General features: G+C 37.4%; 5 protein-coding genes across 9 annotated transcripts; all 5 read left to right on the top strand.

The window, feature by feature from the left end:
• Positions 1-24781: 24781 nt before the first annotated feature.
• On the top strand, positions 24782-28918 carry LOC140888603 (peroxidase 43-like). Its single transcript, XM_073296298.1, has 4 exons — positions 24782-24979; positions 25088-25273; positions 25498-25660; positions 28414-28918. The coding sequence occupies exons 1-4, from the start codon at positions 24782-24784 to the stop codon at positions 28830-28832; spliced, it is 966 nt and encodes a 321-aa protein (XP_073152399.1). The 3' UTR covers positions 28833-28918.
• A 1250-nt stretch (positions 28919-30168) lies between these two features.
• On the top strand, positions 30169-32291 carry LOC140893177 (putative clathrin assembly protein At1g03050). Of its 2 annotated transcripts, XM_073302243.1 has the most exons (3): positions 30169-30215; positions 30396-31088; positions 31236-32291. In XM_073302243.1, exons 2-3 carry the CDS (start codon positions 30407-30409, stop codon positions 32273-32275), a joined length of 1722 nt encoding a protein of 573 aa, XP_073158344.1. In that variant the 5' UTR covers positions 30169-30215; positions 30396-30406; the 3' UTR covers positions 32276-32291. The 2 variants fall into 2 exon arrangements, with proteins under 2 accessions (XP_073158344.1, XP_073158345.1); XM_073302244.1 differs by lacking the exon at positions 30169-30215 and having other exon boundaries at positions 30360-31088.
• A 25140-nt stretch (positions 32292-57431) lies between these two features.
• LOC140888195 (BRASSINOSTEROID INSENSITIVE 1-associated receptor kinase 1-like) lies at positions 57432-64302 on the top strand. The gene is given in 12 exon segments (XM_073295882.1): positions 57432-58010; positions 58491-58623; positions 58721-58792; positions 59385-59528; positions 60461-60532; positions 60636-60707; positions 60796-60875; positions 61297-61359; positions 61362-61427; positions 61512-61853; positions 62536-62930; positions 63689-64302. Coding segments are annotated over 12 exon segments (1851 nt in total). The 5' UTR covers positions 57432-57916; the 3' UTR covers positions 64007-64302.
• A 527-nt stretch (positions 64303-64829) lies between these two features.
• LOC140888208 (BRASSINOSTEROID INSENSITIVE 1-associated receptor kinase 1-like) lies at positions 64830-66331 on the top strand. 3 transcript variants are annotated; one of them, XR_012152074.1, is made up of 3 exons: positions 64830-65076; positions 65302-65514; positions 65766-66022. XR_012152074.1 is itself a non-coding variant. In XM_073295899.1 (3 exons), exons 2-3 carry the CDS (start codon positions 65292-65294, stop codon positions 66243-66245), a joined length of 582 nt encoding a protein of 193 aa, XP_073152000.1. In that variant the 5' UTR covers positions 64830-65076; positions 65257-65291; the 3' UTR covers positions 66246-66331. The 3 variants fall into 3 exon arrangements, 2 of the variants coding, with proteins under 2 accessions (XP_073152000.1, XP_073152001.1); XM_073295899.1 differs by having other exon boundaries at positions 65257-65514; positions 65887-66331; XM_073295900.1 differs by having other exon boundaries at positions 65887-66331.
• Positions 66332-66394: 63 nt separating this feature from the next.
• LOC140888199 (BRASSINOSTEROID INSENSITIVE 1-associated receptor kinase 1-like) lies at positions 66395-69589 on the top strand. 2 transcript variants are annotated; one of them, XM_073295887.1, is made up of 5 exons: positions 66395-66858; positions 67168-67272; positions 67358-67699; positions 68352-68746; positions 69010-69589. In XM_073295887.1, exons 1-5 carry the CDS (start codon positions 66723-66725, stop codon positions 69331-69333), a joined length of 1302 nt encoding a protein of 433 aa, XP_073151988.1. In that variant the 5' UTR covers positions 66395-66722; the 3' UTR covers positions 69334-69589. The 2 variants fall into 2 exon arrangements, with proteins under 2 accessions (XP_073151988.1, XP_073151989.1); XM_073295888.1 differs by lacking the exon at positions 66395-66858 and adding an exon at positions 66896-67030.
• Positions 69590-72089: the final 2500 nt, after the last annotated feature.

Below are 72089 nucleotides of genomic sequence, written 5' to 3' on the forward strand. Positions count from 1 at the left end.
CCCTCCTAGGCTAGCGTTCCTCGAGGGACCACATAGATCTAGGTGAAGAAGTTCAAGGGCATAGAAGTAGATACAAAATTTTTGCTTTTAAAAGATTCTCTTGTATGTTTGCCAAGTTGACACGCATCACAAACAGAATCTAATTTTAAATTGAGTTTTGGCATACCAACAACTATATCAAGTTTAAAAAGTTTTTCTATGGTACTAGGACCAACATGACCTAGTCGTCTATGCCAAAGAATGTTGTCATCAACATTCAAGGATACAAGGCTTTTAATATTTGATAAAAATAAATTATTTAAAGAAACCTTGTATACATTTTCACTTCTATATCCTTTGAAATTTATGGATTTGTCAGTCATGAGTGATATAGTGCAGTGTTGGGGAGTGAATTTGACTTCATAACCTCTATCGCACAATTGACTTATGCTTAGTAGATTATGTTTAAGCCCTTTCACTAGGAGTACATCATCAATCAAGCAGGATTTAGAAATACCTATTGAGCCGATTCCTTCGATAACTCCTTTGATGTTGTCTCCAAAGGTGACAGATCCCTTCTCCTTTGGTTTGATTTATTGGAGTAGCTCTTTGTTTCCCGTCATATGTCTAGTACATCCACTGTCTAGATACCATATGCTAGGGAGAACAGTTTTCCTATTTCCCTGCAAAAATTGGTTTTGGTACCCTTTAGTTCTTTTGGGTCCACAATGTTAGAAAAGAGAGATACAAAATAGACTTCTAAGAGTTCAGTCTCTCATAGCAACATCATCGCCACTTTCTAAGAGTGCTCCCAGTAGTAGGTAGGGCTATGGCCTCTTTAAAAACCTATTTTCTTGGACAGAGCAGCGTTCATCAGGAAGACCAGTCGCAAGTCAAGGCAGTTTAAACCGGTCTATGATGAATTCCCTTAGATCATGATCTCATAATGCCAACTGATGAGTTGTTAAGTACTCTTAGGCCTCCATTTCATATAACTCTTTTGATCATATTGAAATCTCAAGGATCTACATTTATATCTAGCATGACCAATTTTACAACAATAAGAGCATGTAGGGGTGATCTCATTTTTTGCTTTAGCAATTAGACTAGTAAAGTCTATTGATTTCTTACCGTACCCTATTCCACCCTTATCAAAACTACATTTCTGCATGCTAAATAGATTATTCAATTTATTACTACTGACATTGAACTTATTAAAAGATTTTTCTAAGTGGGCTATGTCATCCTTTAATCTTACGTTTTCATGCCCCTTAGTTTCTAATTCATTTTTAAGGTTTTTATTTTCCTTTCTAAGTGACTTAGCCATATCAAACATTTGTTTATATGCATGTAGTAGTTCGTCATAGGAAGGTTACCTCGTCATCGTTGTCGGAGATGATGTCTTCACTTTTAGCCATGAGGCAAATATTAGCTTTCTCCTCGTAATCGTCGCTATCGCTCCAAGTGGCTAGAAGTGCTTTCTTCTTTCTTTTGTCATATTTCTTCTTGAGAGGGCACTCATTTGCATAATGCCCTTGTTTTTGACAGTTGTAGCAAGTAACTTCCTTGTCCGTCTTCTTTTTGAAGTTGTTTCCTCGCATAAATCTTTTGAATTTTCTTGCGAAGAGTGTCATATCATCATCATCTTCTTCTTCGACTTGGGTAGATAAGGCAATCCCCTTTGTCTTGGTCTTTTCATCCTCTCTCTTTGACTCTTTCCTTGTAGATACTTCCAACTCATGGGTTTTTAGGGTCCCATGGAGTTGATCAAGATCATACGATGCGGTGTCACCTTTGTTAGACTCAATGATGGCAGTCCTCTTTGCATCCCACTCCTTGGGTAGGGCGCATAGAGCTCTTCTCCAAACTTGCTTGGATGGATACTTTTCTCCAAGTTGGGCTAACTCATTGATGATTTGAGTAAGCCTTCGGAACATTGTGTCAACATCCTCATTGGTTTCCATCTCAAATGTTTCGTATTTGAGTTGGAGTAGATCGATCTTCGTCTCTTTGACTTGATTAGTCCCTTCATGGCATATCTCCAACTTGTCTCATATCTCTTTAGCGGATGAGCACATCGAGATCCGATTGTATTCGTTCATATCTAAGGAACAATGAAGAATATTCATGGCTTTAGCATTTTGAGATATAAGTTTCATATCCTCCTTAGAAAAGTCGTCCATTCCCTTAGGAATTTTGACACCCTCAACCTCTTTAGTAGGTATGTAGGGATCTTTCACAGTAACCTTCCAAAGGTCATAGTCTACGGATTGGATATATAGGGACATTCGGTTTTTCCAATATCCGTAGTTTATGCCATTGAAAAGAGGAGGACGATTTGTTGATTGCCCTTGAGCATAGTCGCTCGCTAGATTTGCCATAAGAACCTTTTTAAAAATATTTTGAAAAAGGTGGCTTTGATACCACTTGTTAGAACCTAATGGGGGGGGGGGGATTTAGATTCTATTGGCAACTTTAGCAATTTAAAGCGATTATGCAAATACGCAAGCGGAAGACTTAAAGCAATCAAAAATAAATGCGGTAAATAAATGCGTAAAAGAAATAAAAGGGATAAGAGATGTTTATGGAAGTTCGACGATAAATCGTCTACGTCTCCCCTTCTTGGTTAAGATCGATTAACCAAGGATCCACTAGCACTTCAACGTCTTGGCCTTGATGTCTCCAAGGATAGCCGTACAACTCAACACGATCACCACGCCGATACAACTCAAACTCTTGGTCTTAAGGGCTCCAAGGATAGCCTCAACACAACACACTTGGCTTCACACTCAAGTGCTTACAACGATAGCACAACACACTTGGCTTCACACTCAAGTGTTTACAACAATAGCACAACCAACTCACAAACTATTTTTACAAACACTCTCAAATATATCACACAAACACTTTGATAGTGAGAAATTGCTTGCAAAGGAGAGAAGAGATGAGTTGGGATGTCTCCAAATGAACTTGGATGGCCTCTATTTATAGTTGGCAAAGATTTGAATCTAATTTGAGTGCTTGGAGCGTGTGTTAAGAAGTCAAGGAGTGACAAAAAGTTTTCGGCGCCGCTGCCTACTTTTTCCCAGCACTGAGCGGATTTTGTGGAAAAATCCTATCTTTCAATCTAACCGTTGGATTGATCGGAAATTTAAACCAAAGCTTTAAACATCTGGATCTTCATTCGGAACGGTAGAGATTTGATTTGAATGAATAAATCATTCCCAGTATTTTTCGGAAGTCGCTTCATCATGTTTTCAAACTTGTTTTGTGCAATAAATTTGACAAATTCATATCTCCCAATCCATCCGTTGGATTGACCTAATATTTGGACAGAAGCTTTATAACATCATAAGACTGTATCTGATATGTGGAGATTGGATTTAGATTTCTCAAACATTCCCAGTTATTTTCTGAAGTCAAATCTTCATGGTTTCGTTCCTTGCAGAAGTGGGTACTTTGCAGCATATATGAAAAAATTCATATCTCTCATTCTTGCCGTTGGATTGCTCTCAAATTTGGACAGTACATGTAACACTTCTTTATGCAGATTATGACCGGTGGAGATCCGATTTTAAGTAATAGAAAATTTCCAGTAATTTTCGGTAATTGCTGCTTCATACTTTGGCTTCTTCTTGTCTTTTTCTAAATTTCTCTTAACAATGTTCCATGACATCCACATAACATTGTGTCCATTATATGAGCAAATTGAGACTTCATAAATACATTGATAGCTTCAAAATAACTTCCAATAATTTATTTGTCAATAAATCTAATCTGCAAAATCTCACTTTAAATGGTTAGTAACAATTAACCGAGTTTTGTAATCATCAAAACATAATATTATGAGACTTGTTAATGCATTAAAAACATTAATCTCATCACACGAGATTTATATGCGTTTAAGGCATAACAATCTCCCCTTTTTTATGATCACAAAACTTGGTTAAATAGGAGAAATAAATGTACAATATTAAATAAACAATTTAAATTTGCACAATATAATTGCATGAATAAAACTCCCCCTAAATTAAACAATTAGCTAAGAAGAGAATGTTTATCAAATAACCAATTTTATTCTCCATGCATTTAACCGAACTAACTCTCCCCCTTAGTTAAAATATTTAACCAAACTAATTCTCCCCCTTTTTGTGATAATCAAAAAGACTGAAAAAGTAAATAAAAAGCAAGAGAATTGAAATATAATTTCTAAAAAGCAACACATAAATTTCACATAAAATGTGAGCTTTATAACTTTGAATAAATACAATTAATTTGTATTATCCAACATTAAATTGCTCGAATTTAATATTAAGCTCCCCCTTAATATGACATTAAATTTAAACTTATGTCTACAAGCGATTACAACTCAATCATGCCAAGTTCACCACGCAAACGAATAAAATTATTTTCATCTAGTGGTTTTGTAAAAATATAAGCAATTTGATTAGTTGTGTCAACATATTGAAGTTCAACTTCATTTCGTTCGATGTGGTCACGAATAAAATGATGACGAATGTCAATATGTTTGGTGCGCGAATGTTGAATCGGATTCTTTGTAAGACATATGGCGCTTGTGTTGTCACAAAAAATAGGAATTTTTGAAAAAGATACACCATAGTCGAGCAATTGATGCTTCATCCAAATAATTTGCGCACATCAACTACCGGCAGCCATATATTCGGCTTCGGTCGTTGACAACGCAACACAATTTTGTTTCTTTGAAAACCAAGAAACTAAACAATTTCCTAAAAAGAAACAGGTTCCACTAGTGCTTTTCCTGTCCACCTTATATCCACCAAAGTCGGCATCACAATAAGCTTTTAAATCAAAGAAAGAATTTTTCGAATACCACAAGCCGAGATTTGGAGTATTTGAAAGATATTTGAAAATGCGTTTTAAGGCGAACAAATGCGATTTCTTTGGACATGATTGAAATCGTGCACACAAGCAAACACTAAACATAATGTCCGGTCTACTAGCAGTAGCATAAATTAAGGAGCCAATCATACTACGAAAGGAAGATTGATCTACAGATTTACCATTTTCATCCTTGTCGAGTCTGATTGCTGTGCTCATCGGTGTGGATGATGATTTTGTGTTCTCCATCCCAAACTTCTTTAGAATCTCCTTGATGTATTTGCTTTGGTTTACAAAGAACCCATTCTTGCACTGTTTGATTTGCAATCCGAGGAAATAGTTAAGTTCCCCCATCATGCTCATCTCAAAGTGTTCCTGCATAAGCTTGGAGAAATCTTGACAAAGAGTTTCGTTAGTAGAACCAAATATTATGTCATCAACATAAATTTGCACAATCAATAAGTCATTTTTAGCATGTTTGGTAAACAACGTAATATCAATCTTTCCTCTTGAAAAAACCATTTGAAAGAAGAAAAGTTGATAATTTTTCATACCAAGCTCGAGGAGCTTGTTTCAAACCATACAAGGCTTTGTTAAGTCTAAACACATGATCAGGCAAAGCAGTATCAACAAAGCCATCAGGTTGTTCAATGTAAACCTCCTCTTTCAATTCACCATTAAGAAATGCACTCTTGACATCCATTTGAAATAACTTGAAATTTCTAGAGCAAGCAAAAGCAAGTAGCATGCGAATAGATTCTAGTCTAGCAACAGGCGCATAAGTTTCATCATAATCTATGCCTTATTCTTGACTATATCCTTTAGCTACAAGCCTAGCTTTATTTCTAGTGATAGTACCATGCTCGTCAAGTTTATTCCTAAACACCCATTTAGTACCAATGATAGATCTATCATGCGGCCTAGGAACAAGATTCCAAACATTATTACGTCTAAACCTATTCAACTCATCTTGCATAGCAATAATCCATGAATCATCTAATAAAGCATCATCAATGCACTTAGGTTCAACATGCGAAACAAAAGCAAGATAATTGCAAATATTATTAATTGAAGAGCGAGTGGTTACTCCCTTCGAAGGACTTCCAATGATAAGATCCATAGGATGATCTTTGTGAAGCGTTCAATCCTTCGGAAGTGGTGTTTCCTCAACAGAAACATCTATATCATTTAAGCTTGAGGAGGTCATCTCTTTTTCGAGTAATTCTACATCATCGTTAGTATTACGAGGAACTATAGACATAGATTCATCAAATATTACATGCATTGATTCTTCAACAAGTAAAGTGTGTTTATTAAATACTCTAAAAGCCTTACTTGTAGTAGAATATCCAAGAAAAATACCTTTGTCGGATTTGGCATCAAATTTGCCAAGGTTGTCCTTACCGTTATTATGAATATAGCATTTGGAACAGAAAGCTCGAAAGTATGAAATGTTAGGCTTTCTCCCTCTCCATAATCCATATGGAGTTTTCTTGAGAATTGGCCTTATTGATACACGATTAATGATGTAACAAGCAGTGTTTATTGCTTCAGCCCAAAAATATTTTGGTAGAGAATGCTCACATATCATGGTCCTTGCAATCTCCACAAGTGTCCTATTTTTCCTCTCAACGACCCCGTTTTGTTGAGGAGTCCTAGGACAAGAAAAATTGTGACCGATGCCTTTCTCTTCACAAAAAATTTCTAAAACTCTCATTTTGAAATTCAGTTCCATGGTCACTACGGATCTGTTTTATTGAAAGATTTTTCTCATTCTCAACTCGTTTGACAAAAGTTTTAAAATAATCAAAGGCATCATTTTTGTGGGCTAAAAACAATGTCCACGTGTAACGTGAGAAATAATCCACAATGAAAAATGCATAAAGCTTCCCTCCTAGGCTAGCGTTCCTCGAGAGACCACATAGATCTAGGTGAAGAAGTTCAAGGGGCATAGAAGTAGATACAAAATTTTTGCTTTTAAAAGATTCTCTTATATGTTTGCCAAGTTGACACGTATCACAAACAGAATCTAATTTTAAATTGAGTTTTGGCATACCAACAACTAAATCAAGTTTAAAAAGTTTTTCTATGGTACTAGGACCAACATGACCTAGTCGTCTATGCCAAAGAATGTTGTCATCAACATTCAAGGATACAAGGCTTTTAATATTTGATAAAGATAAATTATTTAAAAAAAACCTTGTATACATTTTCACTTCTATATCCTTTGAAATTTATGGATTTTTCAGTCATGAGTGATATAGTAAAGTGTTGGGGAGTGAATTTGACTTCATAACCTCTATCGCACAATTGACTTATGCTTAGTAGATTATGTTTAAGCCCTTTCACTAGGAGTACATCATCAATCAAGCAGGATTTAGAAATACCTATTGAGCCGATTCTTTCGATAACTCCTTTGATGTTGTCTCCAAAGGTGACAGATCCCTTCTCCTTTGGTTTGATGGATTGGAGTAGCTCTTTGTTTCCCGTCATATGTCTAGAACATCCACTGTCTAGATACCATATGCTAGGGAGAACAGTTTTCCTATTTCCCTGCAAAAATTAGTTTTGGTACCCTTTAGTTCTTTTGGGTCCACAATGTTAGAAAAGAGAGATACAAAATAGACTTCTAAGAGTTCAGTCTCTCATAGCAACATCATCGCCACTTTTTAAGAGTGCTCCCAGTAGTAGGTAGGGCTATGGCCTCTTTAAAAACCTATTTTCTTGGACAGAGCAGCGTTCATCAGGAAGACCAGTCGCAAGTCAAGACAGTTTAAACCGGTCTATGATGAATTCCCTTAGATCATGATCTCATAATGCCAACTGATGAGTTGTTAAGTACTCTTAGGCCTCCATTTCATATAACTCTTTTGATCATATTGAAATCTCAAGGATCTACATTTATATCTAGCATGACCAATTTTACAACAATAAGAGCATGTAGGGGGTGATCTCATTTTTTCTTTAGCAATTAGACTAGTAAAGTCTATTGATTTCTTACCGTACCCTATTCACCCTTATCAAAACTACATTTCTGCATGCTAAGTAGATTATTCAATTTATTACTACTGACATTGAACTTATTAAAAGATTTTTCTAAGTGGGCTATGTCATCCTTTAATCTTACGTTTTCATGCCCCTTAGTTTCTAATTCATTTTTAAGGTTTTTATTTTCCTTTCTAAGTGAATTAGACATATCAAACATTTGTTTATATGCATGTAGTAGTTCGTCATAGGAAGGTACCTCGTCATCGTCGTCGGAGACGATGTCATCACTTTTAGCCATGAGGCAAATGTTAGCTTCCTCCTCGTCATCGTCGTTATCGCTCCAAGTGGCTAGAAGTGCTTTCTTCTTTCGTTTGTCATATTTCTTCTTGAGAGGGCACTCATTTGCATAATGCCCTTGTTGTTGACAGTTGTAGCAAGTAACTTCCTTGTCCGTCTTCTTTTTGAAGTTGTTTCCTCGCATAAATCTTTTGAATTTTCTTGCGAAGAGTGTCATATCATCATCATCATCTTCTTTGACTTGGGTAGATAAGGCAATACCCTTTGCCTTGGTCTTTTCATCCTCTCTCTTTGACTCTTTCCTTGTAGATACTTCCAACTCATGGGTTTTTAGGGTCCCATGGAGTTGATCAAGATCATACGATGCAGTGTCACCTTTGTTGGACTCAATGATGGCAGTCCTCTTTGCATCCCACTCCTTGGGTAGGGCGCGTAGAGCTCTTCTCCAAACTTGCTTGGATGGATACTTTTCTCCAAGTTGGGCTAACTCATTGATGATTTGAGTAAGCCTTCGGAACATTATGTCAACATCCTCATTGGTTTCCATCTCAAATGTTTCGTATTTGAGTTGGAGTAGATCGATCTTCGTCTCTTTGACTTGATTAGTCCCTTCATGGCATATCTCCAACTTGTCCCATATCTCTTTAGCGGATGAGCACATCGAGATCCGATTGTATTCGTTCATATCTAAGGAACAATGAAGAATATTCATGGCTTTAACATTTTGAGATATAAGTTTCATATCCTCCTTAGAAAAGTCGTCCATTCCCTTAGGAATTTTGACACCCTCAACCTTTTTAGTAGGTATGTAGGGATCTTTCACAGTAACCTTCCAAAGGTCATAGTCTACGGATTGGATATATAGGGACATTCAGTTTTTCCAATATCCGTAGTTTATGCCATTAAAAAGAGGAGGACGATTTGTTGATTGCCCTTGAGCATAGTCGCTCGCTAGATTTGCCATAAGAACCTTTTTGAAAATATTTTGAAAAAGGTGGCTTTGATACCACTTGTTAGAACCTAATGGGGGGGATTTAGATTCTATTGACAACTTTAGCAATTTAAAGCGATTATGCAAATACGCAAGCGGAAGACTTAAAGCAATCAAAAATAAATGCGGTAAATAAATGCATAAAAGAAATAAAAGGGATAAGAGATGTTTATGGAAGTTCGACGATAAATCGTCTACGTCTCCCCTTCTTGGTTAAGATCGATTAACCAAGGATCCACTAGCACTTCAACGTCTTGGCCTTGATGTCTCCAAGGATAGCCGTACAACTCAACACGATCACCACGCCGATACAACTCAAACTCTTGGCCTTAAGGGCTCCAAGGATAGCCTCAACACAACACACTTGGCTTCACACTCAAGTGCTTACAACGATAGCACAACACACTTGGCTTCACACTCAAGTGTTTACAACAATAGCACAACCAACTCACAAACTATTTTTACAAACACTCTCAAATATATCACACAAACACTTTGATAGTGAGAAATTGCTTGCAAAGGAGAGAAGAGATGAGTTGGGATGTCTCAAAATGAACTTGGATGGCCTCTATTTATATTTGGCAAAGATTTGAATCTAATTTGAGTGCTTGGAGCGTGTGTTAAGAAGTCAAGGAGTGACAAAAAGTTTTCGGCGCCGCTGCCTACTTTTTCCCAACACTGAGCGGATTTTGTGGAAAAATCTTATCTTTCAATATAACCGTTGGATTGATCGGATATTTAAACCAAAGTTTTAAAACATCTGGATCTTCATTCGGAACGGTAGAGATTTGATTTGAATGAATAAATCATTCCCAGTATTTTTCGGAAGTCTCTTCATCATGTTTTCAAACTTGTTTTGTGCAACAAATTTGACAAATTCATATCTCCCAATCCATCCGTTGGATTGACCTAATATTTGGACAGAAGCTTTATAACATCATAAGTCTATATCTGATCGATTGGATTTAGATTTTTCAAACATTCCTTGTTATTTTCTGAAGTCAAATCTTCATGGTTTCGTTCCTTGCAGAAGTGGGTACTGTGCAGCATATATGAAAAAATTAATATCTCTCATTCTTGCCGTTGGATTGCTCTCAAATTTGGACACTACATGTAACACTTCTTTATGAAAATTATGACCGGTGGAGATCCGATTTTAAGTAATAGAAAATTTCCAGTAATTTTCGGAAATTGCTGCTTCATACTTTGGCTTCTTCTTGTATTTTTCTAAATATCTCTTAACAATGTTCCATGACATACACATAACATTGTGTCCATTATATGAGCAAATTGAGACTTCATAAATACATTGATAGCTTCAAAATAACTTACAATAATTTATTTGTCAATAAATCTAATCTGCAAAATCTCACTTTAAATGGTTAGTAACAATTAACCGAGTTTTGTAATCATCAAAACATAATATTATGAGACTTGTTAATACATTAAAAACATTAATCTCATCACACGAGATTTGTATGCGTTTAAGGCATAACAATCTCCCCTTTTTTATGATCACAAAACTTGGTTAAATAGGATAAATAAATGTACAATATTAAATAAACAATTTAAATTTGCACAATATAATTGCATGAATAAAACTACCCCTAAATTAAACAATTAGCTAAGAAGAGAATGTTTATCAAATAACCAATTTTATTCTCCATGCATTTAACCGAACTAACTCTCCCCCTTAGTTAAAATATTTAACCAAACTAATTCTCCCCCTTTTTGTGATAATCAAAAAGACTGAAAAAGTAAATAAAAAGCAAGAGAATTGAAATATAATTTCTAAAAAGCAACACATAAATTTCACATAAAATGTGAGCTTTATAACTTTGAATAAATACAATTAATTTGTATTATCCAACATTAAATTGCTCGAATTTAATATTAAGCTCCCCCTTAATATGACATTAAATTTAAACTTATGTCTACAAGCGATTACAACTCAATCATGCCAAGTTCACCACGCAAACGAATAAAATTATTTTCATCTAGTGGTTTTGTAAAAATATAAGCAATTTGATTAGTTGTGTCAACATATTGAAGTTCAACTTCATTTCGTTCGATGTGGTCACGAATAAAATGATGACGAATGTCAATATGTTTGGTGCGCGAATGTTGAATCGGATTCTTTGTAAGACATATGGCGCTTGTGTTGTCACAAAAAATAGGAATTTTTGAAAAAGATACACCATAGTCGAGCAATTGATGCTTCATCCAAATAATTTGCGCACATCAACTACCGGCAGCCATATATTCGGCTTCGGTCGTTGACAACGCAACACAATTTTGTTTCTTTGAAAACCAAGAAACTAAACAATTTCCTAAAAAGAAACAGGTTCCACTAGTGCTTTTCCTGTCCACCTTATATCCACCAAAGTCGGCATCACAATAAGCTTTTAAATCAAAGAAAGAATTTTTCGAATACACAAGCCGAGATTTGGAGTATTTGAAAGATATTTGAAAATGCGTTTTAAGGCGAACAAATGCGATTTCTTTGGACATGATTGAAATCGTGCACACAAGCAAACACTAAACATAATGTCCGGTCTACTAGCAGTAGCATAAATTAAGGAGCCAATCATACTACGAAAGGAAGATTGATCTACAGATTTACCATTTTCATCCTTGTCGAGTCTGATTGCTGTGCTCATCGGTGTGGATGATGATTTTGTGTTCTCCATCCCAAACTTCTTTAGAATCTCCTTGATGTATTTGCTTTGGTTTACAAAGAACCCATTCTTGCACTGTTTGATTTGCAATCCGAGGAAATAGTTAAGTTCCCCCATCATGCTCATCTCAAAGTGTTCCTGCATAAGCTTGGAGAAATCTTGACAAAGAGTTTCGTTAGTAGAACCAAATATTATGTCATCAACATAAATTTGCACAATCAATAAGTCATTTTTAGCATGTTTGGTAAACAACGTAATATCAATCTTTCCTCTTGAAAAAACCATTTGAAAGAAGAAAAGTTGATAATTTTTCATACCAAGCTCGAGGAGCTTGTTTCAAACCATACAAGGCTTTGTTAAGTCTAAACACATGATCAGGCAAAGCAGTATCAACAAAGCCATCAGGTTGTTCAATGTAAACCTCCTCTTTCAATTCACCATTAAGAAATGCACTCTTGACATCCATTTGAAATAACTTGAAATTTCTAGAGCAAGCAAAAGCAAGTAGCATGCGAATAGATTCTAGTCTAGCAACAGGCGCATAAGTTTCATCATAATCTATGCCTTATTCTTGACTATATCCTTTAGCTACAAGCCTAGCTTTATTTCTAGTGATAGTACCATGCTCGTCAAGTTTATTCCTAAACACCCATTTAGTACCAATGATAGATCTATCATGCGGCCTAGGAACAAGATTCCAAACATTATTACGTCTAAACTCATTCAACTCATCTTGCATAGCAATAATCCATGAATCATCTAATAAAGCATCATCAATGCACTTAGGTTCAACATGCGAAACAAAAGCAAGATGATTGCAAATATTATTAATTGAAGAGCGAGTGGTTACTCCATTCGAAGGACTTCCAATGATAAGATCCATAGGATGATCTTTGTGAAGCGTCCAATCTTTCGGAAGTGGTGTTTCCTCAACAGAAACATCTATATCATTTAAGCTTGAGGAGGCCATCTCTTTTTCGAGTAATTCTACATCATCGTTAGTATTACGAGGAACTATAGACATAGATTCATCAAATATTACATGCATTGATTCTTCAACAAGTAAAGTGTGTTTATTAAATACTCTAAAAGCCTTACTTGTAGTAGAATATCCAAGAAAAATACCTTTGTCGGATTTGGCATCAAATTTGCCAAGGTTGTCCTTACCGTTATTATGAATATAGCATTTGGAACCAAAAGCTCGAAAGTATGAAATGTCAGGCTTTCTCCCTCTCCATAATCCATATGGAGTTTTCTTGAGAATTGGCCTTATTGATACACGATTAATGATGTAACAAGCAGTGTTTATTGCTTCAGCCCAAAAATATTTTGGTAGAGAATGCTCACATATCATGGTCCTTGCAATCTCCACAAGTGTCCTATTTTTCCTCTCAACGACCCCGTTTTGTTGAGGAGTCCTAGGACAAGAAAAATTGTGACCGATGCCTTTCTCTTCACAAAAAATTGTAAAACTCTCATTTTGAAATTCAGTTCCATGGTCACTACGGATCTGTTTTATTGAAAGATTTTTCTCATTCTCAACTCGTTTGACAAAAGTTTTAAAATAATCAAAGGCATCATTTTTGTGGGCTAAAAACAATGTCCACGTGTAACGTGAGAAATAATCCACAATGAAAAATGCATAAAGCTTCCCTCCTAGGCTAGCGTTCCTCGAGGGACCACATAGATCTAGGTGAAGAAGTTCAAGGGGCATAGAAGTAGATACAAAATTTTTGCTTTTAAAAGATTCTCTTGTATGTTTGCCAAGTTGACACGCATCACAAACAGAATCTAATTTTAAATTGAGTTTTGGCATACCAACAACTAAATCAAGTTTAAAAAGTTTTTCTATGGTACTAGGACCAACATGACCTAGTCGTCTATGCCAAAGAATGTTGTCATCAACATTCAAGTATACAAGGCTTTTAATATTTGATAAAGATAAATTATTTTAAAAAAATCTTGTATACATTTTCACTTCTATATCCTTTGAAATTTATGGATTTTTCAGTCATGAGTGATATAGTAAAGTGTTGGGGAGTGAATTTGACTTCATAACCTCTATCGCACAATTGACTTATGCTTAGTAGATTATGTTTAAGCCCTTTCACTAGGAGTACATCATCAATCAAGCAGGATTTAGAAATACCTATTGAGCCGATTCTTTCGATAACTCCTTTGATGTTGTCTCCAAAGGTGACAGATCCCTTCTCCTTTGGTTTGATGGATTGGAGTAGCTCTTTGTTTCCCGTCATATGTCTAGAACATCCACTGTCTAGATACCATATGCTAGGGAGAACAGTTTTCCTATTTCCCTGCAAAAATTAGTTTTGGTACCCTTTAGTTCTTTTGGGTCCACAATGTTAGAAAAGAGAGATACAAAATAGACTTCTAAGAGTTCAGTCTCTCATAGCAACATCATCGCCACTTTCTAAGAGTGCTCCCAGTAGTAGGTAGGGCTATGACCTCTTTAAAAACCTATTTTCTTGGACAGAGCAGCGTTCATCAGGAAGACCAGTCGCAAGTCAAGACAGTTTAAACCGGTCTATGATGAATTCCCTTAGATCATGATCTCATAATGCCAACTGATGAGTTGTTAAGTACTCTTAGGCCTCCATTTCATATAACTCTTTTGATCATATTGAAATCTCAAGGATCTACATTTATATCTAGCATGACCAATTTTACAACAATAAGAGCATGTAGGGGGTGATCTCATTTTTGCTTTAGCAATTAGACTAGTAAAGTCTATTGATTTCTTACCGTACCCTATTCCACCCTTATCAAAACTACATTTCTGCATGCTAAGTAGATTATTCAATTTATTACTACTGACATTGAACTTATTAAAAGATTTTTATAAGTGGGCTATGTCATCCTTTAATCTTACGTTTTCATGCCCCTTAGTTTCTAATTCATTTTTAAGGTTTTTATTTTCCTTTCTAAGTGAATTAGCCATATCAAACATTTGTTTATATGCATGTAGTAGTTCGTCATAGGAAGGTACCTCGTCATCATCGTCGGAGACGATGTCATCACTTTTAGCCATGAGGCAAATGTTAGCTTCCTCCTCGTCATCGTCGCTATCGCTCCAAGTGGCTAGAAGTGCTTTCTTCTTTCGTTTGTCATATTTCTTCTTGAGAGGGCACTCATTTGCATAATGCCCTTGTTGTTGACAGTTGTAGCAAGTAACTTCCTTGTCCGTCTTCTTTTTGAAGTTGTTTCCTCGCATAAATCTTTTGAATTTTCTTGCGAAGAGTGCCATATCATCATCATCATCTTCTTTGACTTGGGTAGATAAGGCAATCCCCTTTGCCTTGGTCTTTTCATCCTCTCTCTTTGACTCTTTCCTTGTAGATACATCCAACTCATGGGTTTTTAGGGTCCCATGGAGTTGATCAAGATCATATGATGCGGTGTCACCTTTGTTGGACTCAATGATGGCAGTCCTCTTTGCATCCCACTCCTTGGGTAGGGCGCGTAGAGCTCTTCTCCAAACTTGCTTGGATGGATACTTTTCTCCAAGTTGGGCTAACTCATTGATGATTTGAGTAAGCCTTCGGAACATTGTGTCAACATCCTCATTGGTTTCCATCTCAAATGTTTCGTATTTGAGTTGGAGTAGATCGATCTTCGTCTCTTTGACTTGATTAGTCCCTTCATGGCATATCTCCAACTTGTCCCATATCTCTTTAGCGGATGAGCACATCGAGATCCGATTGTATTCGTTCATATCTAAGGAACAATGAAGAATATTCATGGCTTTAGCATTTTGAGATATAAGTTTCATATCCTCCTTAGAAAAGTCGTCCATTCCTTTAGGAATTTTGACACCCTCAACCTCTTTAGTAGGTATGTAGGAACCTTTCACAGTAACCTTCCAAAGGTCATAGTCTACGGATTGGATATATAGGGACATTCGGTTTTTCCAATATCCGTAGTTTATGCCATTGAAAAGAGGAGGACGATTTGTTGATTTCCCTTGAGCATAGTCGCTCGCTAGATTTGCCATAAGAACCTTTTTGAAAATATTTTGAAAAAGGTGGCTTTGATACCACTTGTTAGAACCTAATGGGGGGGATTTAGGTTCTATTGGCAACATTAGCAATTTAAAGCGATTATGCAAATACGCAAATGAAAGACTTAAAACAATCAAAAATAAATGCGGTAAATAAATGCGTAAAAGAAATAAAAGGGATAAGAGATGTTTATGGAAGTTCGACGATAAATCGTCTACGTCTCCCCTTCTTGGTTAAGATCGATTAACCAAGGATCTACTAGCACTTCAACGTCTTGGCCATGATGGCTCCAAGGATAGCCGTACAACTCAACACGATCACCGCACCGATACAACTCAAACTCTTTGCCTTAAGGGCTCAAAGGATAGCCTCAACACAACACACTTGGCTTCACACTCAAGTGCTTACAACGATAGCACAACACACTTGGCTTCACACTCAAGTGTTTACAACAATAGCACAACCAACTCACAAACTATTTATAGTTGGCAAAGATTTGAATCTGATTTGAGTGCTTGGAGCGTGTGTTAAGAAGTCAAGGAGTGACAAAAAGTGTTCGGCGCCGCTGCCTACTTTTTCCCAGCACTGAGCGGATTTTGTGGAAAAATCATATCTTTCAATCTAACCGTTGGATTGATCGGAAATTTAAACCAAAGCTTTAAAACATCTGGATATGCATTAGGAATGGTGGAGATTTGATTTGAACGAATAAAGCATTCCCAGTATTTTTCGGAAGTCGCTTCCTCATGTTTTCGAACTTGTTCTGTGCAACAAATTTGAAAAATTCATATCTCCCAATCCATCTGTTGGATTGACCTGAAATTTGGACAAAAGCTTTATAACATCATAAGCTTGTATCTGATTGGTGGAGATTGGATTTAGATTTCTCAAGCATTCCCAGTTATTTTCTGAAGTCGAATCTTCATGGTTTCGTTTCTTGCAGAAGTGGGTACTGTGCAGCATATATGAAAAAATTCATATCTCTCATTCTTGCCGTTGGATTGCTCTCAAATTTGGACAGTAAATGTAACACTTATTTATGTAGATTATGACTGGTGGAGATCCGATTTGGAGTCATAGAAAAGTTCCAGTAATTTTAGAAGGTGTTGCTCCATACTTTGGCTTCTTCTTGTATTTTTCTAAATATCTCTTAACAATGTTCCATGACATCCACATAACATTGTGTCCATTATATGAGCAAATTGAGACTTCATAAATACATTGATTGCTTCAAAATAACTTCCAATAATTTATTTGTCAATAAATCTAATCTGCAAAATCTCACTTTAAATGGTTAGTAACAATTAACCGAGTTTTGTAATCATCAAAACATAATATTATGAGACTTGTTAATGCATTAAAAACATTAATCTCATCACACGAAATTTGTATGCGTTTAAAGCGTAACACTGAAGAACAACACTCTTCCACTGCCTTCCGTACCGAATTGGTACGAAGGAAACTCGTATAGACTTTGCGACTAAGCGCATCAGCAACAGGATTTGAAGAACCTGGATGGTACTTGATCTCACAATCGTAATCCTTCAACAGATCCTTCCAACGACGCTGCCGCATGTTCAACTCAGCCTGAGTGAACAGATACTTCAAACTCTTATGATCGGTGAAGATCTCAAATCGTTCTTCGTACAAATAGTGACGCCATATCTTAAGAACAAAGACAATAGCTGCAAGCTCTAAATCATGTATGGGATAGTTCTCCTCGTGAGTCTTCAGCTGTCTGGAGGCATAAGCGATCACGTGGCCATTATGAGTCAACACACACCCCAAACCCTGGAGAGAAGCATCAGTGAAGACTACAAAATCACCTGATCCAGACGGTAAAGCAAGAACTGGAGCTGTCGTCAGACGACGTCTCAACTCACGAAAACTGTCTTCACAAGCATTAGACCAAACGAAAAAAACATCTTTTTTCGTCAACTGAGTCAAAAGCTTAGCTATCTGAGAGAAATTCTCCACAAAACGACGATAGTATCCTGCTAAACCAAGGAAACTACGAAACTCAGAAGCTGTAGTCGGACGTGACCAATTCAAAATAGCCTCTGTCTTGCTAGGATCAACAGATACGCCCTCCTGAGAAATGACATGACCAAGGAACACAACTCGGTCAATCCAGAAGTCACACTTACTCAGCTTCGCGTACAACTGTCTCTCCCTCAAGACCTGCAGTACAGTATAGAGATGGTAGGCATGCTCATCCATGCTGCGAGAATACACCAAAATGTCATCGATGAACACCACCACGAACTTATCCAGAAATTCGTGGAAAACTCTGTTCATCAGATCCATAAAAACAGCTGTAGCATTCGTCAGACCAAACGGCATCACTAGAAACTCATAGTGTCCATACCGCGTACGAAATGCTGTCTTAGGAACATCCTCCTGTCGAACTCGCAACTGATGATACCCAGACCGAAGATCAATCTTCGAATAGACAGAAGTACCCTGCAACTGATCAAAGAGATCATCTATCCGCGGAAGAGGATACTTATTCTTCACTGTCACCTGATTCAACTGACGGTAGTCAATACACAACCGCATCGACCCATCCTTCTTCTTGACAAACAGTACTGGGGCTCCCCATGGCGAAACACTAGGTCGAATATAACCCTTATCAAGAAGATCTTGCAATTGCTTCTGCAGCTCTTTCATTTCTGACGGTGCCAATCGGTAAGGAGTTCTAGAAATTGGTGCAGTCCCTGGCACTAACTCAATGTCAAACTCAATCTCCCTTACTGGTGGCAAACCTGGAATCTCCTCCGAAAATACATCTGGAAAGTCACAAACCACTGGTATCTCTCGGATATCTGGCTCTCCTAAGGATGCGTCAATGGAATAGATAAGGTAGCCTTCCCCGCTAGACTCTATAGCACGCCGGGCCTTCAGAGCTGAAACCACTGGCATCGGGGGTCGCACTCCCTCACCATAGAAATACCATGACTCGTCATCCTCTGGACGAAACTGAACAAACCTCTGATAGCAATCCACTATCGCTCGGTAGGTAGTTAAGACATCTATCCCAATGATGCAATCGAAATCCTCTATTGCTAGAATCATCAGGTTAGCACTAAGCTGATGTCCCTCGAAATCCAAAACACAACCCACAACTAGACTCTTGGCTAAAACCTCGCTCCCCATAGGAGTAGAAACCACTAGCAACACGTCTAAAGGAATAAACGGCAATCTATACTTCTTAGCAAAACGTGCTGAGACAAAAGAATGCGATGCACCGGTATCAATCAAAACAAATGCAGGAAAACCACACAAACTACAGGTACCTGCGATCATCCGATCACTGTCAGCCTCTGCCTGTTCCTGATTAAGCGCAAAGACCTGACCCTGGGCACGTGGCCTCAAAGAAGAATGACCCTGAGAAGGAGTCTGAGTAGGCTGTCTCTGAGACTGCTGCGGCTGCTAGCGCTGCTGCGAATACTGCTGTTGGAAAGGTGGCTGCTGGTACTGAGGTGGCTGAACAGATGCCTGAGAACCTCCGGAACCACTCACTGCCCCAATCAGCATAGGACAATCTCTCTTCATGTGACCCTCCTGGCCACACTGGAAACATGCACTGGTCGATCGACTGCACTGCCCTGGCGGATGTCTGCGTCTGCACTGACGACAACGGTTCGGCCTTTGACCACCAAAGTTATGCACTCCACCAGATCCAGAGGAAGAAGCTGAAGTACCTCCTGGCTTTTTGAAGGACTGCCCCCTAGGGCCCAAAGCATTAGCACTCGCTGACCTGGAATAAGAAGAGTAAAGTCCCCTATTCTTCCAAATACTGTCCTCGTCCTGGCGACAACGGTCCACCAAATTCTCGTAAGTCCCATCATCGCCCACAACAACCATCCGATGAATATCAGGGTTCAACCCTTGAAGGAAATGATCAAACTTCGCCATAGAACTATCAGCAACATGAGGACAAAAAGGTAGCAGATCAAAGAACTTCTGCTGGTACTCCTCGATCGTCATCGTCCCCTGTCGCAAACTCAACAACTCACTGGCTTTCACCTGACGAAGAGCTGGAGGAAAATACAGTCTCTGATAAGTAGTACGAAACTCAACCCAAGTAGCTGCACCTCTAACTGCTATGAACGGTGCGGAAGTAGATCTCCACCACTTCCTCGCTCTGCCCTCAAGCATAAAGGCAAGAATCTCCATCCTATCCTCAGCCGTGCAACGGAACTCCTGGAAGCACTGCTCCATCCTCTCAAGCCAATCCTCCGCCTCTTCAGCTGTCTCACCTCCAGTCAAAGGCTTCGGGCTAACCTCCTTGAATCTGCGCATACTCACTCGCTTGCGCTCCTCTGGCTGACCACGACGACGTCTACGATCATCTGGATCGCCCCAATGACCGCCGCCTCCGCTATCGTGGCTCTCATCGTAATCTGCCACCTGTTGCATAAGAACAGATAATTACTTAATCCGCTTTACGATATTCCCAGTGCAATGTGTGCTCTGATACCAAAAATGTAGTGACCCAACCCGGATCCACTACCTAATCAGAGTTACAGTAAAAACGCACGCAATAAAAGCTTAAAGCGTAAAGTGCGGATAATTAAAATACAACAAATCCAATCGTCAGAATACAACCGACGATATCACAAGTGTATAAGTACTGTTATACAACCAAATCGAAGGTTAAGGGTAAATAAATCCCTACCCTCTACAACCTCACACCCTCCCAAGCTCAATCCTGCTGAGAGCCGCCTGGACCGTCCAGCCTCAAACCTGCCTCGCCACAAGGTACACAACGAATACCCAAACACAGGGGCGTGAGCTAGAACGCTCAATACGAAGCAATGATATAAATACAAATATGTGCACACAGATGATTTAAAACTCAAGTGAAAACACTTGCTCATGGCGCCGAGAATATACAGTACTGGCTAGAGAGCGACTCCGCGGGGTACTCGTACACTCCATATCAGGGCTGAGCCAACCCCATCCTGACCCGAATCCAAAACAGGATACAAGCCCCATATGGAAACTGTCATACCTGACTCGAGTCCAAAATGAGATCATAGTTCCCTATGGAGACTGTCAATGACTCACATCTCTCCGGATGCAGTCATACGTAAAATCATGCATGTGCTAAGGCGATAAAACATGATAAAAATATAGCACATGCTCATGCAACATACATGCAAATATATCATGCCGGCTATCTCGGTCAGTACTTATGTACCTCTAACAGTGCTGGATAAACCTAGCTCCACTGGCCTATACTCCAAGCCTACTAGTCCAGTCTACTGCTACTACAATGCAAATATCCATGCATCAACAATAAAGCTCTAAAAGCCTTAACTAAGCTAAAGCGTACTCCTAAATATTTTTAGGATGCCAAAGCTATACCTGAGTCCGTCGTTAGCCCTTTGCTGTGGATAGCCTCAAAACTAGGTCATAGCTCCGCGACGACACCTAGATAACTAAGCCACTTCCGGATTACCGTAGGACGCCTAGATCTTCCTAGATCTGAGTTAGAAGGCTTAGGAATCAGAGAGAAGAGAGGAATTGGTGCGAAGAAAAATGAATTTCGGATCCCCTATTTATAGACACAGTTCGGAGCCTCCGAACCCGGTTCGGACCCTCCGATCACGATCGAAACCTCCGAACCCCTCTTCGGAGCTTCCGATCGCCCGATATTAAGTCAGCCATGATGTCACCTTGCTGACGTAAGAGATGACGTGTACACTGAGTACGATCGGAGCTTTCGATCTCGCCGACGGAGCTTCCGATCTCGATCGGTGTAGTGACCCTGCATGGTATCACCTACTAACTGGAAACTAATAGCATGCATTAAACTTAATACAGCAAAATAACTTAACAGAGTAAAACGTGCGGAAACATAACCATAAATTACATATCAGCTTAGTATAAAAGTGTCAAGCTTATTCATCAGTAGTGATACAACCATATCGAAATACTTAAAAGTAAACATTATACAGTTATATCGAATCCTGCTGTATAATTAACTCCTCAAGGCCTGCTTCCTAATCCTGCCTTGAACCACCAGCTCCGTCCATCCTGCGACCTGCCCCATAGAATAGGGTGTCCAAGATAACAACTAGGACGTGAGCGCTAACGCCCAGTACATAAACATGAGTAAACATATGTATATAGTGCATGCAACATGATGACTGATAAAGGGTCATCTGAAAAGTCATGCTCAGTACCGGCGCCACATGAGTGCTGCCACCGCACGGATAAACCTCTTGGCACCGGCAATCACTCCCTGCCTCTTCAGCCCCGGGCGTCACATGCCCACCAGCTTCCGCTTGGTTCGTCCCCGAACCATACCGTACTAAGAGAGGTCGGCTCTGATACCAAAAATGTAGTGACCCTGCATGGTATCACCTACTAATTGGAAACTAATAGCATGCATTAAACTTAATACAGCAAAATAACTTAACAGAGTAAAACGTGCGGAAACATAACCATAAATTACATATCAGCTTAGTATAAAAGTGTCAATCTTATTCATCAGTAGTGATACAACCATATCGAAATACTTAAAAGTAAACATTATACAGCTATATCGAATCCTGCTGTATAACTAACTCTTCAAGACCTGCTCCCTAATCCTGCCTTGAACCCCCAGCTCCGTCCATCCTGCGACCTGCCCCATGGAATAGGGTGTCCAAGATAACAACTAGGACGTGAGCGCTAACGCTCAGTACATAAACATGAGTACACGTATAAATATGATGCATGCAACATGATGACTGGTAAAGGGTCATCTGAAAAGTCATGCTCAGTACAGGCGCCACATGAGTGCTGCCACCGCACGGATCAACCTCTGGGTGCAACCACACTCGTCAAGTACACCAGAGTAGTCAGACATAAATGTCCCCGCCGTCGCGGTACTCTCAGTGACAGACTATTGAGTATAGAGCTGAGCGGCTCTATAATCAGGTATAGGCTCAACGTGTATATGCACATGACATATGAATATAGAAAGCGGTAAATCATATATCATGCCATATAATAATGCCAAATAAATGCAACATATAAACATGTATACTCGCTGGCAATCTCAGTCAATGTGTACGTACCTCTAGGCTAGTTCAAGTATAGTAGGATCCTAGGTTCCAAGCCTATATTCAAAAGTTCACCGTATCACTACATAAATTCTATAAGCCTTAACTAAGCTAATAAGTACTCCCAAAACTTAAATAGATTCCCGGATCATACCTTCGTCAGTAGTAAGCCCTTTGATGTTGCTGACTCTGGATGACTATAACAACTTCTTTGTTATTCTAGAATCTCACTATTACCGATAGGGCCCTCTGTATAACGCTTAATATAAACTGAACACTCGGAATACTTGATTTATATCTAATTTCTTGTCTGAATGGCCCTATTTATAGGCAAAATCTGTCGGAGTTCGGAGCCTCCGAACTGGGGTTCGGGCCCTCCGAACCTGCATGCCCGACATTGTCAAAAATCGCGGATTAGTCATCTAGCATTGCTGTCTGGGGGAGTTCGGAGCCTCCGAACTGGCTGAGTTCGGAGCCTCCTAAGTGCTGGGTTCGGATCCTCCGAACTTGGTCTTTGAGTTCGGATGATCCGAACTCATTTCGGTGCGTCCGAACTGTCCGAGAATCCCGGGACCCTTCCTACCATTTTCGGACGTTCCGGAGATGATTTTCCACTTAGTTTCATCTTTGTTTCAAAACTTAAGAAGGAAATTGAATGGGTAGAGACTAAAGATCTTGGGCGATCGATCTCCATATACGTACGTACCACCCGGTCGGGTGCTTGAATTTCTACTACCTTAGTTTGAGAAAATATGTCCTCAAGTCCATTTACTGACTTCAAATTGTTTCATTCTAGCCCTTTTCATTGTGTCTTTTGAGCAAGTATAATAATAATGGCCAGCCTTTTAAATCAGTAGCATATGATTTTCAACGAATCGATTATACTTTTAACCAAGTTTTTTTTAAAAAAAATAAAAAATTTGTGATTTTATTGCATCAAATTTATTCAAATCTTGAACTTGAAGCAATCTCTTCGGAACGAACTTCCTAATCTTAAGCAACCCTTGGAAGCAATTTCTGATACAAAAATTTATTAATTAAATTTTATTTTATAATCCAATAAATGATATGAAACAATTTCTTGATCATGGTCCAAATGATGTCCAAGTTCCAGTCAATTCAGTTCGACAACGAATAGGCCCCAACACTTAAACTAGTAAGTCCACCCAATGCCAATTATCATTGATATTGGGCATGTTATTTAATCCCATAAAGTCGTCCCACGAATATACATATACTTGTAACAAACCAAGAAGTTTTTAAAATTCCAAAACCATTTTTAGAAATATTTAGATAGAAACAAATTTCAAATTTTCTCAATTGTGAGACGTATCTTCTATATATTTGATTCAACTCTTGCAATTTTTTTAACGTAAAAAAACATTATTTTTCATTGTAAATATATGTCAGGTCTACTTGTCTAATATAAATAGATATGCGAGACCGTCACAGTGAAAACCTACTTGGATTTTTAAAAAAACGAGTTTTGATTTTTTTCTTAAACCCAGATTAATATTAGCTTCTTGTTTGTGATTTTAATTATCAAAAAAAACAATTGTAGCAAAAAAAAAATGAATAATACGAAAATTCTTTATTTATCGAACACTACTCTTCTAATTTTCAAAGATGACCGACAACTTCTAACTTTATTCCATTTCTTCGTGATCCATAAATTTAATATATCACTTCTATAAAAACATATTTTTTTTTTTTGCAAACACACTTTGAAAAGTTTCGATAATAGTTTTTGAGCTCAATTTATATATTTTGAAGGGAACCATTATCATATAGTCTACATGATTTACACGCAAAAGAGTAACTATACCTTCCAAATTAAAGGTTATTATTCCTTAATTTTATTTATATATATATATATAATACATGATCCACAAAGGCACACTAGTTCAAATAATGGCACATGGTTGTGTATTAATTGTAATTCTCACTTTAGTGCGGATTTCGCAAGGTCAGCTCCAAGTAGGCTTTTATGCCAACACATGCCCCGACGTCGAGGCTATAGTCACCGGCGTTGTGCGCGAAGCCGTCGCCTCCGACCAAACCGCCGCCCCTGCCTTGCTCAGGCTTCATTTCCACGACTGCTTTGTTCAGGTCAGGTCGATCTCTCTCACATATATGGCCACGTGCAGTCTCTTTAATTAAGTACTGATATATCACTAGTACTGTGCATTGATTATATATGTATATATATATATTCAGGGATGCGAAGGGTCGATTCTGATAGATAATGGAAGCCCAGCAGATGAAAAGAATGCATTCGAGCATCAAGGTGTTAGAGGGTTTGATGTCATCGAGAAGGCGAAATCCCAGCTGGAATCGGCCTGCCCCGGAGTCGTTTCTTGTGCAGATATCGTTGCTTTGGCCGCCAGAGATGCTATAGTATTGGTATATATATATATATATATAATTCTCACATAGAACACATACAAGGAAGTGTTTGGAAGATCTTTTAAGAAGTATCTCTCAACTTTTCGTTAACAAAATTTCGCAAAATTTAAAATTTTTGTAAACGGAAAAGCTGGCAAACACTACCATAATGGCAGATTTCTTGATTAATCAGATTGCTGATATATTTTCTGGGATATGATTTTGTTAATGATGATTTGTAGGCGAAGGGGCCATCGTACGAGGTGGAAACAGGGAGAAGGGATGGTATGGTTTCTGATACAAAAATGGCGGACAATATGCCGGATGTCAGTGATTCCATTCAGAAGCTTAAACACAAGTTCTTGGAGAAGGGATTGACGGAGAAGGATCTTGTTATTCTCAGTGGTAATTATATTAAACACTCCCCCTTTTTTTTTTTTTTTACGCTTACATTAATTGTCTTATACTGAATTCAGCTGGTACTTGGAAATTAAACTGTTCCAACGACATTTTAAAATACTAAATTTATATATGTGTGTGTGTGTGTTCACATTCTGTCCATGGTGAAACGGTTTTCGTATATTTTGGCCTGTGAAATTAAATTATTACAAACTAATGCTCCGATTTCCTCTTACGAGAGCGTGGAACATTTGTTCTTAAAATGAAACTTTAATTTATGGGACTAAAGTATATATATATCCCGACTATAAGTTCTCAAACATACCGTCGTCCATCGACTTATATCCACTGATTATATGGCCGGTTCTAGATCCAATGTAAGTTATAAAAATAATGTGTTATGGCATCTTACTATGTAAATTAAATATCGCGTTTTTATGACATGAGATTCGGCGCAGCCGCCACTTTCGGTGTGAACATGGTAGATTTTTGGATTAATTAACACAATAATCTATAAATCACGCTAGTAAAATAAACCGCATTAGATCATAAATGTTGTTCCACGTCCATGTTAATAGGGAGAGTCAATTCTTGACACTGGTGTGCTCACCTTACTTCACCAACTCGATCCGCATATCTTAAGTGGTACATGGTATATGTTTTATATGTATATGGTGTAGCATGACAATAAATAAATAAATAAATATATATATATATATATATATATATATATATTCCTTTGTTTGATACTTTACGAGCACCATGAGGGGTGGTTCGAAGCTGCAGAGGGGGTATTTTGATACTTTACGAGCACCATGAGGGGTGGTTCGAAGCTGCAGAGGGGGTATTGATACTTTACGAGCACCATGAGGGGTGGTTCGAAGCTGCAGAGGGGGTATTACCCCTCTGCAGCTTCGAACCACCCCTCATGGTGCTCGTAAAGTATCAAACAAAGGAATACTTTACGAGCACCATGAGGGATGGTTCGAAGCTACATAGGGGTATTACCCCCTCTGCAGCTGGTGACCTTTCATTGGCCAAAAATCCTGTGGGTCTCACATGATTGATATGGGACCCACATGATTTTTGATGTGTGACCAATTATTGGTCATACACCTACAGTACGGGGTAATACCTCGACTGTAGGATCGAACTACCCCACCATGAGATATTCACATGAATATATGGTTCTCACCACATACGCCAAGAATATCAAAATCATACACGTACACACGTGTGTGTATCCTCTCCTTGACGAAATTAATCTCATTCGACTTAAACCATTCAATGTTTCTTGTGGGAAATGGTGGGGAAATTTGAGAAATTGTGGAAGATAATTAGACTTTGCATGTGATCATTAAATAGGACACCTAAAAAGTATAGTTTTTGAAATAGATTGAAAATGCATTATGCATGTGAATGGATGCAACTAGTTATTAAATGAGCGTCAATTATTTAGTTTATATTTGTGGTATTCTCAATTATTCAGTTAACTCTCGTCCACCTTTTATATTAATTTATGTTATTATATGTTTTAGTGGCTTTAAATACGCAGACCAAAATAATAAAAAGAGACCACATTTACATAATAAATTGATGTTTGCTGTGTCTAGATGTGATGTATTATAGTTGGGTCTTTTCGATACAGCTAATATCAATAGAAATATACATGATGCAGTTAATTAATACTTATCATCTGAAATTTTCCAATTCATTAATTTTACATTTGAAGTATATATGAAAAGAAATGTTAATGTCATGGACTCGAATATATATATATGTATATATATGTATGTATTTGTATGTATGTATGTACATGCATGCATGCGTATATAGCTATTGTTAAAATTTAAAGAAAATTTTAGCTATACTAATAATCTGGCCGATGCACATGGTTTAATTGTGCGTATGAATTATTATTTTTTATGTATACGTGTGTTCGTAATTTATTATGTAGTTTTCTTCTTTAAAAATTATATGTATATATATATATATATATTATATGTTTTTTAATAAGATTTTTTTATGACGTGGGAACCTACTATTTTTTTGTGTGCACTGAATAAACTCCTGAACTAATTAACACAATATTCTGCAAACTACGTACGCTAGTCAGATAAATCGCACTAGACAAACCCTATGCGACACGTTAGTTCAAGAAAGTGTTGATACAAAAATCGAATTCCTGACCTCTAGTTAGTGCTCATCTTCCACCCATTAGGGCGCCCTTGGGGTTTTTTTATAAATAATATTTTTTGATAATTAGCTGGAATGATCATTATGGTAAGATAACTTTTTTCTTATGCTTAAATTTTGTGATTTTTTTGTTGTAATAGTATGGGAATTTTAAATTTTGGTGATGTGATCATACGATTAATTCAATATGGATGGAAACAAGTGTGTTTTGCATGCGATGTACGTATATAATATTTTTTTTAACTCTAAAAATAAATTTGGGAAAATTGTTTTTTTGTCTTGTAAATTTGTCATTTTACAATCCTCTATATTTTTATATTTCAGTTTTAATCAGCTATGTTTCTTTCTTTTTTTATCTAATTTTATTCTTTTTTTCGATGTGACGCTGATGTGACACCAATGCAGCGCTGATGTGAAGCTGGCGTATATAATGTCATGTAAACATTTTCGAAAAAAATGTCTGAAATTGTAAAGTGATAAACATATCTGACCAAAATTATATTGTAGTTTTACCCATAAATTTAGTTGAATTCCAACTTCAATGTTTTTTTTCCTGCATTTAGCTGCACATACAATTGGTACCACAGCATGCTTCTTCATGACCTCAAGGCTCTACACGTTCTCCGGCAGTGCCGGATCCGACCCATCTATTATTCCGGAGTTCTTACCGGAGTTGAAATCTAAGTGCCCGCAAAACGGAGACGTTAATGTTCGGTTGCCGATGGACCGGGGCAGCGGCGATACATTCGACAACCAAATATTGCAGAACATCAGAGGTGGCTTCGCTGTGTTGCAATCTGATGCTAGTCTCTACCAAGATGAGGCCACGCAGAGTGTTGTGGACTCATATTTTGAGTCGTCTAGCGCAACGTCGGCGCCGTCGTTCGAGGCAGATTTTGCCGATTCCATCGTGAAATTGGGTAGAATTGGTGTGTTGACGGGATCCGAAGGAAAAATTAGAGCTGTTTGCAAATCTTTTTAGTATACACACACTCGCACACATTATATAATGATATTAGTCATTGGGTCACATATATATGACACGTCCATAAAATCATGATATTTTTGTTTTCTTTCACAGAGGGTGACATGATATACACATTTATTTAATCAAATAAAATAAATCTATTTAGTATATGCCTTCTTTTCCACAAATATTGAATTATTGAAGGATTCTTCACATATATACTTTTAGTAATGAATTTTTGCCAATTTATAAATTGTTTTGATAAAATGTAAATAAAGAGCAGTGGTCTCTTGTGATTTGTGAGACAATCTCGCGAATCTATATTTTTTACATAAGTTTCTATAGTTGATATTTACATCGAAAAGTAATATTTTTTTTTATAGATTAACCCAAATTAAAGATATGTTTGACAAATTTAATTTGATCGTTTGATCAACTAGGAGTTTTGTGATTGAAATATATAGATTGATATTCTATATTATCCATTATTTTTTATACATTCAACGTGTCTAGAAAAATTGTAGTGTCTGCTATGATTCAATTAGACAAGCCTCATCGGTAATTCATAAAATTCCAACTCCATCCCAATTCCCAACTACAGGTGCGGTCACAAAATGACAATATCGATCTTTTTGTTCTAAAATATCAACAAAAAAAAAATTACTGAAAAATACTACACATTTTAAAAGAAAAAATGTTATGTTTTTTTATAGTTATTCTAATTATTTGCCAAAATATTTTATGTAAACCATCTCTAATATTTAAAGCTTTTCATTCTAATATTATCTATAATTTTTTTAATATACACAAAAACGTAAAAAAAAATTTCCTCTATATTTGTGATCATTGCTATTCATGTTATTTTGGTTATCAAATTTCAATTTCAATAGGAAATTTTTGTATTTTGTCCGACTTTGTACTGACATGAAGTCAATACAATGTTGATATAATGTTGATATGCATATTGAACACATGAGCACTCCCAATGAAAGATGTTTAAAATTTTCAAAATAAAAATTACAAAATTAAAATTGAAATTTGAGCACCAAAACTATAAAGAGACAAAATTACATGATCCGAAATGCAGTATAAAAAATAATAATAAAAAAGTGGTGCTTTATATATTGATCCAGTCTAATTGCCTTGAAACCCATGTATATCCAAGAATGTAAGAAAAGCAAAAAAAATAAAAACAAAAAAAAAATGATAATATTGATATCTATACCACGTAATGCCTCCTTTGACTTCCATTTGACACCCTCCTTTCACGCTAGATTTCAGGATAGTCACTCAAAGCACTCAATATCTATCCTGGAAATCGAAAAAAACCATGCATAAATTTGAAACCATCGTTTTGGGTCCCCATTCATCAAATCTCCTGGACTTTTTAAACCGCAGGTGATGACATTAAAATATTTCATCAATCTGTTTATTTTCAGGTGAAATTAATACATGAATATATGCGTGTGCGGATACTTTCGTTGATTTAGTTTAATTTTATCATGAACAATATAACGATCAAACGTTTAAACCTTACATAAATATCATCATTTGATTTATTATCATAAACATTAACAGTTTGCATCCAAATGGCTCCAAGCAAGATCAAGAAAGCGATCGGGTCGGTAAAAGATCGAACCAGCATCGGCTTGGCCAAGGTGGGCAGCAGCACCTCCCTTTCAGACATAGACGTCGCGATCGTTAAGGCCACGCGACACGAAGAATACCCACCGGACGAGCGTTACATACGCGAGATCTTAACGCTCACATCGTACTCTCATGCATACGTCGGCGCTTGCGTTAGCACGATAGCCAAGCGCCTGAGCAAGACCAAGAATTGGGTGGTGGCGCTGAAAACCCTCATGCTGATCCAACGCCTGCTCAGCGAAGGTGATATAGCATTCGAACAAGAGATCTTCTTCGCGACGAGGAGAGGCACTCGTCTCCTGAACATGTCGGATTTCAGGGATAAGTCCGGGAGGCCGTCGAGTTCCTGGGATTTCTCCGCCTTCGTGAGAACCTACGCCTTGTATTTGGACGAGAAGCTCGAGTTCAGGATGCAGGGAAGGAGGGGGAAGAAGAGTGGATTTTCGAACAACGAATTAGAAGAGGAAGGAGACGGTGGTGGCAGCAGCGGCCGTGGCCGTGGTTCTGACGCGACGGAGGGGAGGGGGATTCAACAGGTACGTGAAATGAAGAATGAGAAGCTATTCTCGAGGGTTCATCATCTCATGCAACTCCTTGAGAGGTTTTTGGCTTGCAAACCAACAGGTAACTACGTCACAAACTACTTTATATATATATATTAATTAAACTCCCGAAATAGTTACCCAACTGTGACACACAACTAACACACCAACACGTACTTATACAGATTATAATAAATATTGAGATCATTATATTTGATTGGATTTGTAGGTGCTTCAAAGCACAACAGGGTGGTGTCAGTTGCATTCTACCCCATTCTAAAAGAAAGTTTTCACGTCTACTACGACACACTGGAGACAATGGCAGTGTTTCTTGATCGGTTCCCGCAGCTTGATGTGGCGGATTCCGTCAAAGTTTACGAGCTTTTCTGCCGCCTCTCCAAGCAGTACGAAGAGCTCGACGCCTTGTATGATTGGAGCAAGACAACCGGAATCGCGCGATCTTCAGAATTCCCGGATATTGAAAAGATCCCGAAGAAAAGACTCGACATGTTGAACGAATACATCGAGTATAAATCAGCCAAGGCACCTGATAAGAGAGCCTCGAAGCCGGATCCGGAGCCGAAGCCCGTCCATGTTAAAGAAACAGAGCAAACAGAGGATGTTGAAGAAGAATATATGCGCACGATGAAAGCTTTGCCACCACCAGAAGGATTTGTCGATGATCAAAAGGAGGTTAAAAAGGAGGATAAGATGACGCCGGTCGAGCCGAAAGAGGAGAAAAAGGCACAAATGGGAGCATTGGTGACCTTAAGTACTGAAGATAAACCAAATTTCACTGAAGAAGAAGCTGGAAACAGATTGGCTCTAGCTTTGTTTGATGGGCATTCGACACCAAGTTCTACAACATGGGAAGCTTTCAAGGACTCGACGGGAGATTGGGAAACATCCTTAGTTCAAAACGCCGCCGGCATGTCGATCCAAAAGGCGGCCTCCTCCTCCATGGGAGGCTTCGATGGGTTGGTGTTTGATGGGATGTATCAACATGTCATAACTTATCAAACGGGAGCTGCTAATGGTCATGGAGCGATGGGTTTACGCGCTAACATGAACACCACCGACCCCTTCGCGGCCTCGCTCGCGGTGGCGCCTCCGGCGTACGTGCAAATGAGGGAAATGGAGACGAGACAGAGGTTGGTATCCGAAGAGCAAGTCATGTGGCAGAGATACGCTAGGGACGGGATGCGCGGACACGCCGGGTTCGAAGACGTTCGACGGCAGGAACCTCATCGGTACCCAAGAAACTACTGATGAAAAAATTAAGGAGCGAACAAATCTTGAAAACGATTTTTTCAATTTTCAAGTGTATGTTTATATGAAAAGAAAAAAAGAAGAAAAAGAAAAGTATGCATATTGTGTACGTGATTATGTAACGCGAGGCACTTTAGGTGATGAATGCTTTGAAAGCATGAAGAGAGATGAGAAAACAATAGCGGACTCGAGAGTTTCGTAAATGGGGGCCAAAGTATATAATAATAAAGTTTAAAAGCTCCGAAAATTTGGAGGGACGAAATACGAAATCATGTTAATGTGAATATATGATATAATAACAAATAAAAATATATGAATATATATATATATAGGGGGGGATGAAGGGAACCAGCAGCATTGGGTCATTTACCCTAGTAGATCTTTTAGTGTCAACAAATTCATCTCTAATTTTTTTTTAAAAAGTTTGTGAATAATAATCTCACCAATAATTATACAAAAATAATAATAAACTTGATTTATATTTATAAAAAATATTTCAATTGACGATATATAGTATATCGATTAAATAATTTTATTTCAAATATATATATATATATATATATATATATATATTATTTGAGAAATGTAATATAAATAAACATACATATACATACATTGGGGTTGGGCTGAGCAGAAACCCAGCCCAGCCCAGCCCAATCCCTAAGGTAGATAGATCTCTGTTCATTGATACTAACGAATCAATTCGGGGGTTTTCAATGTTATCTATCAACAGTATCTTAACGGGTTATTTGTGTATTTTATTCATTTGACACTCACATATTTTATCAATTATTATTATTATTATTATTATTATTATTATTATTATAAAAGTTATTTTTTTTTTAGGAAAAACAACCAACTCATTATGAAGGGTTCAAATCAGATACAACAACATTAGACAACAAACAAGGTAAAATACCATTCAACCATTCAAAGCTCGAAGACGAAGAGAGTGCATGTCGAGCCAAACAATGAGCCACGACATTTGATGATCTTCGCATATGGAGCAACGAAATGAAAATTGGATTATCACGAAGCTCTCTAATTTCCAATGATAGCACATCATAAGGACTAAGATCCTCTTACGGTGCTTGAACCGCCTGAAGTGAGTCCGAACACCTACTTTTCAATCATCTTATCCCGCTCGTGTTATGGTGGAAGCTTGTATGGCATCTTCATGTACCTCCCAAAATCCGCATCTTCATGTGGAGAGCTTCTAAAGATGTGATTCCAACCACTGCCAATCTATTGTCACATCATGTCCCGAATAATGGTATTTGTCCTCTATGCAATTTTAATTTTGCAACTACGACTCATTGCTTATTTTTTTTGTTCTTCGGTTCTGTAAAGAAATAATAGTTGCACATAAACAGTTTGAGGTGTTGTCACAAGGTGTTGACAACACCTACTATAACACCTTGAGTAATTTGCAGCGAAATATAAGTTAAGCGTGTATAAAATAAATAAGCAACCAAATAAATAGACTCAATTGAATTAAGCAAGAGTATAAATACTCTTGCAGCTCCTCAGGGCAAAACTTCACTAGAAAATATTTAAAGAGTTTTACAAACCCTAACACTAGTGACTATTGTAAAAATCAATTTCTCAAGACAAGTGAGAAAATAAATAATAAAGTTTCTCCTAAAAAACATTCTATATGAAATAGAATAATAAAAAAACAGAATAAGGAGAAAGACTCTTGAAGCCAAAACATGTGAGTAGCACACTTCTTCGATCAACAACCTCCGAATTGTTCTTCACGGCTTCAAGCACTATGTTCAACCGTCAAGCTTCAGCAGTTCTATGAAGTATTCTTTTTACTTGTTAAAACTCACGGTCTCTCCATGATCGATCCTTCCTTGTAGGCGTATGTCATCAATAAATAGAGCAAGAGTCCTTCTTTAGAATGTTTTCTTGTTGGCGCAGGACTCTAGATCTTGATCAAGACAAATCTACACAATAAAGCCAAATACCAGAGCAATTAAAACTTAACCTAAAAGAACCAAATAAACTAGGAAAGCCAAAAAAAACTAAAAATTAGAAAACCAAACACTAAAAATTAGAATTGATTGCTCTCGGAAGCCTCATCACTGTCTTCTCCCCCTTTTTGTTCAGAAGGGCCAGCTCCCCTTAAAAGAGACTCATAGTGAGCCTTTAACCCTTTGTAATATGCAAGGTCAGCCTGAGCTTGTGCAATCTTCTGTTTAGCATGCACCAATTGAGCTTGAATAAACGTTGAATCAACAACTTGAGCAGCAGAAGGGGGCACAAAAATAGTAGTGGCAGAAGGGGTGTTGGCCACACCTGCCACAACACCTGCGGCAACATCTGACTCAGACCAAGGAAGATCAATTGTCCTGTTTCCTTTGAGTAGAGCAGGTGAAATTTTCATCAACTCCCTAGGCTCAGTAAGTACTTCATCATTATCCTTCTCAATTTCTTGAGACAGCAGCATAGAATAGATCAAAGATGGATAAGGAAGCTTCAAGGTAGGTTGAGCATAATCTACAAATCCCATTACAGTGTCAAAAACAAGTCTTCCATCGTTGAAACTTGCGCCTGTGCCAATGGCATAAAGGACAGGAGTCTGGTGCTTTGTCACAACTGTAGAATTTCCGGAGGGAGTTCATGTCTTCACAACAGTCTTGTGGAGAACAGAGTAGAAAGATGTGAGCTTGGCAGCCTGCAACTTCTTAGGATGGGAAGGAAAAATAGTGACTTGACCACCTGTAATGACAGAGGTCATCTCATCCATAGACGGAAGTGCAGCATCATCAACCGTCAGAGTATGAAGGAAACCATTTATCATGGCAGGACTAAATTCAAAAATCTATCCTCGCACATACACCTTTCCATACTTGACAAATCTTGGATCCTTCACAGCTTCAGTGAGATTGCAGTAGAATTCTCGAACAATTTCCCTGCAATATGGACCAGCAGTAGAGACAGTGGCCAGTAGATTTATCACTTCAAAGAATCTGACCAAGTTTTGAGCTTCATAGCTCTCGACATCAATGTTTCGCTCCTCCAGGAATTCACGATCAGAGTACTGATCCCAGCAGTCAGCAATCTCCTTGGAATAAAAAGCAGAGGAATAGGATGAATTTACCCGGTACTCTTCTCCTAAGGTGTTGTCCAGTGTGTCGGCAACACCTTCCTCAGCACCTTCTGTTTCTTCTTCTTCAGAGTCACCAGAATCTGACTCGTCTTCCAACTCATCCTCAGCATCTGAATCCTCACTTGAAGTAGAGCTGGAACTCTCAGAAGGTTTAGGGCGATTGTCAGCATACTCCTGAAGCATCTTTTCATCAGATTCATCATCCGATTCCTGAACAGGGGCAGTAGGAGAGGATATAGGCTTTTTGCCGTGGGCCTTATTCATCTTAGCCATGAACTGGTCTATGGAAATCTCCTCATCATCAGATGGCACAAGAGGAGCAGTAGAAGATGGTCCCTCAGAAACTGGAATAGAAGCAGGAGCTACTTGTTCAGCAGGAACAGATGGAGTCTCTGATTCAGTGGATTCACTGTCAGAGGATGAACTTCCTTTAGATTTTTCTTCAGATTCAAATGGGACGGGGATGGTTTGAACTGAGGGTTCCATTGCACTTGCTTTTCCCCTCTTTCGATGCACAAGTTTGTAATCTTCATCATCACTTGCATATCCTGAAGAAAACTCTGTATCTAGCATAGAAGGCCTTGATGATTGACCCTTTCCACGGAAACGCTTTGAGGCAGTGTAATCTGGATTATATCCAGCTTGTCTCTTCGATCGTCGGGTCAGGGGTTTCGATGGAAACACCCTGTTCAGCATACTTAAGTCCGGCATATTTTCCACGTCGATGGCATTACCAGGCTCTCCTGGAGCGATGGAGTCCAGAGGCACTGGTTCCTCAGCAACCGGAATAATAGCTTGTTCAACCACGGGGTGTGGTGATGTAGGTGCTGTGACACCTTTCGCAGCATCTTTATTGTAACCCATTTCAGAACAAATATCTTGGGGATCAAAACCCTTTCCTGCCATGAAATTACGTGAGGATAGGAAAAAAAACAGGACACAACAACACAGAGAAGATGAGGGAATGCGAGATGAAAATAGAGAGAAAAAGTGTTCCCAAAATAAGATAAAATCCCAGATAAATAAACCCTCAAACCTTTCCTATTCTAACTTGGATTCTGAGTAGGCCACAACGGTAACAATGACCCTAACGGTAACAATGACCCTAACGGTAACAAATCTCTTTTAAATTAGGCAATAAATCCCATTGATTTCCTCCGATAATCTTGGCCAAATATTTCACCAAATATTTTCAATTTTAACTCCTCATCAGATTTTAACACCACTGAAACAAAGTCCAATCACTTTTAAATTCAAAAAATTAGAGGATAGGGCTCAATTCAAAATTTTTGTTAGATCGGAATTTATAACCTTTCAGCCAAAGATATTCACAACATAAAATATGAATGTCCTAATTATCTCTAAAACAGAGTGTGACATAAAATTAAAATGCAATTAGATGCGCAAATATATGTTGACAAATGAGGTGTTATCCACGATGTTGGCAACATCTCCCAGCAACACTTCAGGATTCAGAAAATTTTAATTTCCTATATCATTATTATTGCAGAAGTGGTAGCCTGCACACTAAAGGAACGATCTTCAAATGGACCCCTCTAGGTAGCTTTTTCCATTTGCTTCTGACTATCAATCAAATTTGATGATTGAGATTATATCTTTTAACCATTTTGTTATTTTGAGTTTCTGAATTTGCGAAATCACTTTTTACTTGGGACAAGATCATGGAATACACGAACATCCCTCCACTACTACGTGATTTAGTCAGAACTCTTCTTCAATTAAATCTCATTAAACTGTAAAATAATTTGCAAAGAATCCTGAGTGAAAACTGGTCAATCATTACAAAGTATCAAACACTTCACAAAACAGAGTGAATGCATGAATGCAACATGCCTAAAGATCCTAAAAATGCACATGCATGAAAAGGTGTTGTCACAGGGTGTTGGCAGCACTCCTGACAACATCTCGATCCTGTCTATAATGCACACATACTGAGAGATTTTTTTAGGCTGAAAAATCTCTCAAAATCCAAAGCTTTTGTGAATATATCAGCTAATTGGTTATTAGTTCCAACAAACTCAATTAAGATCATGCTTTTCTCGACCAAATCTCGAATGAAGTGATGTCTAATGTCAATGTGTTTGGTTCGAGAGTGTTGTACTGGATTTTTGGATATATCAATGGCACTAGAATTATCACAGTATACAATAGGAGTATCACTCTTAACACCATAATCATTTAGCATTTGATTCATCCATAGGAGTTGAGAGCAACAGCTACCTACAGCAACATATTCAGACTCGGCAGTAGACAAAGAGACACAATTTTGTTTCTTGCTGTACCATGACACTAAATTATTTCCCAAATAAAAACATCCTCCCGAAGTGCTCTTTCTCTCATCTAAATTCCCAGCCCAATCAGCATCACTAAATCCTACCAAATTCGAATTGGTTTCTATAGTGTACCACAAACCCAAATTCATGGTTCCTGCCACATATTTCAGTATACGTTTAACGGCCTTTAGGTGAGTAATTTTTGGGTTAGACTGGTATCTAGCACATAGACAAACACTATACATGATATCAGGTCTAGTAGCACTTAAATATAAAAGACTACCAATCATGCTTCTGTAGAGGGTGTTGTCAACACCTTCGGCAACATCCTCCCTTGACAGCTTTTCATTAGACCTCATAGGTGTGCGCATGTGTTTAGTGTTATCATTCAGAAACTTTTTCACCAGATTTTTAGCATACTTGCTTTGACTCAAGAATATACCATCATGCATTTGTTTTACTTGTAATCCCAAAAAGTAAGTTAACTCACCAACCATGCTCATCTCGAATGTAGAGCACATGTACTTCACAAAATCATCAACAAGTTTATCATTTGAAGCACAAAAGATTATGTCATCCACATAAATTTGGCAAATTAAGATATTACCTTGAGACTTTTGCACAAATAAAGTCTTATCCACTTCACCTCTTTTGAACCCAATATTCAGCAAGTACTCGGTGAGTCTCCCATACCATGCACGTGGTGCTTGCTTCAATCCATACAATGCATTTTTCAAATTATACACATAATCAAGATGATTTGGATCCTCAAACCCTTTAGGTTGTTTCACATAGACTTCTTCATTCAGGATCCCATTCAAAAAGGCACTTTTTACATCCATTTGAAAAAGTTTCATACCCATGTTACATGAAATAGCAAGCAAAAGTCGGACAGACTCAATGCGGGCTACAGGAGCAAAGGTTTCATCAAAATCCACCCCTTCAACCTGTGTATACCCTTGAGCTACCAACCTAGCTTTATTTCTTATGATGTTTCCCGACTCATCAGTTTTATTCTTGAAAATCCATTTAGTTCCTATGACATTACCATGAGCAGGACACGGTACCAAGTACCAAACATCATTCCTCACAAATTGTTCTAACTCTTCATGCATAGCATTGACCCAAAATTCATTTTTTAAAGCTTCTTCAACCTTTTTTGGTTCAATGTTTGACACGAAACAAGAGAATCTTACCTGAGAATATGTAGAACTCATGCACAATAGACCTGCCATCTTTCGATAATCAACTTTTTCTTTCCTTCGAGTTTGCAAGTCTCCATACACATCTCCAATTACCTGTGAGGTTGGGTGATTCTTCTGAATTCTGCTTGGAATATTCTTTTCAGCTTCGTTTACCTCACTGCTTTCATCAGTATTCTCATCAGTAGGCTTTTCAACTTTTGAATCTGGATTTTCTGTAAGAGGTGTTGGCAACACTCCTTTGACAACATCTAAATTTCAAGAATTATCCAGCAGATCATTAACATCATCCTCAGCTGTTTTCTTCTTTAGATCTGCAAAGTCATCAAAAACAACATTAATTGATTCAAAAATAGTCCTTATTCTCAAGTTATACATCCTATAGGCTCGGCTATTTGATGAATATCCTAAGAACATACACTTATCACTCTTTGCATCAAATTTAGCAAGATGATCTCTATAATTCAAAACGTGACAAACACATCCAAAAACGTGAAAATATTTAAGGTTTGGCCTCTTTCCCATGAGAAGTTCATAGGATGTCACAGTAGTACCATTCCTCAAATAGACTCTATTTGAAATATTACATGCAGTATTCAAAGCTTCAGCCCAAAAACGTTTTGAAATATTTTTAGAACTAAGCATCACTCTTGCCATTTCTTGCAAAGTCCTATTTTTTCTCTCGGCTATCTCATTTTGTTGTGGAGTTTTAGGGGCAGAATATTAATGAGAAATACCTTTCTTATCACACAAGCTAGCAAACGAAGAGTTTTCGAACTCCTTACCATGATCAGAACGAATTCTGATTACCCTCAGATTGTATAGGTTCGAAATTTTGGTGAGCAATTTCTTGAATGCATCAAATGTGTCTGATTTTTCTCTCAGAAATTTTACCCATGTGTATCTTGAAAAATCATCCACACAAACAAAAGAGTATTTCTTACCACCGAAGCTTTCAAAATCCATTGGACCCATCAAGTCCATATGCAAAAGTTCAAGGCAGCGTGTTGTCACAGATGTTGGCAACACCTCGTGTGACACCCTAGTCTGCTTCCCTTTCTGGCATGCTTCACACACAAATGGAATACCAGATTTTAAGTTAGGCATACCTCTTGCAGCATCTAACTTACTCAAGTTCTTTAATGTCTTGAAATTTGCATGACCCAATTTTTGATGCCATAGATCAAACTCATTCACTTTTGTGTGCCTACAGGCCATTTCTTTTCCGAGTTGATAACAGTTGTCGGACGACCTTGTACCTGACATGACACATAGATTTGATTCATCAAAAACTTTACATAACTTTTTATCAAATTGCACATGCAAATTATCATCACAAAGTTTGCTTATGCTTATTAGATTCGCGGTTAATCCTTCAACATGAAGCACATTGTGAAGCTTGGGCAGTCCAGCAACATTCAGAGTTCCCTTTCCAACAATGTTTTCCTTTGAACCTCCTCCATAGGTTACTTTACCACTTTTCTGTTCAACATAATCAGTGAGAAACTTCTTGGATCCTGTCATGTGACGAGAGCTACCGCTATCAAAGTACCATGCACCTGAAACATTAGTCCTCAAAGCAGTATAAATCATATGACATTGAATATCAGTTTTTGGTACCCAAATCTTTCTTACATAAGATCTGTTTCTAGGGATGTTGTGAGGAGGTGTTGGCGACACCTTAGGCAACACCTTCGATGCAGATCTATACCTGTAATCTTCCTGCAGCTTAAAACAATATGGTTTGATATGACCAGGTCTATGACAATAGTGACAGATATACTTACGTTTCCTTCTAGCCATTGAAGGAGCAGCAGGTTGTGGATTTGTTTTTGGAGGGACAATTGGTGGGGCTTTTTTACTTGAGTTTTCTGAACTGTTACTTTCCTTGACAAACACAGGGCCTTTCGAACTTTCACCAATCTCAAAAATGCTATTTTCAAATCCCAAACCAGTAGTACCATCTCTTCCCATCATGAGTAGAGAATCAAGCTTGGAGGTGCTTGAATTAAACTTAGCCAATGTAGCCTTTGCCTTTCCGAGTTCTTCCTTCACTTGGCTTAATTCAATATCTTTCTTACTCATTATGATTTTCAGTCTTGACACATCAGCCTTTAGATCAGAATTTTCCTTTGAAAGGATAGTATTCACTTTGTTCCTTTCAATCCAATCAGTATGTAATTCTTCAAACATCATCCGAGCTTCTTCTATAGACATTGTCTCTTCACCTGTATCATTATCAAACATATTATCAGTAATGGAGGAATTCAAGCAGACTGACCTTTGGGAGGTGTTACGGCCAGGTGTGGCAACACCTGCGGCAACACCTAAAGGATTGACTTGAAACTTCTTCTTTCTTTCCAGTAAGGCAGATAGGGCAGTATGACTCTATTCATCTTCATGTTCTTCTTCTTCAGACTCTTCATCACTCAAAGATGTGTTCATCCCTTTCCTAAGTGTGTTGGCACACTCATTTGCATAGTGTCCAAAACCTTGACAAGCATGACATTGAACCTTGTCCAGCTTCTTTGAGACAAACTTCTTCTTTTCATCAACCATCATCCGAGGCTTAGAAATATCAGTAGGTTTCTTTGGTGATTGTTATGGTCCAGTGATCCTCAAGGGCTTGTTGGAGAACATTGGAGTCTTGAATTTTTGATCCGTCTTTCTTGACTCTTTCATCCTATTCAGATAATCATTGAATATCTTAGTCATGAGAGAGATCGAATCTTCTCCTAAATCAGATTGATGAACCTCTTGATGAAGTTGAACATATTCCTCATATGAAGGCTTTGAAGCTTGAAAAGCTATTGATTTTCCTTTATCCTTCTCTTGGTCTGAATTATTCATCTCAAAGACTTGAAGAATGCTAATCAATTCAGTCATCTTCATCTTTGAAGTGTCCTTTACTTCTTCAAGTGCCCATATCTTCCCATTGAATCTTTTAGGCAAGGATCGAAGAACCTTGTTCACCATAGCTTCACTCGCAATAGGTCCTCCGAGAGCATGTGTAACACCCGGTATTTTTAAATACGTAAATTCGCATGCATAATTAGGATATTTAATTATTTAAATTTATGATTTATGGGTTAAATAATTATGTGAACTATTGGTGCATGATTTAATTTATTTTTAAGCATTTAACCCATAATTAGTGATTTGTATGATTTTTAGTATTTTAATTATTTGATCGCGTAGACGGGACCATGGACGGACGAGATGACGACTTTCCACCCAAATTATTTTATGAGCCTTTTTAGAGCCTTAAAATATTATTTTGAGTTTTATTATCTCAAAATTTTAAGTATTTAATTTTATATAATTTTAGGAGTCCATTTTTATTCAAAATTAGCCAAAATATTGACTTTTTAGTATTTTTAAAATTCCTTTAATTCAATATTTCGGGATTTTCATATGTTTAACTTAATATTTCAGATTTCAACTTTTAATTAGAGTTTTTAAATTTTATATTTTATATTTAAACCTTTTTAATTATCTTAAAACCTATTTTAAATCAAAACCTAAACCTAATCTACCCCAAACCCCTTTAGCCGATCCCTCAACCCCTCCATCAGCTGCCACCCTCATAAATCTTCATCTTCTCCACCGAGCAAGCTCCAAGAACACCATAGCCTCGGTTTTTGAAGGTTCAAGTCGGTTGTCATCGCCCCGTCGTCCCGGACTCGTCGCCTTCTCGTTTTCTCTACTACTTCGGTGAAAGGCATGAATTTTTTTCTAATTTTTCGTACAATATCAGATATTATAGTGTGTGTATGAGATGTGCATCGTAAATTTTAAAGATTTTCAGAAAAATTTCCTTTGGCCATGTAGAGACCGAATTGGCTGTGTGGTTTCTTGTTGGTGTGCACGTTTTTTTTTTCTGCTCATGGTGGTGTCTACTGGTGGCCGAGGGTCTGGAAGGGGGTGATGGTGTGGCCTGGCTCGAATGGCTCGAGTGGCTCGAGCCAAACAAGCCAGGAAACCAACCAGAGTCGATCGGCCTCCAAGAGGCGCAGGTCTAGGGTTCGAAGGGAAGGCCCTTCGGGCTTCTAGTATAGGCTGCATGGGGGCTGGGGTTCGGACAGGTTAGGTCCGTCCGGACGTGGGCTACGTCCGGGCGGCGGCGCTCTGGCCAGGGGCGGCCGGAGCCGGCCGGCAGCAGCCATGGAATGGCTGCTGCTCACGGCCACGGCCTTGGTGAGGTAAGGGGGTTCGGGTTCTAGGGTTTAGGGTACCGGGTCGGGTCGTGGGGGCTCGGGTCGGGTCAGTAAGTTAGTGGGTCGGGTTAAGTGGGTCCGGGTCCGGGTTTGGTGGGCCGGGCTCGAGTCTTTTTATTTTTAAAATATTTTATGAATTAATGGGTTTTTGAGTCAATTAAATTAAAATAAAATTATTTGGACTCCCAAATAATTTTATTTGAAATTTTAAAATTTTAATTAAGTTAGTCCATTAATTTTATGGACTTTTGAGCCCATAAAAGTTATTGGGCCAGTCTTTGGGCTTTTGGGCCCAATGGGCCAGTTTAAGTGTTATTGGGCTTAGTGTAATTTTAATGGGCTTAATTAATTTAATTGGGCTTAGATTAATTAATTGGGCTTAAAGTTTAAGATATTAGGCTTAAGTATGTTAATGGGCCAGATTTAAGTTAATGGGCTTGAGTGTAAGGCCAGCAGTCCAGGACCATCCATGAGAAAAAATTGCATGTGTCCTGATTATATATTTAATTATTTTTATGCATTTAAGTTATTTTAATATTTATATGTTAGTAAGAAAATTAAATTAAATATATATGAAGGACACACAATTTATTTAAGTACATGCATTCATGAAATCGATTTTTATGCTATGATTGAAGTTCTATGGTTGAGCAGATAAAATATTTTAGGTGGAAATTGAAGTAGTGTGGCCATTTATGTATGGGCAGTTTCTGCCATTTATGTATGGGTGGTTCGCCACCAGCCTCGTACGATGGTTTCTTAGACTGATCAGTCGCACTATAAGTATGAGTCACACTTACGGATAGGACCATTCGATGTTAAGAAAATAAGTGCTCAACAACTCAAATATGTATAATATTATGTATGTTATGTATTATGTTATTTATGTTTATTTAAGTAAGTTATGTTATGTAATTTTAAGCATGCTCATTCATGTATATGTATGTATTAGGATTAAATTGATTTAAATTATTTTTAAACCCTTGTTAGTATGCATGTTGGGCCTCTAGGCTCACTACACTGTTATGGTGCAGGTGAGTACGTAGAGGAGCAGGTTACTCCTACCGGTGGTGAGGACGTATGAGCAGTGCTGCAGTAGCCCCGTGACCGTGACAGCTTCTGAGTCACCATATATGTTATGTTATGATACATTTTAATATTTTCATGGGTTGAGGTGATTGAATATTTTATTAAATATTTTAGTGCATGCACACTTTTTATTTATTTTATTTATGCAGTACATTTTGAATTATAGAGGTTGACTCAAATAATTATTTATTTCAAAGATGCATTTTTCTTAAGTATTTAATTATTTATTTATTTAGTCGTGTATTTATTTTAATTATTTTATTCTGTGCATATATGTATGGGCATATATGTACATATAATTATTTAGTAGTATAAAAAAAAAAAAATTTCCGCATATTTATTATAGAGTTAGGGTCGTTTCAGTTGGTATCAGAGCACGGTCCTTGGAGGGGCACTACTGCTATGCTAGCTCAGAAATCCACGCTACCGGTCTGTAAGTTTTAATGTTTATAGTATGATTTAATTTCTAGAATTTAAAGTTAGCCTTAATTTTAAACACTTAGTTATGCATGGCGATTTACGTAAATAAATATGTGGTGGTGCAGAATGCCTCCCAGACAAGTGAACCGACGTGGGAGACCTCCACATTCACCTCCACCACCACCTCAGCAGCACCCCATGACAGCACTGGAGCAGGCCAGTGCCACGATGATGGCGGGTATTACTGCTCTGTTGGAGCAGCAGGCTGCCCGTCTCAGACTGTCCCATGAGGAGGACGTCGCAGAGAGGTTCCAGAAGAAGGGGCCTAAGGAGTTTTTGGGGACCACCGATCCTTTGGTGGCTGAGGGATGGATTCGCTCTCTTGAGTCCATCTTCGACTATATGGGGATCACAGACATCGACAGGGTGAGCTGTGCGACGTACATGATGCGAGGCGATGCAGCCCTTTGGTGGGAGGGTGCAGTTAGAGGGGTCCATTTACCTACACTGACGTGGGCTGAGTTCAGGCGTATCTTTTACGCCAAGTATTTCACTGAGGATGTGCGCATTCGCATGATCCGGGAGTTCATGAGTCTCCGTCAGGGGGGCAGGTCTGTTGTGGAGTACGTGAGCCAGTTTGAGAGGGGCTGTCACTTTGTGCCCATGATTGCTGATAGTCCGCAGGAGAAGCTGCGACAGTTTGTGGAGGGCCTGAAGGCTGAGATCAGGCATGACGTGCGTATGGCAGACGTCTTTACATATGAGTCTGCAGTCAGCAGGGCCTTGCGTTCCGAGGAGGGACGGAGAGAGATACAGAGAGAGCAGCAGGGTAAGAGGCAGTTTCTGCAGACAGGGTATCAGCGACCATCTTCGCAGCCACCTGCGAAGAAGCAGTCTACAGGGCCATCTAAGGGCCCGAATCAGCAGAGGCCTCAGGGGAAGCCACAGCAGCAGACTAGGGGCGGGGCCCCTACTCCAGGGAGATATCCAGTATGTCCGAAGTGTCAGAAGATGCATTCCGGGCAGTGTCTTATGGGAGCAGGAGTCTGCTATCGTTGCAAAGAACCGGGGCATCAGATTGCCAACTGCCCACAGAGGCAGAACGTCAGTGGGCGAGTATATGTGATGCAGGCAGAGGAGGCTGACCCAGATACCTCCTTGATCACCGGGAGAATTCTAGTTGGAGGCAACTCCACGTTTGCGTTGCTAGATTCAGGAGCCACGCATTCGTTTATCTCCCGAGATTTTATCAGACGGATAGGCATTACACCGGAGGTTGTCGACTGTGGTTACGATGTTACCATGCCATCCGGACAGACTATCACTACCACTAGTGTCATCAGGGATCTGGAATTGGAGTTGCAGGGACACTCCATTCGAGCAGATCTAGTGGTTCTTCCATTGACTGGGTTTGACTTGATTTTGGGTATGGACTGGCTATCAGTGAATGGAGCTTCAATTGATTTCCGACGTAGGACAGTGTCAGTAAAGCCAGCGGGAGGTGAGATGTTTACTTTCTTTGCATCTCAGTCTAGCAGTATTCCTCAGATGATATCACTTGTTCGTGCGAGGAAATTATTGCGCCATGGATGTCAGGGCTTTCTTGCTAGTGTGGTCACTACCTCAGATGTTTCTAGCAGATCTTTATCAGATATAGAGGTGGTACGTGATTATCCAGATGTTTTTCCTGACGATGTTGCAGGAGTTCCACCAGTGAGAGAGGTGGAGTTCAGTATTGAGTTGTTGCCGGATACTGTGCCTATCTCTAAGGCACCGTATCGACTTGCTCCTACAGAGATGAGAGAGTTGAAGGAGCAGATTCAGGAGCTGTTGGAGAAGGGCTTTGTTCGTCCTAGCTTTTCTCCATGGGGAGCTCCAGTGTTGTTTGTGAAGAAGAAGGACGGCAGCATGAGATTGTGCATCGACTACCGAGAGCTCAACAGAGTCACAGTGAAGAATAAGTATCCACTACCGAGGATAGAGGATTTATTCGATCAGTTGCAGGGAGCTTCGGTATTCTCCAAGATCGATTTGCGATCTGGTTACCATCAGCTGAGAGTCAGGGATTCAGACGTGTCTAAGACTGCCTTTAGGACACGTATGGGCATTACGAGTTCTTAGTGATGCCCTTTGGGTTGACCAATGCTCCAGCAGTTTTTATGGATCTCATGCATCGTGTCTTCCAGCCGTATCTAGATCAGTTTGTCATTGTATTCATTGACGACATATTGATCTACTCGAGGAGCATTGAGGAGCATATACAACATTTGCATACAGCCTTGCAGACTTTGAGGGAGCATCGACTGTTTGCAAAGTTCAGTAAGTGTGAGTTTTGGTTGGAGCAGGTGGCGTTTCTAGGCCACATTATTTCTAGGGATGGGATTGCAGTGGATCAGTCCAAGGTACAGGCAGTGAGGGATTGGGGGATTCCAAAGAATGCTTCGGAGATTCGTAGCTTCTTGGGTTTAGCAGGATACTATAGGAAGTTCATCAAGGATTTTTCCTCTATTGCAGTACCCTTGACTTCCTTAACCAAGAAGAACGCGAAGTATAGTTGGAGTCCAGATTGTCAGAGGAGCTTTGATCAGCTGAAGGATGCACTTACTTCAGCACCTGTGTTAGCTATGACAGTGCCACATGAGGAGTTAGTGGTGTACACCGACGCGTCCAAGCTTGGTTTGGGCGCAGTACTTATGCAGAGTGGCAGAGTTATCGCATATGCGTCGCGACAGTTGAAGATTCATGAGCAGAACTATCCGACGCATGATTTGGAGCTTGCAGCAGTGGTATTTGCGTTGAAAATCTGGAGGCACTATCTTTACAGCGAGAAGTGCAAGATTTTCACCGACCACAAGAGCCTCAAGTACTTCTTCACCCAGAAGGAGTTGAACATGAGGCAGCGCAGATGGCTTGAGCTTGTTAAGGACTATGACTGTGACATTAGCTACCATCCGGGTAAGGCTAATGTAGTGGCAGATGCTTTGAGTCGGAAGTCGTCAGTGGTATCATGTTTGACTGTACAGTTACCACTACAGACCGAGATTCAGAGATTTGTTTTGGAGTGTTATCCGAGTGGCCATGCACCGAGCTTGTCAGTGTTGACGGTGCAGCCAGTTCTGCGAGATCGGATTAGAGAGGGACAGTCCACTGATGAGGAGCTACAGCGATGGAGACAGAGAGATGAGGCCAGAGGTAATCTCTTGTATACAGTGGAGGATGGCATCGTTCAGTACCGTGGGAGGATGTGGGTACCGAACGTTGATCAGTTGAGAGCCGAGATTCTAGCAGAGGCTCATGCATCTCCGTACTCCATTCACCCCGGAAGTACGAAGATGTACCGAGACTTGCAGTTATTGTATTGGTGGCCTGGGATGAAGAGTGACATCGGGAGAGTGGTGTCAGAGTGCTTGACTTGTCAGCAAGTCAAAGCAGAGCATCAGCGTCCAGCAGGACTTCTTAGACCTCTCCCTATTCCGGAATGGAAATGGGAGAATATTACGATGGACTTTGTGGTTGGCTTACCGAGGAGTACCAGAGGGTGTACAGCGATTTGGGTGATTGTGGATAGACTCACCAAGTCAGCTCATTTCTTGCCGGTAAGAACTACTTACACTTTGACACAGTATGCAGAGCTTTACGTCAGAGAGATTGTTAGACTGCATGGCATACCAGTGTCTATCGTGTCAGACAGAGATCCGAGGTTCACCTCAGCGTTTTGGAAGAGTCTGCACACAGCTTTGGGGACTAGACTTTTGTTCAGTACAACATTTCATCCCCAGACAGATGGGCAGTCCGAGAGAGTGATCCAGGTTCTCGAGGATCTTTTGAGAGCTTGTGTCATCGATTTTCGAGGATCTTGGGAGACTAGACTGCCATTAGTGGAGTTTACCTATAACAACAGCTTTCAGTCGTCTATAGGTATGGCTCCTTATGCAGCACTTTATGGGAGGAGATGCAGATCTCCTGTGAATTGGGATGAGGTTGGTGAGAGGATTTTGTTGGGTCCAGAGATTTTGCAGCAGACAGCTGACATCGTGACGCAGATTCGAGATAGGATGAGGACTGCGCAGAGTCGGCAGAAGAGTTATGCAGATGCCAGACGACGCGATTTGGAGTTCGCAGTCGGTGATCACGTATTTCTGAAGGTGTCACCTATGAAGGGAGTAGCGCGTTTTGGACGGAGAGGCAAGCTTAATCCGAGATATATAGGGCCATTCGAGATCTTGGAGAGAGTTGGCACGTTGGCCTACCGTTTAGCTCTACCACCGGGGCTAGCGGCAGTGCACAACGTTTTCCATGTATCCATGCTTCGGAGATATGTCTCCAACCCGTCGCATGTGTTGGATTTCGAGCCCTTACAGTTGCCACCGGATCTAGTGTATGAGGAGAGACCAGTACGGATCTTGGCTAGGGAGGAGCGGAGGCTTAGGACGCGGGTCATACCGATGGTCAGAGTCCAGTGGCTGAATCACTCAGAGGAGGAAGCTACTTGGGAGACCGAGGCAGACATGAGGACTCGCTACCCGGAGTTGTTCGGGTAAGTACTTTAATTTCGAGGACGAAATTCAATTTAAGGGGGGGGAGAATTGTAACACCCGGTATTTTTAAATACGTAAATTCGCATGCATAATTAGGATATTTAATTATTTAAATTTATGATTTATGGGTTAAATAATTATGTGAACTATTGGTGCATGATTTAATTTATTTTTAAGCATTTAACCCATAATTAGTGATTTGTATGATTTTTAGTATTTTAATTATTTGATCGCGTAGACGGGACCATGGACGGACGAGATGATGACTTTCCACCCAAATTATTTTATGAGCCTTTTTAGAGCCTTAAAATATTATTTTGAGTTTTATTATCTCAAAATTTTAAGTATTTAATTTTATATAATTTTAGGAGTCCATTTTTATTCAAAATTAGCCAAAATATTGACTTTTTAGTATTTTTAAAATTCCTTTAATTCAATATTTCGGGATTTTCATATGTTTAACTTAATATTTCAGATTTCAACTTTTAATTAGAGTTTTTTAAATTTTATATTTTATATTTAAACCTTTTTAATTATCTTAAAACCTATTTTAAATCAAAACCTAAACCTAATCTACCCCAAACCCCTTTAGCCGATCCCTCAACCCCTCCATCAGCTGCCACCCTCATAAATCTTCATCTTCTCCACCGAGCAAGCTCCAAGAACACCATAGCCTCGGTTTTTGAAGGTTCAAGTCGGTTGTCATCGCCCCGTCGTCCCGGACTCGTCGCCTTCTCGTTTTCTCTACTACTTCGGTGAAAGGCATGAATTCTTTTCTAATTTTTCGTACAATATCAGATATTATAGTGTGTGTATGAGATGTGCATCGTAAATTTTAAATATTTTCAGAAAAATTTCCTTTGGCCATGTAGAGACCGAATTGGCCGTGTGGTTTCTTGTTGGTGTGCACGTTTTTTTTTCTGCTCATGGTGGTGTCTACTGGTGGCCGAGGGTCTGGAAGGGGGTGATGGTGTGGCCTGGCTCGAATGGCTCGAGTGGCTCGAGCCAAACAAGCCAGGAAACCAACCAGAGTCGATCGGCCTCCAAGAGGCGCAGGTCTAGGGTTCGAAGGGAAGGCCCTTCGGGCTTCTAGTATAGGCTGCATGGGGGCTGGGGTTCGGACAGGTTAGGTCCGCCCGGACGTGGGCTACGTCCGGGCGGCGGCGCTCCGGCCAGGGGCGGCCGGAGCCGGCCGGCAGCAGCCATGGAATGGCTGCTGCTCACGGCCGCGGCCTTGGTGAGGTAAGGGGGTTCGGGTTCTAGGGTTTAGGGTACCGGGTCGGGTCGTGGGGGCTCGGGTCGGGTCAGTAAGTTAGTGGGTCGGGTTAAGTGGGTCCGGGTCCGGGTTTGGTGGGTCGGGCTCGAGTCTTTTTATTTTTAAAATATTTTATGAATTAATGGGTTTTTGAGTCAATTAAATTAAAATAAAATTATTTGGACTCCCAAATAATTTTATTTGAAATTTTAAAATTTTAATTAAGTTAGTCCATTAATTTTATGGACTTTTGAGCCCATAAAAGTTATTGGGCCAGTCTTTGGGCTTTTGGGCCCAATGGGCCAGTTTAAGTGTTATTGGGCTTAGTGTAATTTTAATGGGCTTAATTAATTTAATTGGGCTTAGATTAATTAATTGGGCTTAAAGTTTAAGATATTGGGCTTAAGTATGTTAATGGCCAGATTTAAGTTAATGGGCTTGAGTGTAAGGCCAGCAGTCCAGGACCATCCATGAGAAAAAATTGCATGTGTCCTGATTATATATTTAATTATTTTTATGCATTTAAGTTATTTTAATATTTATATGTTAGTAAGAAAATTAAATTAAATATATATGAATGACACACAATTTATTTAAGTACATGCATTCATGAAATCAATTTTTATGCTATGATTGAAGTTCTATGGTTGAGCAGATAAAATATTTTAGGTGGAAATTGAAGTAGTGTGGCCATTTATGTATGGGCAGTTTCTGCCATTTATGTATGGGTGGTTCGCCACCAGCCTCGTACGATGGTTTCTTAGACTGATCAGTCGCACTATAAGTATGGGTCACACTTACGGATAGGACCATTCGATGTTAAGAAAATAAGTGCTCAACAACTCAAATATGTATAATATTATGTATGTTATGTATTATGTTATTTATGTTTATTTAAGTAAGTTATGTTATGTAATTTTAAGCATGCTCATTCATGTATATGTATGTATTAGGATTAAATTGATTTAAATTATTTTTAAACCCTTGTTAGTATGCATGTTGGGCCTCTAGGCTCACTACACTGTTATGGTGCAGGTGAGTACGTAGAGGAGCAGGTTACTCCTACCGGTGGTGAGGACGTATGAGCAGTGCTGCAGTAGCCCCGTGACCGTGACAGCTTCTGAGTCACCATATATGTTATGTTATGATACATTTTAATATTTTCATGGGTTGAGGTGATTGAATATTTTATTAAATATTTTAGTGCATGCACACTTTTTATTTATTTTATTTATGCAGTACATTTTGAATTATAGAGGTTGACTCAAATAATTATTTATTTCAAAGATGCATTTTTCTTAAGTATTTAATTATTTATTTATTTAGTCGTGTATTTATTTTAATTATTTTATTCTGTGCATATATGTATGGGCATATATGTACATATAATTATTTAGTAGTATAAAAAAATAAAATAAAATTTCCGCATATTTATTATAGAGTTAGGGTCGTTTCAGCATGAGCCTCAGTAGCTATCTCCCTAAGTTTCTTATCATACTCAGCAATAGTCTCATTCTCATCCATCCTGATTCTCTCAAATTTAGCGTTTAACAATCTCAATCTTGTTCTTCTCACACTATCAGTCCCTTTGCAGTGTTCTTGAAGAGCATCCCATGCATCCTTAGCAATAGTGCAGTCAGATATGATCTCATACATCCTCATATCCACAGTTGCAAGGATTGCATAAAGTGCCTTAGCATTGTAGCTTGAGCTTAGTGTTTCCTCGGTAGTCCAATTTTCTTCTCTCTTGATGATATAGTCTCCGTCGTCATCTTGCGTTGTTGGAGGAGTTCAACCAGTCAGAATACTTTTCCAAGCACGAACATCCATAGATTTAATATTATATCTCATTCTATGCTTCCAAAGTGCGTAATTAGCTCCATCAAGAATTGGAGGTTTAAGAAACGAATTCGAAACAGATGATGAGTCCATCTTATTTTCTGTAATAAAATAAGCAACCAAGATCAGTTCTTAGTGTATCAAGAAGATGGCTCTGATGCCACTTGTAAGAAAATAATAGTTGCACATAAACAGTTTGAGGTGTTATCACAAGGTGTTGACAATACCTACTATAACATCTTGAGTAATTTGCAGCGGAATATAAGTTAAGCGTGTATAAAATAAATAAAAAACCAAATAAATAGACTCAATTGAATTAAGCAAGAGTATAAATACTCTTGCAGCTCCTCAGGGCAAAACTTCACTAGAAAATATTTAAAGAGTTTTACAAACCCTAACACTAGTGACTATTGTAAAAATCAATTTCTCAAGACAAGTGAGAAAATAAATAATAAAGTTTCTCCTAAAAAACATTCTATATGAAATAGAATAATAAAAAAAAACAGAATAAGGAGAAAAACTCTTGAAGCCAAAACATGTGAGTAGCACACTTCTTCGATCAACAATCTCCGAATTGTTCTTCACGGCTTCAAGCACTATGTTCAACCGTCAAGCTTCAGCAGTTCTATGAAGTATTCTTTTTACTTGTTAAAACTCACGGTCTCTCAATGATCGATCCTTCCTTGTAGGCATATGTCATCAATAAATAGAGCAAAAGTCCTTCTTTAGAATGTTTTCTTGTAGGCGCAGGACTCTAGATCTTGATCAAGACAAATCTACATAATAAAGAATTAAATCAATAGATATTAGATAACATAATATTCTGATAACTTTAATTAAATCAAGTTATTCAAGGAATTAAATAACTTCATGTCCAAGAAAGACAAAAGATAATTAATAAAATCTTTTTCAAAATAGGATGATTTTAAGGATTAAAATATTCCTTTCAGGTTCGGAATGTTTGGAAAAATTCTATATTCTGGAGTTTTTTGTCCAGTCTTCGCAAGGCTTCTTTTGTTGATTGTGATTTGGTGGTGTCAAAAGCCTTGGAAAAAGAGGAGGTTGAATTGTTTGCCACTATGGCTTGGGCAGTGTGGTATGAATTTTATAAGAGAATGCATGATCCTAACAGAAGATTGGAAGGAATCAATCTCGAGACAGTGTACATCAGATTCGGTGTGGAAGCCTCCTGCTGTTAATCAGCTAAGGATGGATGTTGATGCAGGGTGTATTCTGTCGAAAAATATATTTAGTGTGGGGGTGGTGATACGAGACTCTCACGGGAAGATATTGGGGGCTAAAGCTGATATTATTCGGAATCTAGACTCGGTGAAAGGAGCAGAATTGACCGCTATCCGTTTTGGAATTGATTTTTGCTTGCACCATGGTTTTGTCAATTATTATAAAAGTTATAACATAAAGAGAAAGGTGAATTCAAATTACTCATACCTTAACTCTCAAATCAAAGGTTATAAGGGATCGCACGTCATTTTTCACATAGACTCGCTTACCTATTGCGTAATATGAAAGAGAGAAATTGCGGTTTTTTTGTAGTTTTGGATTAAGAGGGTGTTTGGGATAGCTTATAAAATCTTGAAAACAGCTTATAAGCTATTTTTAAATTTGTTTGACAAACTTTTTGTCAAACAAATTATAAGTTGTCAAAATAAGCTGTTTGACATCTTTATAAACTATTTTTAAAAAATTAAGATCACTCTTACTTTTTTTTAAAAATATCTTATTTTGATATTTTACTTCTCCATAATATCCTTATATATTTTATTAAATTCTCACAAGTCACAATACTCCTCTCTTCATTTTTTTTACATAATTTATCAAAATTTTTTCTAAATCAAAATTAAAAATAGTTTAAATTTTAATATATGTTTAATATTTATGATAAATTTAAAACTATTTTTTATGTATATAACTATTTAAATTACGTTAATATTATTTTATATTTTTTGGTAATTTCGACAATAAAAAGATCTTATAATTGAGTCAGTAGACTTGTTGACAGTTCCCATGGTTTTGTACATTGAGGACACTTGCAACTTTAGTTTAGCAACTTCCTTTCATTTTATCTTGAACAGTGTTTAGATGATTACCACTCAATTGATGATTTATCCTCAGATGCAGCTAGCTTGAACATGTGTAGAAATGTCTGACAGACTGTTTTCGATGTTCTTCAAGGAAGTGCCGAGATCATTATATGGTTCTCTTTTGGGCAAATCATTCTCAAACTCTTCAATTACGCTTCTGGAATGACCTGTTTTATCGTAACTTTATTTGGGGATCTCAACTGATGTGATCCCGACTGAGTTTCTAGCTTGTGGTCACTTTGACATTAAGTTTTGTTCAAGATATCATAATCAGTTTCAAGTTCCACCGAAATCTTCTCAATTTCAGTGATCTTGAGTTCAGAAAAATTCATAGATGTAGAATCATCGTCGATAATGGATAATGGTTCCTTGAACGTCTTTGTTTCTACTTCAATTTTTGTTTCCTCCTTAGTTATGTTCTTCTCATCATTCTCAACCTTCTTCACCAGTTTTCTTGTTAATTAGTCTTGACCACTACTGCCTAGTCAACTCTATCAGCTCTTTGAAAATCTGAGGTGATAGATCAGCTTCACGAAACTAAAAATTCAAAAATTGGATCTTGAAAGGCAAAGAGTAATTGGATCTTGAAAGACAAAGAGTATTTTGGTTTCCTCCTTAGTTATGTTCTTATCATCATTCTCAACTTTCTCATCAGTTTCCTTGTTAGTTAGTTAGTCTTGACCACTACTGTCTAATCAAATCTATCAGTTCTTTGGAAATCTCAGGTGATAGATCAGCTTCACGAACTAAAAACTCAGAAATTGGTTCTTAATAGGGATGAAAATTTTTTGCGCGGAGAAAACTCGAAACGGGGCTGGTTTGAAGGAGTATTTTCGGGTATGGGTTCGGGTTTGAGGATTTTTAAAAATTCCTGCAACATTGGGGCGGGTAGGGGATGCTATCCCCATCCCTGAACCCGCCACGATAATAATAATAATAATTATAATTATAATTATAATTATAATAATAATAAAGTATATAAATATTTTAATTATCAAATTTTATTAAATATAAAATATTATTAAAAATAAAATTAAAAGTATTATTATCATTTGTTTTATATATATTTTTATACATTATATATAATGCATCCGTTTATGATAACATAATTTTTTATAACATAAAAATATTATTTGAATCTCATTCATGTTATGTACACATATAAACTATGTATATTAATCTATCTATATTTTTTAAAATTTATTTTGATAAATTTAGAAACAATATATAATCTTAATAAATTTTTGATACATAGTATTTTCTTTAAAATAATAATGTTGATTGATAGAAATATTTGTTATTTAAAATATTTTTATTAATTTTAAAAGTTAGTATTATAATAAAAAATTTTACCCAATTATTTTATATATTTTATCATAAAATTGAATAATATTTTTATATTCTTATATAATAAAATTTATTAATATATATATATATATATATTATAATAAAATTTATTTATAATATATATATATTTTCGGGTATAGGGACGGGGATGACGATTTGATCTCCGCGGAGATGGAAATGAGAATCCCCGATAAAAAAATATAGAGATCGAGGCGAGTATGTGGATGAGGTTCGAATTCGGGGACAAGGTTGGGGAAGGAATCCGCGTCCCCGCCTCATTTCCATCCATTGTTCTTGAAAGACAAATACTATTTCCGTTTCTAATTAGTTATGTTTTTCTTATCATTCTGAACCTTCTCATCAGTTTTCTTGTTAGTTAGTTTTGACCACTACTGTCTAGTCAAAGGTTAAGTCGATGCAATTCACAGGGCAACTTAACGCAATCCACAGGGTAGTGCCCTGTGGGTGGCGTAGCAGATTTTGATTGGTTAAAATCAGTGGACCCCACACGGGACCCACTGATTTTAACCAATCATAGAGTTACACGTCGTCCGCAGGGTAGTACCTGCGGGCGGCATGAACAAAACCCTAGTGAAATATGTTATATACATTTTGAAAATAGACGATGATTAATTATTTTTAGTAATTTATATTTTATATTTTTAAAAATAGATGAGATATGGTAGTTATATGAGTTACTGAGAAATTACTAAAATATAATATAATTATGTAGACACACACAGCCCACATTATTGAGTGTGAAACCTACGAAGTTAAGTGACTATTTTTTATTATATTATCTCTAAACGATACTAATTATTTCCCAAAATATCCTTACACATAATTAATATATTTAGTTTTATTAAAAGCAAACCATAATATAATTACAAAAACTCAAAAATAATATTGATGTAGAAAAAATTATTTCAACATCATCACACTTTATACAAAAAATTTAATATTCTCTAATGTACATTACCTCGAAATTTATTTCTTCGCGATAATCCCAACCATCGCTTAAAAAGGAGTATTATTATTATTATTATTATTATTATTATTATTATTTGTTTTGACAACCTCTAATTTGGTTAATTAACTATGAGTTTAGTGCACATAAGTGTGGATAATAAAAACCTTTATACATCATTTGAGACAACGAACTATTTATAATAGCAAGATAACACAGTTATTTATAACTTTATTAGTTGTTGTATCTAATCAAACATCAAATAAAAAATGTTAAACGTTGTATCATTTGCATTAATTGGAGCCTATGTGTTCTAATTTGGGAAATGTGTTATGCTATATACTTGGAATCGTGAAAAAGTAAGTCTCCACCTCCCATTTTGGTAAAGTGCTCATTCACCACTAAATTGTAATGTGATACTTTTTCTGTGTGTATCTTCCAACAAGTAGTGCGTGTGCATTATTGAGTTGGTAATGTGCAAATTTCCCATTATAACTATATCCAAGTCAATGCACCCTAATCATTATGCCCAAAATCTTTGTTTTTCTTAAAGAAATTTTGAAAACACGATTTTTTTAGCTCTCGTGTAATCGATGGCCCGAAAACATCTTCGGTGAATATTTATTATCTCGCCTCAATTATATATGTCACGTTTATTTTTTTTATCCGTCTATCTCAAATATATAAGTTTGAGTTATATATAATCCAAAGAAAATGGGTAATAATTACAAAGTTTTTGTTTAAAAAAGTGTAGTGTGCACTTGTATTTGTTTGTCAATAGAATAATACAACTGGTTTAGCATTAAACAGAGAGGGAAGAAGAGTGGAGGAGAGAGACAGAGAGGTTTGACTAAGCATTCATTTTCTCTGCAACGACTTCACCCCTTGTCCCCATTTTCCCTTTCACTGACCGTTGAATGCTCGACTATTCAATTTAACAGCATATCAATTTCGATTCTTCTGCCCAATATTTTCGAAAGAATTTGGAGTCGGGGTGTTATTGGCGAAGCTTTTCTGTTCCCAAGCTTTCCCTTTTGCTGCTGTGTTGGTTGTTTTTTGACTTGGGTTGTTGATTGGTTTCAGTTGAATTTTGGTGGGTTTTGACGATACAAGGTTTTTCGTTGCTTTTCTTGGAGGGGAGGTGCGTCCGTTATATAATTATATGGAGTGGGCAGGGTCGTGTTGAGAGAGTTGTTGTGGTATCTTGATGATGAATCTAGGTTTGTAGGGGTTGATTTTGGGATCAAAGTTGAATGGATCGGTCAACTACCTGGGTTTTTTGCTCTTTTTTCTTGTCCTCAATACTTGTGCTTGCTCAATTTTCAAGGGTGTCTGCCAACGCCGAAGGTCTGCTGTTCTGCTCCCTGATTCCGTTACTTTCAGTGTGTGTTTTTTTCCCTCTGATTTTGATTTAACTTGGTGTGTTGACTGTTGTTTTTCGTGGGATTCAGTTGAGCTGAATTGCAATCTAGTTGTGTGTTCACCCTGGAATTTGTGGATTTACAGGTCAAAACTTACCCAATGCCACTAAAAGGTTTCTAGGCTTGTGCGGATATCGTTTAGAAACTATCTTACTTTTTTAATAATAGATATGTGGCAGTTGAGACACAAATTCATTGCTTTTATTTTGGCAAACTTTCTAAGTACTCAATTTTCTTATTTAGTAAAATTGGATGGTTATCTTATAACTTTGTAGACGACTATGCAATTTTTCCACTTGCTGCTGTTGATTGGTTGTTGATAGTTTGATAACGTGTGCTGTTTAGTTGTTGCCAAACTAGTCACTGAAAATCTGATGGTGTTTAGGATAACATTGTTCTTTGGCAGGGGATGCCTTGAATTCATTGAAGAACAATTTGGCTGATCCTAATAGTGTTCTCCAGAGTTGGGATCCGACCCTTGTTAACCCGTGCACGTGGTTTCATGTTACATGCAATAACGAAAATAGCGTCACTCGAGTGTAAGACTGCTTGTATTTCCATTGTGTTTAGGTGCTTAGTTTGCTTCTTTTGTAATTTTGAGAGTATAAAAGTATTTTTGTTACTGTTTATGTTCAGCGATCTTGGCAATGCAAATTTGTCTGGCACCCTTTCCCCTCAGCTTGGTCTACTTCCAAATTTACAGTATCTGTAAGTCATTATTTTTGGTGTCATCATCAGTTATGTGCGTTCGTTTTCAGATGTTTTATACTTTACCAAACTTCTATGATAATAACGTCTCTTCAGGTATTATTTTACCTTTTTTGCCAGAATTTACAGATGATGATTCTTATTTTCAGTTTGGTGTTAGTTAGCATACTCATCATTTTATATTCTTGGGCAATAATTTTTTGTAAAAGAAGTCTGGTTTAGGAGCGACTTTGACTTTTTTGCATGAATTCCTTGGTTTTGTATAAATTGATGTCCAATGCATCTGCGACTGAAATCAAAGTTAAGAATGTAATGACATATAAAGTTTAGCAAGATGCATGTTCTTATTTGATTGCAAGGTGTGGCTCAAAGATCTAGCCATTATGCTTGATATCCATCTAACTTTTGCTGCTACTTTTCTCTCACCCGAGCACGTAGCATCCTTAATGATGCCCCCCTGTATGAATATCTTTGTCAACAACTTCATGCATCTTTTCCCTGTCCTTGTCTTATTGAATTACCTTTATCACAGAGCATTGCTGGATTTCTCCGGTTCATATAAAGCAATCTCTCGTTTTCTCTTTCTTGGCAGGGAACTTTACAGTAACAATATTACTGGAAGTATTCCAAACGAACTAGGAAACTTGACAAGTTTGGTGAGCTTGGATCTTTATTTGAATAGCCTGGTTGGTCCAATCCCTGGCACATTGGGCAAACTTCAAAAGCTACGTTTCTTGTATGTTTCTCTCTTTTTCAAACTTTCTTTTTCTGTGTCTAGGTTTTTTATTTAGTTCTCGAGAATTTATTTTCCTCTTCATCATAACTTGAGTAGGAAAGATGAAATTCAGAAGTGAGTGATTTGCTTGTGCAGCATTTGGATGTGCCATACGGAACAGAATCACTGAAGTTTATCCTCCTATTCTGTTTTCAATTAGTTTACTTTCACTTCTTCAGAAAAGTCACCCAAATCAGCGCATCTTCACAACAAATGAAGTTAAATGATGGAAAGTATAGCTGGCTTTGCCTGTTGTTCGAAATCATTAAGTCTAGGCTCTAAGTTTAAGTTTCTTTGTTTTGTTTGAGTCATAGGGTTATGGTCTATACTGCTATCAAGTGACAGTTAGAGCCATTTGTGATTGCCATGGTTGCAATTGTTTAATATATAGATATTTTGATGTAAATACTAACTAATTCAAAGCACAAGTTTAGTAACCTTGAAAGTGAATAGAGGATTTCATTTCTGTTGTTAAATTGCTGAAGGTTTTCCCTATTCTACTTATTATTCTTATTTTGCAACTGTCATAGGATCGATGCTACCATGGGCTGTAGAGAAAAGGTTATCTTTTATTACAGTGACATGTGATTTATGCAGAGAAATCAGCTGATAAGAAACATGCACATAAACTTTTAAATTAGCATGTACAGCAACTCTATTGGTGTGCTAGAAAATCCTGGGGAAAATGAATTTTTGACATGTTTAGCCCGAGAAAGAGAAGAAGTTGTCACGCCAAAATCATAAACTGATGTGTTCTTCCATGTTTCTGTCACGTGGGATATGAATTATTGTGCTACATCTAGCAAACACGTTAGCTGCTTTGATTCTTTCATTCAGTTATTTCTTCATTCTTTGAAACATGATGGTTTGTCCTTAACCTTTAAACTGAACAGGAGGCTCAACAATAACAGTTTGACTGGACAAATCCCCCGGTCACTTACTACTATCATGACGCTTCAAGTCCTGTATGGTGGCAGTTGATGTGTTTCTTGTTATTTACTTATTTTATTATTTTCCTTTTATTTTGGTCTGTTGGAGCCTAATAATCATTTATTCCGACAACTGCAGGGATCTTTCAAATAACCATCTGACAGGTCAAATTCCCGTCAATGGATCCTTTCAGCTTTTTACTCCTATCAGGTTTACTACTGTTCTATCTGCTTGTTCTTGTGTCAGACAAAAATGACCCATCAATGCATCATTCTGACTGTGGGCTTCTTCCTCTCAGTTTTGACAATAATCAGTTGGATAAACTTCCTGTATCTCCACCTCCTCCACTTCCGCCATCATCTCAGTCTTCCTCTCGAGGTTTGCCTATCCTTTGTGCCTTTACCTTACCCATAATTTAAAAAATGAGCTTGGTCATTTGACTTGATGAATGTGCAATGAGCAGATCTGTGTTAAGGGCACCATTTCATTTGATGTAGTCACTGTAACACTTTTGTTTGGCATTAAATTTTGGATTAGTATATAAACGAACAAGGAATTCCTAGACACAGTAAAACAAAGAGAAGCAATGAGCAGATCTGTATTAAGGGCACCATTTCATTTGATGTAGTCACTGTAACACTTTTGTTTGGCATTAAGTTTTGGATTAGTCTGTCACAGAGTGATTTAAACTATGGTAATCTGAGACTAAAAGGGTACTTGGTGCTAACAGTGATGATATAGTTAACTTGTTTATCATCTGAAAGAATAAAGCGTACTCATCAGTGAAGAACCATTGCAGTTGCCAACAGTGCTACCGGAGCCATTGCAGGGGGAGTTGCTGCTGGAGCGGCCCTGCTATTTGCTGCCCGGCAATTGCGCTTGCTTGGTATCGTAGAAGAAAGCCAGAGGATCATTTCTTTGATGTTCCTGGTTTGTGGATTTAGAAAAGGCTGAGAATATCATCATAATATGTATAGCTTTTAGTTTTTCCGCTTATTTTGTGTATTCTTGTAGCTGAGGAGGATCCAGAAGTCCATCTGGGACAGCTCAAAAGATTTTCACTACGTGAATTGCAAGTTGCATCAGATAACTTCAGTAATAAAAATATCCTTGGCAGAGGTGGATTTGGTAAGGTTTACAAAGGTCGATTAGCTGATGGCTCTCTAGTAGCAGTAAAAAGACTGAAAGAAGAGCGCACTCAAGGTGGAGAGCTTCAATTCCAAACAGAAGTGGAAATGATCAGCATGGCTGTGCATCGAAATTTACTTCGCTTGCGTGGCTTTTGCATGACTCCTACAGAACGGTTGCTTGTTTATCCTTATATGGCTAATGGAAGTGTTGCATCGTGCTTGAGAGGTACGCTTGATCTGCTGTTCATATTGTTTACTGGGTTTTTACTTCATGTGTTACATGTCCAGGAGAGGATAATGGGCTTATATAAGCCCATATCCCCTCCTGGACTCGTAACATCATGATTCACGAGTAACTCAAGATCCTCGACTGTTGTAGCTTTAAAAATGACTCAAAAATTTTGGAATGTCGTGTCATTTATGTGGGAAATTAACATGAATATGAGGTAAAATCCATTTTGTTTTTCTAATGCTTCGAAGAAAAATGATTTTTCAAGAATAGTTCTTATTCCATCTCAGTGTCAAGCAACCGAATGCATTTGCCTTGATCCAGCATATCTTGAGTGAGATTTGGATGGTTATCCTCACAATTCAACGAATCAATTAAAAGCTTGTGCAATTTTATTTCAGCATTCATATATCCGTATGAAAAGACAATCATTCTATGCCATGTACTACTTTGTAACTATCTTATGGCATTTTTCTTTTTAGATTCTCGACACTTGTGTGGTTATTTAAACTGGTTCAGTCACTAGCTAGTAACTACTATAACCACCTTATTTATAGCCGAACAGTACTATATTGCCGAAATTATATGATTCCAGATGATCATTTGCCAGTTGTCCAGTGTAGCGCACACTATGTATTATGTATTGCTTTTAATGAACTTGTTTGGTGCATTACTGTAGATAGACCTGAAACTCAACCTCCACTTGATTGGCCAATAAGAAAACGGATAGCGTTGGGGTCTGCGAGGGGACTTGCTTATTTGCATGATCACTGTGACCCCAAAATCATTCATCGGGATGTCAAAGCTGCGAATATATTATTGGATGAGGACTTTGAAGCAGTTGTCGGTGACTTTGGGCTGGCCAAACTTATGGACTACAAGGATACTCATGTTACCACGGCTGTTCGTGGAACAATTGGTCATATTGCTCCCGAATATCTCTCCACCGGTAAATCTTCTGAGAAAACTGATGTTTTCGGTTATGGGGTCATGCTTCTTGAGCTGATCACTGGTCAGAGAGCTTTCGATCTTGCTCGACTTGCCAATGATGATGATGTGATGTTACTCGATTGGGTGAGCCATATTATATCACTTATACTGTTTGTACTGATGAGTCTTTAGTATATAACATAGCTTCTTGGAATTTTGGATGCTGAATCTGTTTTCACACTTGCGGAAACTAGAGATGACCATGTTTCACTTGTGAACCAAACCTGGTTCCAACGTAGTTAGTGGTTCCATGATTTTTGGATCACTCAAGGGTCTGGGTTCCCTACCATTGAACCGCCGGTTCAGTAATCGGCAAGTTTACCAGTGGGTTCAGATGTTTTGTTTTTCGTTTTTAGTAATTCTTAGAGATAAGAGATATGTAGGTATTTTAAATTTAAGTTTAAGCTCCATTTCTTCTTCATTTGAATTTGTGTAATTAAATTTTAGTTGACAGTAAATTTTTAAATTTTTACTTTAAAAACTTTTTATTATATATACATAGTTTGTATTTTTCATTGTTTTTAAAACTTTGGCAGTCATATTTAGTTAACAATTCTTATTGACAAATTTAAAATTTAAAAACAAAATTTGAAGGTCAAGCCGGAAATGATGGTTTTTTGAACTGGTCATTCCAATTACAGCAAAGGGTCAGGGACTCGGAGTCAATCTGCTGGTTCCGACCCAGGAACCTGCGGGTCTTGAACTGTGTGGTCTGGTCTAACGGAGGCTATAAATTGTTTTAGTATTGAATTTGGTTTGTGTCGTGGAATCATTTCAATTACTGTTTCCAGTGGTTCACTCTCAGTTCATACATGAAAGTGCATGTACTTGAAAATTGTCAGGTCAGGGGACTTTTGAAGGAAAAAAAGTTGGAGACACTCGTCGATGCGGATCTTCAAGGTAATTATATCGACGATGAAGTGGAACAGCTGATCCAAGTAGCTCTGCTCTGCACACAGAGCTCCCCGTTGGAGCGTCCAAAGATGTCGGAAGTCGTGAGGATGCTGGAGGGTGATGGTTTGGCTGAGAGGTGGGAAGAATGGCAGAAGGAAGAAATGTTCCGTCAAGAATTCAATCATATGCATCACCCGAACACTGATTGGATAATCAACGACTCCACTTCGAATATTCGGCCGGACGAATTATCCGGGCCAAGATGATTCTCCCATTTAGTGGTTTGGATTCGCAACTTTGTATTTGATCAATAGTTTTTATTGTTTGTAAATGATTTTTCTTTCCCTCGCCTCGCCTCCCCTTCCCTGTTTTTGATTTTACGCCTGAGTTCTGGTGATCCTTGTGTTTCAGAATTTTGATGATGCAGGATGTTTATACTCTTTATAGTTTGTCAGTTGTATTTTAGATGCTCTCATATCCATAGCGCGGGAATCGCTGTGGAAGAAACCAACATGTATTTGATATGTACACACTCATTTTTATATGTATTGAATAGGCCCAAGATTGTGAAAGAATAAGCAAAGTTGCTTCCACAAAATATATCCCATGATGTGCATGGGAATTACAATTTCTTGTTTGGGGGAATAGCTACTGATAAATTTATCAGCAAAAGATGAATATAAAATCATTTTATTTCCAACTTTGGCATGTTTTGGTCCCTTTTTAAATTTAAATCTGAACTCGTGTCTCTGCCTAATGTTACAAGAGGTGAAAAAAAATTAAAGTTCTTCCTCTCCTTCCCTCATATTTCATGGTTATGGGGTGCTGAACGAAAATCCCTTCAAATAATCTTCAGAAAGCCACTGGATGAATAGTTATTTTTAATAATAATTTTGGAACGATGACCTAAAAAAATGTGAAGTTTCAAAGAAATCAGTTTAATAAACTACGGGAAGTCTCAGATTTTGAGAGGAGAGGGGGTAGCTGGAACCTTCGAATTCATTAGGTGGAAGTTTCGGACCTTTACTTTTAATAATTTTGAAACGGAACTACGGGGGCAGTCTCAGATTTGGACAAGAAGATATTAGTACCACGAAAATCCTAGAATCCATGCATTAACGATTCATGCAGTGGTATTGATGCAAGAAATCTCTTCCACCCATTTATGCATTACAGAGAGATCATATATCTCAAAGCAAAAGTTATGTCGATGGTGTATGACAACTGGGAGAGCCTGGTCGGAGCCGTTTTAAAAAGAGAGCAGCTCCGGCAAATTGCTCTGTGTCCTTTTCATCTGATTTCCGCTTCAATCCATCTTCTCCACATGTTTCTGCAGGTATTATTTTCATTTGGGTTTAGGCTCAATCAATTGTTTAATTAGTCGTAAATGCAGCCATTGGAATAGTTATTTCTTTATTTCTGTGTGTTGGCTTAAAGATTATCCATTTTTTTGACAAGTGATGATTGTTTTTGTGGCTAACCCACTTAATCAGGTTTTTTTTCATGATAATTTCAGTCAGAAATATATACTTAACAGAGGTGGATTTCGTAATGTTTACAGTCAAGGGCCAATTAGCTGATGGAAGTCTAGTAGCAATAAAAAGACTGAACGAAGAGCACGCTAAAGACAGAGAGTTTCAAACAGAAGTGGAAATTTTCCGCATAGCTGAGCATCCAAATTTACTTCGTTTGCGTGGCTTTTGCATGACTCCTACGGAATGGTTGCTTGTTTATCCTTATATGGTGAATGGAGATGTTGCATTGTGCTTGAGAGGTTGGCATGATATGCTATCATATTGTTTATTGGGTTTGTCATTTTTAGTTTGCATCAAGAGCTGAGAATCTGGCAATAAAGTATTTATATGGAAAGTTGCACATCTTGATTGATATGTGCCAGTTTTTTTAACGTAAGATATAGTGTTTGCATCATGATATGAAAGCTAGCTTCGATTTAGAGATTACTGAATACAAAATGCTTCTGTCACTATCTAGCAAATCAGCTCATTTATCACCAAACCAATGCAGCTCAACACAGTATTGTTGAAGTACTACATGATTCTAGATGATGATTACTGCCGGTGGTCCAGTATAGCGCGGACTACGTATATTTAGTACTTTTGATGAACCTATTGGTGCATTATTGTAGAGAGACCTGAATCTCTAGCTCCACTTGATTGGCCGATAAGAAAACGGATAGCATTGGGGTCTGCGAAGGGGCTTGCTTATTTGCATGATCACTGTGACCCTAAAATCGTTCATCGGGATGTCAAAGCTGCGAATATATTCTTGGATGAGGATTTGGAAGCAATTGTAGGTGACTTTGGGCTGGCCAAACTTATGCACAGAGAGGATACTCATGTTACCACGGCCGTTCATGGAGCAATTGGTCATATTGCTCCTGAGTATCTCTCCACTGGTAAATGTTCAGAGAAAACTGATGTTTTTGGTTATGGAGTTCATCACTGGTCAGAGAGCTTCCGATCTTGCTCGGCTCGCCAATGCTGATGATTTGATGTTACTTGAATGGGTGAGCCATATTACTTACTTGTTGGAATTTGATATGTTGAATCTGTTTTTACACTCACGACTACTGTACAGTGTCCACTTTAAAGTTTATATATACACATGAATTAGTGGTTGAAAAATGTCGGGTGAGGCGACATTTGAAGGAAAAGAAGTTGGAGACGCTAGTGGATGCTGATTTTGGTGAATAGTGCTGAAAATTTTAAATTACCGATGAAATTTCTCAAAAAAACAAAAAAAAAAAAAGTAAAAATATATTACCTTAATTAAAATGCTGGGCGTTGAGTCAACCGACAAGTCCACCTTAAGCAAGACCCCTTGATTTATTATAATAATCAGGATGTGCGGTGTAACTGTACTGGTACCTTTTTACTTTAATGAATTATTGGTTGGTTAAAAAAAGAGAAATATCAGTTATGCATTACAGAGAGATCATATATCTCAAAGCAAAAGTTATATATGTCGATGGTGTATGACAACTGGGAGAGGCTGGTCGGAGCCGTTTTGAAAAGAGAGCAGCTCCGGGAAATTGCTCTGTGCCCCAGCTTCAGCTCCAGCTCCTCCTTTTCATCTGATTCTCCACATGTTTCTGCAGGTAATTATTCTTTTTATCACATCAATCAATGGTTAAATATTATTGTGTTTGAGTCGTAAATGCAACCATGGAATAGTTATTTCTTTGTTTCTGTGTGTTTTTTGGCTTAAAGATTATCCATTTTTGTGACAAGTGATGATTAATGTTTTTGTGGCTAACCCCACTTAATCAGGTTTTTTTCTTTAATGACAATGAAATTTTTTCAAGATTAAATATATATGTGAGAATAAGCAATGGAAATTATGTTCATAATCAAACAACAAGCTAGGCAAAACATTCATTCGTATGAATTAATGAAAATCATTGCAGTTGCCGACAATGCTGCTGGAGCGGCCCTGCTATTTGCTGGCTCGGAAATTGCGCTTGCTTGGTATCGTAGAAGGAAGCCAGAGGATCATTTCTTTGATGTTCCTGGTTTGTGGATTTAGAAAAGGCTGAGAATATCATCATAATATGTATAGCTTTTAATTTTTTCCGCTTATTTTGTGTATTCTTGTAGCTATGGAGGATCCAGAAGTCCATCTGGGACAGCTCAAAAGATTTTCACTGCGTGAATTGCAAGTTGCATCAGATGACTTCAGTAATAAAAATATCCTTGGCAGAGGTGGATTTGGTAAGGTTTACAAAGGACGATTAGCTGATGGCTCTCTAGTAGCAGTAAAAAGACTGAATGAAGAGCGCACTCGAGGTGGAGAGGTTCAATTCCGACTAGAAGTGGAAATGATCAGCATGGTTTTGCATCGAAATTTACTTCGCTTGCGTGGCTTTTGCATGACTCCTACAGAACGGTTGCTTGTTTATCCTTATATGGCTAATGGTAGTGTTGCATCGTGCTTGAGAGGTATGCTTGATCTGCTGTTCATATTGTTTACTGCGTTTTTACTTCATGTGTTACGAGCCAGGAGAGGATAATGGGCATATATAATGATCCACGACTAACTCGAGATCCTCGACTGTTGTATAGCTTTAGAAATTACTAAAAAATTTTGGAATGTCGTTTCATTTATGTGGGACAACTAACATGAATATATGGTAAAATCCATTTTGTTTTTCTAATGCTTCGAAGAAAAATGATTTTTCAAGAATAATACCTCTTATTCCATCCCAGTTGTCAAGCAGCGGAATGCATTTGCCTTGATCCAGCATATCTTGACAGAGATTTGGATGGTTTCCTCACAATTCAATGAATCGATTAAAGGCTTTTGCAATTTTATTTCAGCATTCATATATCCGTATGAAAAGACAATAATCATTCTATGCCATGTACTACTTTGTTACTATCTCATGCATTTTCCTTTTATAGATTCTCAACACTTGTGTGGTTAATTAAACTGCTTCAGTCACTAGCTAGTAACTACCATAACCGCATTATTTATGGCCAAAAACAGTACTATATTGCCGAAATTATATGAGTCTAGATGATCATTTGCAGTGTAGAGCACACTATGTATTATGTATGGCTTTTAATGAACTTGTTTGGTGCATTACTGTAGATAGACCTGAAACTCAACCTCCACTTGATTGGCCAAGAAGAAAGAGGATAGCGTTGGGGTCTGCGAGGGGACTTGCTTATTGTCATGATCACTGTGACCCTATAATCATTCATCGGGATGTCAAAGCTGCGAATATATTATTGGATGAGGACTTTGAAGCGGTTGTTGGTGACTTTGGGCTGGCCACACTTATGGACTACAAGGATACTCATGTTACCACGGCTGTTCATGGAACAATTGGTCATATTGCTCCAGAGTACCTCTCCACCGGTAGATGTTCCGAGAAAACTGATGTTTTCGGTTATGGGGTCATGCTTCTTGAGCTGATCACTGGTCAGAGAGCTTTCAATCTTGCTCGACTTGCCAATGATGATGAAGTGATGTTACTCGATTGGGTGAGACATATTATATCACTTATACTGTTTGTACTGATGAGTCTTTAGTATGTAAAAATAGCTTCTTGGAATTTTGAATGCTGAATCTGTTTTCACATGACTTGCGGAAACTAGAGATGACCATGTCTCACTTGTGAACCAACGGAGACTATAAACTGTTTTAGTACTTTATTTGGTTTGTGTCGTGGAATCATTTCAATTACTGTTTTAAGTGCTTCACTCTCAGTTCATACATGAAAGTACATGTACTTGAAAAATTTCAGGTCAGGGGACTTTTAAAGGAAAAAAAGTTGGAGACACTCGTCGATGCGGATCTTCAAGGTAATTATTTCGACGATGAAGTGGAAGAGCTGATCCAAGTAGCTCTGCTCTGCACACAGAGATCCCCGTTGGAACGTCCAAAGATGTCGGAAGTCGTGAGGATGCTGGAGGGTGATGGCTTGGCTGAGAGGTGGGAAGAATGGCAGAAGCAGGAAGAAATGTTCCGTCAAGAATTCAATCATATGCATCACCTGAACACTGATTGGATAATCAACGACTCCAGTACTTCGAATATTCGGCCGGAAGTATTATCCGGGCCAAGATGATTCTCCCATTTAGTGGTTTGGACTCGCAACTTTGTATTTGATCAATAGTTTTTATTGTTTGTAATGATTTTTCTTTCCCTCGCCTCCCCTTCCCTGTTTTCAATTTTACGTCGGAGTTCTGGTGATCCTTTTGTTTCAGAATTTTGATGATGCAGGATGTTTATACTCTTTATAGTTTGTCAGTTGTACTTCAAATGCTGCCATAACCATAGCGTAGGAATCGCTGTGGAAGAAACCAACATGTATTTGATATTTACACTCATTTTTATATGTATTGAATAGGCCCAAGAATATAATATCCCATGATGTGCATGGGAATTACACTTTCTTGTTTGGGGGAATAGCTACTGATACATATCTATGTCTCTATCTCTACTATAAAAGTATGAATAAAGGGCAAAGTTTTGCATTGTGTATTTACTACATTGTCCAAAACATATGAATGATTGATAGTAATTGCATGGGCATAAGTGAAAAAATGGTGTAAAATCTAGGGTCAAATTTGGAATGTACAATTTATACAAAATAATGTGTTGTTCATTCATTTAATTGATGCATTTATTATTATTATTATTTTACCCATTGAATACATTTTAATGTTTGTCATCATATTCCTAATTCATTCTAAAAAATAATAATGAGACGAAAATTATAAAATAATGCATTATTTATACTAACTATTTTTTAATTTTATAAATTAATCATTATTATTTTTTGCCTTAAAAATGTAAAAGTATGGGGTCAATTAATAATTAATTAGCAAAAAAGCTCTTGTGAATTATGTTCTAAGTGAATCTTTTTTATTTTTAAAAATGGTGTAAAATTTAGGGTCAAAAAATGCAATAATCTATTAATAAAAACTTGCTATATTAGAAAAAAAAATAAAAAATAATATAAATTTTTTTGAACTCTTTAAACACAACATTTTAATTGGTTTATTAAATATCATATTGCATTTGTAAAATTAATTATATACTATAGCAATATAAGTGAAATCAAAAATTAAATTATTTTCATATAGTTTTTTTGTTATTACAAATACATTGTGTCAATTCACCTCTTATTTATTTATAGAAATTCACTTTCAATGAATTGGTTTGAATTACTTTCTATCAATTTAAGAAAAAAAAATTTAAAACACATTTTTTTTAAAAAAATTAAATTATAATAAAAAATAAAATTTAGTTACGACATATTTATAAAAAAATTTGGAAATAATGATACGTCATAATTCAATATATATTTGATTATAAAAATAAATTAGAGAAATAAAATTTTATCGAAACATAATTCTTAGAAAAATATAAAAACTATTAACATATAAAAATGATTCAGATGTTGAAAAATAAAAATATGCATGTATTCTTTAAAATTATTAAAGATAGTATATATATATTTATTTTATTATGACTATAAAAGTATAAATAGAATGACTAAGTTTTTCAGTATGAATTTTTATTTTGCATTTGGATTGTATATTCATTCGATTAATTGTATTGAGATGAGATTTTCTACATAGTGTTTTAAAAATATAAAAATTGATATATAAAGTGAATATATGTTTGAAAAATAAAATATATTTTAAATTAATTATTTTAAAAAAAATTATGTATATTTAATAATTATATCTTTAAAAGTGTGATGTAGAAATAAAAAAAATTCATTAAAGAATTTGTCGATAAATAATTTCATGAAAACTTGGTGAAAAATGAACGTAAAAAAATAAGAAAAAAATATAATATAAAATTTATGTATAATTTGAAATTTAAATAAAATTAAATATTATAAATTTCATTCATAAATATAAATAAATCAAAGATAATGATGGAAAAATAAAGAAAAAATTGTAATTTTAGTCCGCTAATATTTGATAATTATGATTTTGGCTCTATATTTTCATATGAAATAATTACATACATACCCCTGTGAAATCTTAAAATTTATAAAAATTCATTATCCATACATATCCCCTTTCCATACGTATTTTTGTAGGAGTTTTATGTCCAAAATTTGAAACACAAGAACTTAACAGATATAAAGGGCTTTTAGCGATATCGAAATTTCAAATTCAGTTTAGTCTTGCGTGTTTCGATTTTTGGCAATTTTACTTATTGTTTATCAAAAATGCTGATGCAATACTATAAACGTCTACGCTACAAAAATATCACATAAAAAAGACTCTAAAATCGTAAGAAAGAAAAACATATATAACAGACTTTGAAATCTGATACACAGAGTATCGGAATTATAAATAAAGAATTTTATAGAAACAAAAAAAGCAATTTTTCCAAAAATAAATGTCAAAATGTAATCCACATTTATCTAAATAAATTTAAGACTCAAATATAAGACCTTATCAAATATTAAAAATTCACTATATCTTAGAAACAATAAAACAAATGAATATTATTTGAAATTTTAATTATTACTTTTTTTATTTTTATTTTAAGGTTAATAAATTTAAATTTATAATTTTTCTTATGTTATGTCTAATATATTTTCATGTGTCTAACCCATGAGACACGTGTTAATGATTTTCTAAAGATCATACTATATTTATAAATTTAATAATATACTATTACAATATAAATGCAATCAATGAATAAATTATTTTCATATAATTTTTTGGTATGAAAAATACATTGTGTTAACTCGCATTTTATTTAATTATAAAATTTCCCTTTAGTGAATTGGTTTGAATTATTTTCTATGAATTTTTTAAGAAAACAAAATTTAAAATACGTTAGCATCAAAGT

Source organism: Henckelia pumila, chromosome 3 (genome assembly GCF_033568475.1).
Source record: "Henckelia pumila isolate YLH828 chromosome 3, ASM3356847v2, whole genome shotgun sequence".
NCBI classification, from domain to species: Eukaryota; Viridiplantae; Streptophyta; class Magnoliopsida; order Lamiales; family Gesneriaceae; genus Henckelia; species Henckelia pumila.

Excerpts from the sequence above, each read along its gene's own strand:
- LOC140888603 (XM_073296298.1), top strand. The coding sequence starts at position 24,782 with ATGGCACATGGTTGTGTATTAATTGTAATTCTCACTTTAGTGCGGATT. Across the intron at positions 24,980-25,087 it reads TCCACGACTGCTTTGTTCAG|GGATGCGAAGGGTCGATTCT; the intron begins GTCAGGTCGATC and ends ATATATATTCAG. Across the intron at positions 25,661-28,413 it reads GGATCTTGTTATTCTCAGTG|CTGCACATACAATTGGTACC; the intron begins GTAATTATATTA and ends TCCTGCATTTAG.
- LOC140893177 (XM_073302243.1), top strand. The coding sequence starts at position 30,407 with ATGGCTCCAAGCAAGATCAAGAAAGCGATCGGGTCGGTAAAAGATCGA. Across the intron at positions 31,089-31,235 it reads TTTGGCTTGCAAACCAACAG|GTGCTTCAAAGCACAACAGG; the intron begins GTAACTACGTCA and ends TTGGATTTGTAG.
- LOC140888208 (XM_073295899.1), top strand. The coding sequence starts at position 65,292 with ATGTTTACAGTCAAGGGCCAATTAGCTGATGGAAGTCTAGTAGCAATA. Across the intron at positions 65,515-65,886 it reads TGTTGCATTGTGCTTGAGAG|AGAGACCTGAATCTCTAGCT; the intron begins GTTGGCATGATA and ends GCATTATTGTAG.
- LOC140888199 (XM_073295887.1), top strand. The coding sequence starts at position 66,723 with ATGTCGATGGTGTATGACAACTGGGAGAGGCTGGTCGGAGCCGTTTTG. Across the intron at positions 67,700-68,351 it reads TGTTGCATCGTGCTTGAGAG|ATAGACCTGAAACTCAACCT; the intron begins GTATGCTTGATC and ends GCATTACTGTAG. Across the intron at positions 68,747-69,009 it reads AAGTGATGTTACTCGATTGG|GTCAGGGGACTTTTAAAGGA; the intron begins GTGAGACATATT and ends GAAAAATTTCAG.